General features: G+C 39.3%; 1 protein-coding gene across 1 annotated transcript; it reads left to right on the top strand.

Annotated features, from left to right (window-relative positions):
- Nucleotides 1–11,630: 11,630 nt before the first annotated feature.
- On the top strand, nt 11,631–67,583 carry LOC146000082 (uncharacterized). The gene is made up of 4 exons (XM_083137414.1): nt 11,631–11,779; nt 27,180–27,335; nt 36,941–37,093; nt 67,310–67,583. Exons 1-4 carry the CDS (start codon nt 11,693–11,695, stop codon nt 67,469–67,471), a joined length of 558 nt encoding a protein of 185 aa, XP_082993540.1. The 5' UTR covers nt 11,631–11,692; the 3' UTR covers nt 67,472–67,583.
- The last annotated feature ends 4,506 nt before the right edge of the window (nt 67,584–72,089 follow it).

The raw sequence follows: 72,089 nt of genomic DNA, 5'->3' as shown, positions 1-72,089 counted from the left end.
CTAGTGGGGGTTCAAGGACATACACCATCACCCAAAAGGGGTTGGCTATCAAACGTTATTGATGGGAGGGTGCAGGCTGCATATCAACAAACAGAAACGTTCTCTTCCATTCGACTGTCTCTGGATAGCTGTTTTAGAATTATCTAAATAAAAGTTTCAAATATTCGAATTGCATATGAATTATTAGCATTTGTTCCATTAGGAATTTCAGGGGGAATAAACTTATGTTCGAATTATGGAATAATTCGATTTCTCCAGGTTAACAGGAGCCAAATGTAGTTTTTTAGTGCATCGGGTTATAGCAAAATTACAGGTCGGTCGTAATTTCGAATCCCACCACTGCAAAAATAAGTATGTTCATCTGAAGACGAGGTAAGTGGTGCTATCTTGAATCACAATGCAGGAGTAAATAAAAATATAAGTACTGGTCAATTAAAAAGCTCCAATTAGCATGGCATGCATACCAATTTGAGCATAAATGAATTTAAAACATACATTTCCATCCTTTCCACATACCTTCAACTGCAACCAGTACTAGTCATACACAACTACGAAATTTATTTTATGTGTGCATTATGCTTAGATGATCTAATTATGATAAACTTACAAATGAAAGCGGGATGCGAACCACTGCGCACTTTGCCTACCCAGAACGCGTAGATTACAAGGTCACAACATAATCATAATGCCATTGTTGAAACCAACCTAGCTATATTGTACGCAATTAACATCTGGTCACAAAATCTCGTAGTGCAGAGGTTCCCAAACCTTTTTGTTTCACGGTGCCCCTAGTGTTTCAAGATTTTTCCGCGGCAGCCTAGTCAGAATGTGGGCCTATCTAAAATTTGCAATGCTCAGTTAGTGTGGTTAGGTTGTTGCCTTAGTTAAAAATTATACACATATTTCAAATTCAGAAACATTTTAGAAAATATTTGGAACAACATAATCATTTCAGTGAAAATAATGGAACATTTCGCAGCACCCCTGAAACCCAGCCACGGTGCACCAGGGCACCGCGTCGCACACTTTGGGAATAAGTGTCATAGTGTATTGTGGACAGGTTATTGGGTATTTCTCAATGGCGTAAATTACACCCTCGCAACTCATGCCGTTCGGGTGGGCGCACGAGCTTCGGGGGCGCATTTAGAATGATACATTGAGAAAGACCAATAGTTCATAAAGTTTTCTTTTCGGCGATAAAATATTTTTCAACAAAAGATATATTATATGCGCCTACAACTAAAAACAGAAAATGTCAGTCACTAGAAAAGTAGAAATGGAACGAGCAGATTAGAAAACAACCTTCCTTAGCCGAATATTTCAACCTCCGATTCTTATTATGGCCCACTTCTTGAAACTCGTGTATTTTCATATATAATTATAACATGTATTTTTTTACAGTTTGTCATAACTTTCGAAACCAGTCTTTACAATTGATTCAAATTACATGGATGTATTTTTATATTTGTATGTAGGCTACCTAACATACATTGTGGGGCAAAAGTCCGGTACCACCCTTCTAATTTGAAAACGACTTGACGGAGGGCGATGAAATTTGGGATATGGGTAATTGGAGTGGGGCACACGAGGTGGGGCTAGTGTGTATCATGGCGGCCATCTTGAAAGCCGCCATCTTGGAATTACATCCATATGATTTTCAAGTGATAAGGGGGTCATGTAGGATATAATTTTACATGTGCGGTTTTTCACAAATATGAATATGCAGTTATTTTTCCCATAACTTTATTTGGTGAGGATATTTTCACAGTTAAAGTTCACATTTGGTGTAATGTAATGGGTTGGTATTTATATTTTACAAGTGATCTAACATGGCTCTAACCCTCCAGGAACGGATCGAAATTGTTGTTATAAGTGGGGGCGCAGTGCCAAGGTCATTGCAGAAGATTTCAATGTCCGGCATCCAGAGAGAGACGACATCTCACATACCACAGTGTTGATTGTAATGCAGATGTTCAAGGAGAGGGGATCCGTGTGCGACAGAGAACGTAGCGGACGACCGAGAACAGCTACCGACGAAGAAACAGCAACGGCAATCGTCGCATCCTTGATCAAGAGCCCGAAACGCAGTACCCGGCGTTTGGCTTCAGTGTCAGCAGTCAGTCAAAGATCCAAACTCCGTGTGTTGCATACTAACAAGTGGCATCCCTAAAAAATTCAATTGCAGCAGTTCTTAACTGAGGATGACCCAGAGAGGCGGTTACAGTTTGTAGACTGTGTTTGGTTCGTTGCAACGAGGATCCCCAGTTCCCGAAAAGTGTTCTGTTTAGCGATGAGGTCATGTTCTTCGTGAATTGTGAGGTAAATAAGCAGAATCATCGTTATTGGTCAGATATCAATCTATCGTGTACAGATCCTAGTAAGGAAGTCGGTGCGCAAAGGTAATGGTGTTGTGTGGGATACGGAACGCCCGAAGTGTGGATATGAAACACCCGAATTGTGGGACCTGTCCTCATCCATGGCAACGTGAATGTGGAGAGATATGTGAATATTCTCCAGGAATATGTGTTCCCCTCACTTATGAACCCAGACGGAGAATTACCAGTCTATTTCCAGCAGTATGGCGCGCCTCTGCACTACGAGTTAGGTGCCAGTCAGTGGTTTTGGATGAACAGCTCCTGGGTAACGGGATTGGTTTAAGAGGGCCCACTGAGTGGCCACCCCGTTCTCCGGACCTTAACATTGGGGCCATCTCAAAGCCATAGTTTATCAAGAGAAAACCACTGATATCTTACATCTCCAGCACCAGATCCAACAAACATGTTACTCTTTCGACCCTCCAGTGTTATTGCGTGTCCATGTGGACTGGCTAAAAGAAACGTCCTTCGTTGTATGTAGCACAGAATAGGCAACACATAGAGCACATTTTGTTGGATGCCAAATGTGAACTTCAACTGTGAAAATATTCTCATCAAATAAAGTTGGGGGAAAAATACCTGCATATTCTAATTTCTGAGAAAACGCACATGTAAAATGATATGCTACATGACCCCTTCCCATTTAAAAATCTGGATGTAATTAGAAGATGGCGGCTTTCAAGTTGGCCGCCATGATACAGACTAGCCCCATCTGGTGTGTCCCCACCCCAATTACCCATATCCGAAATTTCAGGGCCCTCCGTCAAGTCGTTTTCTAATTAAAAGTGTGGTGCCGGACTTTTGCCTCACCTTGTACATGTAGGCGTGAATTAATGTTTTAGAAATGAAATCTTCTTTTAAAGAAAAAAAATGAACAGGAGCACGCAACTAAAATTTGCGGGGGAGGGGGGGTGTAGAGTGTGTTAGTTAAGGTACTGGTATTTCTAAAAGTATTATTATTAAATCCCAGGTAGTCTTGAATGGTATTTTCATTGTGTGGGGCACACGACGATTGTAGAATATATTTGTTTTCAAAAGAAAATAAATAAAGATTTATAATCGATTTCCTATTGGACATATACAAGCCAATGCTTAGGAAAATGCCATTAAAATATAATTTTTCTAATTGTCGGAAGTAACCAAGAAGAGCAATAAAAAGACGTGAAAAATGACGTCTTGAATTCGAAAATTGTGTTATGGAATATGATTTTTAAGCGATTCGTGAATGTATGATGGTTAACATAATGTCAAGGTAATAAACTAAATAAATATGATACACGCTACAAATAAATATATTTACAGAAGTCTTAGATTAACTCAACATCATTTAGTTCATGCTATAGTTTTCGATCTTACATGAACTATGCTCTTTTTTCCCCACATAATTAAACTGTTTACTCACATCACAATTGCCGCTTATGTTTTTGAGAATTTCAACACCTCCTTTTGCATAGATTAGGCATCCCTCAGCAGTGAGTTCAAGAGGCGGTACTTTAATCTTCCACTCGTCCACTTCACATTCTTCTATCTTAGCAAGGCGATGTATCTTCTTCTCGCACTTAAAGAGAAAACAAATGAAATATAGATTCTAAAATGCTCTACGTGCCAGTTACCGTATTGGCCAGAAAATAAGCCGCACGTTATTCAAATTTCAACTGTGAAAAGTTAAAGTGAAGCTCATAATCTCGATTTTGATTTTTTACACTATTTCATCATATCGTATGCTGTTTAAAAAGTATGCTTACTGGTATTTGTCATTTTCAAATAATGCAACAATACAGATAGCGTCGGCAAATGAAACTGTCGGGGGCTATCGAAAGATGAGTTTTGGAAAAGAAAGCTTCAAGACTTAAGCCTGATCCACACATAATGTCTTGTCGCCAGTCTTGCATAATAATTGACGTTTAATAGATAAGACTGAAGTAAGACATGCGGTTACACTGTTCATGTCAGTCTTCTCTTCAATCACACCATAAACAGCATGGATGAAGTATTATTGATACGTATAATTTCAGCATGTGCGGTGAGAATAGGCACAATTAATAACGTATGGATGTGTACACATAGTGCAAATTACTAGCGCTAGAGCTCTCGCCACGAAAACAGTCCAGTCAAGGTCACGCCACTAACTTACAGTGTTGCCAATGAGCAACAATTTCAACCGAAGAAATCAATCGCATACACCCTACAACGCATGAAGAGTCGACTGAGCAGCTAAGAAGAAGTGTGGCAATCCTGGAGGGCCAGGGGTGTGGTGGAAGCAAGGGGAAGCTCTGACCTTGACAGGACTGTTTTCGTGGCGAAAGCTGTAGGAAACCCAGAGAATGAAAAACAATACATTACTCATTGCAACATCAACGGGACACAGCGCAAAATTACGACCCTTTTTAAAAAATAAAAACAAAGCTCCTGTCCATCCGTCGAACGGTCGTCAAATGTCATTCAGTTCATCCAAGACTTTGAACTTTCCATCCTAACGTAATGTTTTGTTTGATCCGTCTGGCATGATCATGCAAGACTGACGATAAAACACTACGTGTGGACCAGGGTTTACTTACAATGCTGTATTTGATTTTGGTGTTATGATTGTGTACCGTGCCTAACAAGAAAAAAAAAATGCGATTTCAAGGGAATTAAAGAAATCAGAGATACTGAAATCTGAACTCAAATATAAATTCCTACCCTTCAGAATAAATAAAGTATCAAATCTCATTATTAACTCTTCCTTATTTCGGACTCTAAAAAAATGCATAACTTGTGACATTTTCGTGTATACGTATGTGGAAAAATATTTTGTAAAAGTGATCAAAGTAAGACAATTTCAACTCTATCGTTTCTCTCTCAAAATGAATAGGAATTATCATTTTGTTTTAATTAATGAAATGTTGACTTTTAAATTTATTTATATTTACGTACAGTCTCAAGTAATGTGAATATGTGGGAAGGTTCTGCTGTAAGTGGCATATGATTTAAATCCTGCATTTAAGATACAATGAAAGTAAAGAATAAAATAAATATCAATACTTATATAAACATTTCCTATCCTAAAATACCAATCTCCCATTTTCACAATATGCCTTGTAATATCCCTGGCTTTATCCACTGTCTCTTGGAGATTTGTGTAAAACTGGTCCTTTTCAAATTTTTATGCATCTTGGTTGACTGATTGATTGATTTAGTTTATTTGACTTCGCGTTTTGTGCCTCCTGGCTAATTTGCGAAGATGGGGATGAGTGATGAAATGATGAAATTGATGAATGGACATTCACAAACAACCAAACCCGAGCGGGATTCGAACCTGGGACCCTTGGCGTCGCAACGCGACGTGCTAACTACTCTGCCACAGGGTCCGGCTCTGCATCTTGTATGTAGTACAAGTACTACTTTTTCTTATAGATCTAAATCCACTCTTATTACTCTGGAGCTCACTGGTTCCCAGTCTATCACTTTTGCTCTGTAATTTGCAAATAATTCCTACTCTTTCCTTAGCCCTGTTCTTCTTATTATTCCTAAGTAGAGAAGTACATAATTCTTATCCAGACTCCTCTCTCCATTTCCTTTTCTCTTAGTTTCACTAAATCCTAGTACCTTAATTTTATATTTCCCATTTCTTCAACTATTTCAATTTCTTTGCCTGTTAAAGAAGTAATATTCCATGTTCCAAATGTCGTTGTCCTTTCCTTGATTGTTGACTCCAATGATCCGTCCATATTCTTTCCTTTGATTTCTGTTGTTTCACTCTGAGTGGGTTATTGGCCCTACGCCAGGCTATCCTAATAAAGGGGCTGCCTCCTCTTGGTCTCTAGGCTTGCCAGATTTTCTTCCGATGCTTCTTCCCCTAGCCTTTGAAGATCCCTCTTCCATCTGCAAGGCAACAGATCCTCACTTTTAAACTCTAGTAAGATTGAGTTGCCTCCTCCGTCATCCGTGCTAAGGTAATTTTTTCTCCGCCACTTCCGCCGTTAAGACTTCATCGTAACCCTGGAAAACGTCCCTTACAAAATACTACCATCCGGAGCCAGATGAACCAAGGTTTTTTAAACAGGTATTACTCCTCTATTGGAAACAATACAGAGAAAGGCACTGCAATAGTTTGGAATGTGTTAAGAATGGAGGAGGATCGGAAGCCTAGACAGATGATGGAGGCCAAACCAGAAAGCAAGAGGAGAAGTGGACGACCAATAGTTAAATGGGAAGAGTATGTGGAAAAGATAGGTAAGAAGAAAGGGAAAACAATTACCAGAAGTCTGAAAACTTGCCTTGGACCGTAAAGTGTAAATGGAAGTGGATGATGGAACTCGACGCTTAATGGCAGAAGGGGATAGAAAAAAAAGAAGTATAAATTTTCGTAGAAATATGATTTCAAATTTTAAAGGAACAAATACTTGCAGGCCATCTTATTTTAATTTTTTCATATTTCTCGAATTTTACAATAATTTTCAAGAAATTTACAAAACGATTTACAGGGACTTGTATTTTGTTTGTTTCCATCTGTGATTTGGACTTGTATGTTTTTTGTAAATGTTTGTATAGTACGTAACCATAACGGCAAAGTGAATTTCAAAAAATTATATTATTCCTTTTTTCAAACTCAAACAGAGAGCACTGGAATAGCAAGAAAAGCAATTGTAAACTCAATCTTTCAAAATAATTTAAGACTTTTCTTAAGATAACATTAAATTATCTTCTGATTTTGTTCCAAATTAAACCAAAAATATTACTGATTCACAATTTGTTACTAGATTTAGAAAGTGAATGTTAGCTCCATAAGAGCGGCGCACTTACATTCCAAGCGAAATCATCTGCATTAGCAAATCTTTGGAAAGATAAGCATGCCAAAGCAATAAACACAATCTTCCCTGTAAATATTTTCAGCTGGTCCGATGTAGAGAGATGAGTCTTGTTCACTGCTCGGATGAGAACCAGTGATACCAGTGAATACCGGATGTTTGGAGACTATCGCTCTTTAATTTATGATACTTCGGCCTTGACGTACTGGCATGGCAGGAAGCAGATTTATCTATATATGTTTTATTACGAATGCACAATATGTTTTTCCAAAAGTCGAATAAATACAGAAACACAATTCTCGTTTTCTCAAGTAGGTTTTATAAACACGCTTCCACAAGTTAAGGACGCGATGGTAAAATGGGGACGGGCATTATCGTCCATAAGGAGGGAATTAAGACAAACTGCTGCAGCGTAGAGTCTCACAATGAGGTCTGGGACTCCATCCCGATACCGCGCAGCCATTACACAACCGCTTTTAAAGATGTGCAGCTCGGTGCGATATCCCACTGAAATGCCAGCCCACACAATGACGCTGCCACCTCTGAATACGTGATGTTCGATGATGTTCTTGGCCTGATTGCGTGTGCCTCGTTCTCTCCATAACCCTTGTACGCTTATAATCTGATTCCAGGTCAAATCAGTAAGGCGATTCACGAAAATGACTACAAAATCGAGTCCACAACGATGTAGTAGTTTTAGTAGTAAAAGATGTAGTAAAGTGCGATTCACGAAACCGTCTACTAAGAATCGACTATATCTTTAATTGTCTACAGCGCACGGCTACAAGGAAAGTGGTAAACTTGGCGAAACTAAGCTTCATGTTGCTTCATGGTCTTCGTACACTTAACTTGGACTAATAAATCTAACACATAAAGTAATTTTCAAGGAACTATCTTATACCATGTACAAAATGTATGAATAAAGGCTACTTGGTCTAATTACATACAACAGAAGGAATTAACCAAGTTCGATTGAGGTTAAAAGTGTAGGTCAGTCTGTACTTATGCGATATTCTTTATCATCATGGACCTTAGCATAAGGTTAAGTGGCCGTAAAAAATAGGCTTGTTTTCCCATGTAGCTGTTCTGTGTATGCACAAACATTGTGTAATTGCCCAGTACTATCTTTAAGTCGCGAGGAACTTCCCCTTATATATTTTTCATTTCAGATTGAACAAGCAGAAGCAGAAACTCAAAAAGTTTCTGTGGTAACGTTTTAGTGCGCGCAATAGCCGCAGTGGCGCTGCAAGAATAGATTGTTTGAAAATGGAGATTCCAAACAAGCGTGCACAGGTTGTGTGGTGGTATGCAGAAACAAAATCAGTTATTGAAGTCCAACGAAACTTTCGTCGTGTGTACAATAAGGATCCTCCGACATTCAAGACTATCAATAAGTAGTGTGATCAGTTTTTGGCGACCGGCAATGTTTTGAAAGTACACGGTGGTGGTAAACCCATGGCGCGAAATCGACCGAGGCGCCAATGTACAAGTGCACTGAACTGAATTTTGTGAGTTACACTGAAAACTTGATGAGTTACATTATCATTTTTATGTATAGTAATTATAGTACACCAAACTGATTTTGTTTCTGCATACCACCACACAACCTGTGCACACTCGTTTGGAATCTCCATTTTCAAACAATCGATTGTTGCAACGCCACTACGGCTATTGCGCGTACTAAAATGTACCACATAAACTGAGTTTCTGCTTCTGCTTCTTCCGGAATCACAGCTATACAATCTGAAATCAAAAAGTTATAGACTTTCAAAATGTTGGAGTCTCATTGTGGACACGCTATATAGTCCAGTAAATGGAATCATGAAATAAACGTACACAATTGGCGAAAGACACTTGTAGATGTTAGAGGAAAAGTGTTAAGTCCATGATACAAAGATAGATTGGTGCCATGTGTGATATGTCTATGTTTAATTTAAAATGGTAAAATTGGGCATCATCTAACTGTCAGTATATATCGCAAGAAATGAAGTGAACGTTTGATGCATTGGCAGACATGTAGGTGAAAAAAAATAGTGACAACAACACATTTGATTTAAATTACAAATTCATTGACTTGTGTGCCAGTCCCCGTGGCGGAGTGGTTAGCACATCGCGCTACAACGCCAGGGGTCCCGGGTTCGAATCCCGGCATGGGCATGGATGTTTGTGAGTATCCATTCAACAATTTCACCATGTCCTCACTCATCCCCATATTCGCAAATTAGCCAAAAGTTGCACAAAAAGCAAAGTAAAATAAACAAAATCAATCAATCAATCATTGACTTGTGTGAGTTTGTTTGTTAAAGTTTGTTTTAAAATCCACTTCATGCACCGGAAGGCTAATCGCGACAGGACCTGCAGTCGATGGCTGTGTTAGTGAAGGCGAGTTAGGTTTTATCAAGTAATGGATCAACCCGTCCACCCATCTAGACGTCTGTACGTACACACACATACATACAATATACAGGGTGTCCCAAAAAACGTATACATACTTTGTTTGAATGATTATAACGTCAGTGTTTAGTAAGATATAGCTAATTTTCAAAATTCAAAATTATCTACTCACATGATATTTTATAATATTTTTTTAACACCTGCTTTCACACTAATGACCGTTCTGGTCCAGCCACTGAAGAAAACACGCGATCCAATGGAATCGCTAAAATCACATCAAGAATCGTTTCTTTTGGTATTTGGGCGCTTTCACGTTTAATTTCTGCTTTTAATTCGTTCACTTTTGCCGGTTTTGTGCTACAAATGTTATATTTTATGTATCCCTTTAAAAGAAAAAAACTCTAGTGGCGTAGGTCTGATGAACACGAAGGGTATTCTGCTGAACCTCTTCGTCCAATCCATCTATTGGACAATGCCAAAACCGCACTGTCCGGTTCGGATCATCTAACATGCAACTTTTCTAACGAGAGTGCTTCTAGATGCAATGGGCTCTTCATTTTGAAATTCCAATCTCAAGATCAATTTACCTCACAGATGTCCTTGGGCTCTGGGGATCCGTTTTCATCAGCCTCTCTTGCTGTCAATAACTTCTGTATGTTGGCGGTCTCGCGGAACGTTCCTTGTTGACGTTCTGAACAGTTCCATCTGATTCAATTCGAGTTGTGTTAATTCTTGGACCGTAGTCATTTTGTTATATTTCTGTTTCATTTGTGCCAGATTGATGGAATCATTGTAAATTTTGCCACCAGAGGTCAAGAGAATCTGTTACGCAGTGACGTAATAGGGAAGCTTCGGTGCGACCTCGCAGCCCTTCAGGCAGGGCATTTTGGATTCTGACACAAGGAGAGGAAGTTGTTTTCCTCAAGGTAGACACTTTGTGAAGGTGTCCGAGGAACCACGATATGGAGGAGAAGGATAAGTACTTTTCCGTAATGTTTTAAGTTCCGATCTTGCACGCACTCACTCAATTATATTTTGATCACGATCTTTCTCTTCAATACTACATGACGAAGTGGCTTGACGGTATAAAGACAGATTTAGTTCATTATTAATTAGTTAATCGAATATCCATCAAACTGGCCTAAGTGATAGGACAATGTGTTTCTTTCAGCGAGTTTATCGTCGAACAAACTTTATTTATGTAGTCTAATTGTGCTTGCACATTATGTGAATAAACTCGCATAATCTTGAACAGTGTTGCATCTGTACATTCGAATAGCATAGCTGCCCCATAGCAAATACGTAGACCTTTAAGGCGGAAATCTTCCACTGCACGCTTACTTCAAGATTTGTATGTATTAAATCGTGGATAGAGGTGATCAAGGAAAGGAAAAATAATCAACTGGGACACTGAAGAGGAGGAAAGTGCTTCATAAAATAAAGGGAAGTAATGGAAGATTTACCAGATTTATGCAGATTTATTATGCTTCGGCATCTGGTGTTATTCCCGTAGAATTCCTATGTGGACCTGCGTCGTGTCATGACTATGTGCATCATCCATCACATCTTATCACCATTCATCTCATCCTTCCATTTAGTCAAAAGCTGCAGGAAAGCGGCTATAATTTAATTCATATCAGATAAGATGCAGTTGATGATGGGACAGTGAGAGGCCAGGACTCGACCAATGCAACTTGTGTAGAGATCGTAAGTTTACTACCAAGCCGGAAAAACACACCAACAGCGGTTGATGCACGGAAGAGATATTTAAACTTCACATTTACGTCGGTAGTAAACAAGAGAGATTTACAAGATATTAGTGCTAAAAAAAATCTCCTAATACACTTAGGAACATCCTGTTGCATATCAATTTTATCCCTCGCCGTAATATAAAACCTACTGGCGGAACGAGAATTGTGTTTCTGTATCTATCCGACTTTTGGCAAACAATTTTTGTGCATTCGCAATTAAACATAGATAGATAAATCTGCTTCCTGCCATTCTAATACGTCAAGGCCGAACTTACATTACTTAAAAGTGCGATTCTCTCCAAAGATCAGATATTCGCCGCTTCACACTGGACCTCATCCGAGCAGTGAACTAGACACTTCTATCTCTATCGAACCGGCAGAAATGTTTACAGTGAAGTTTGTGTTTATTGCCTTGGCATGCTTAGCTCACATCCAAAGATTTGCTAATGCAGATGTTTTCGCTTGCGATGTAAGTGTGCTGCTCTTGTACCGCTAATATTCATTTTCTAAATCTAGTAAGAAATTGCAAAGCAGTAATATTTTTGTGTAGTTTGAAAAGAAATCAGTTAATTTAGTGTCAACATAAGAAAAGTCTTAAATTATTTGTAAATATAGAGTTTACAATTGTTTATCCTGCCATTTCAGTGCTCCCTGTTTGGTTCTGATAAAATGAGCAATAAAATTGTTGAAATTTACTTTGGCTAGGTGCTACACTAAAATTCACAAAAAGCACGTAAGTCCAATTAAAGATCAAAAAAATCTTTACAAGTCTCTGAAAAACATTTTGTAAATTGCGGAAAAATAAGTTTTAAAACCAAGAAATATGATGAATTGAAAAATAATAATATTATCGACATTGCTTACAAGAAATTGTTCCTTTTAAAATTTTGGAGAAACGAAAGAGATGAAATTGTCTTACTTTAATCACTATTACAAAATATTTTTCCACATACGTTGTAACGGTATATTTTGTGCTTTTAAGCTGATTCTCAGCAACATACACAATATACACAACCATACATTTTTGAATCCTTGTCCCGAGGTTCAAAACTTGCAGTACCTGAAGTTCTGTGGATGCTAGTTTAGGCAATAGACACGTACCTCTTCGAATTACAACTTAACGCCCATTTCCTTTTAGATATATATAGGTTTATTCATATTATATTTACAGAAGTTAATTCTTGGCCGTTATTCACAAAATTACATTCCGGTGTACCCTGTCCCCCCTTCCCGAAGAGAGTGTGTAGACTCGCGTAGCCACTGGCTCCACGAGTAAAAAATAAAATATAACCCTCAGTACCAAAAAAGGTGGCTGAAGGTATGTGTGTTGTGTACCCGGTTTCCCACATGAAATAAACTATTGGAATAATATGAAAAGAGCAAGTGTGTGTATTAAAAGAAAGAAAGTTAATATCCCCGCCGTCGGTTCACATAAGAAGGAACGAAAGCTCGCCCAGCCGCTCCCCTCAGAGAAAACGATACCTCTCACATTGCTGTACTCCGCCAAACATCTGAGGCCGACTGCTCCCCTGCCCTTCCTATTTATAGGCCCCGCTAATGACCTAAACCGTTACTGGAAACTTACCGCTCCCCAACGACCAAGAACCCAAAAGTACAGGAATACATAGCCATACACAATTTATAACATGAAAAAAGGATCCAGTAATGACCGCATTATTACATAGCCCCCCCCCCCCCCCTTCCTGAAGAGAGAAAAATCCAAGTTCTGTAACCTAGAAAAATAATAATAATATACACAAAGCACTTTTCCGCAGTTTCTGTTCACTACAAACACACTTTCATTAGATCACACGACACTGACAGTCAATGCTCACTCTAATTTTGTCCACAAGTGTACTTCGAGATCCGCGATCTTCCCTCAGCACTGGAGCTGGTTAACCCACGTCGATTCTTACCCACTCAGCATCTCTTCCATCCTTCCTCTTGGACCAATGAGAGACAGTCTCCTGGAAATCCATCCAAGTCATCAAGGCTGCTGGTTCAACTCCTGGCAACGCCACTGCTCTGCGCTCCTGCCGAGATCGGAAGTCACCGCTTCGACCGGTTTCCACATGAATGGATCGAACTGGCTCTACATCTGAATATGTCACTGCTATGCCCGGCGCTAGAACTGCGTTCACTCGCCACCGAACTGCGACTTCTCGACGAAATTACACGGTAAAAGAATACGCACTAGCTTTGCGTTACTTTCGCGATGAAATTGACTGCGGAACGACACTTTTGTATGAGTACTGTATGAGGTATGAGGTAGAGAAAATAAGTGAAAGATAGAATAAAGAAAAGATAGATAAGTCCCTATGTACAATATTTACAAAAAATCCCTCTGAAATTAGACTAGAATCTGTTTCTCAGCTTGTAAAGCATCCGGGATATATCTTCGTCTTGCTCCTCCTGCCGAAGTTATGTGCGCTCTCTTTGCTGAATTGGGTTCGGCTACTTTCCTTGCAAAGTCAGGTGGCGAAGAATAAGGCTATAACTGGTCACTGTTGGCTCTCAATATTCTTCCGTCCTCGCTGTGTTTCATTTTGAAAGTATTTGCCGAAGTTTGCTCCACAATTGCGTGTGATCCAGAAGACTTCCCCGAGAATTTACTGGTTACTCTGCGGGCCTTACCAGAGATAGGATGTTCATTAAGCCAAGCTTTATCCCCCACCTGAAACGTGCATTTGCGGCGTTTCCTATCACAAGTTTCTTCTTGGCGTCTTCCATCCTGAATTTCGTTTCCTCCTTACTTGACATGAAATCTTGCTTATTCCTGTCATCTTTTAATACGCAGCATGGCCGGCACGACTTACAATACTGGATAACGTCTTTAGTTAGGCCTATCCAAGTGTATTGTTCCCTAACCTTCGCTAACGTTTTCAATCTCCCAGGATGACAAGCGAATGCATTATCATGCAACGACACGAGAATTTCCGAACGTAGAGAAGTAGGTGCCCATATTTTCCCTTTTCCCTTCTGTTTGTATTTTTCCGTAGGCAAATTTCTCCTAAGAATTCCCTCGTTGTCGAAATACGAAGATTTGGCCTGGGTCTTCACCTTTTCCTTGTACTTCTTCGTTCCTTCCACCTCCTCATTCCTTGTAACCCTCGCTACGTCAGCAAGAAACTTGTCTTTCATTTGCTCGGAAATGAGGGAGGCTGTGTCCAGAAGCCTACGTGGCTCCTCAGAATTGTATTCTTCATTTCCGTCAGTGGCAGAGAATGGCAACATTGAAGAATCTTCCATATCTTTACTTCCAGAGAGACGAAGCATGGACAGTTTTGTGCTCCGAAGCAAATTTTCCCTCTGTTTCTTCCTCATTTGCTCCGCACTTTCTGCAGTACACAAAGCGCTGAAATCTGCAACTGATTTCTGCACAGTGTCAGTCGAACATTCGACACGGTCAATCATGTCCTCAGTTTCGGGGTGTGGTTTGCAATTTTCCATTGTCGCGGTTGCTTCAGTAACAGTTTCATTTCTTTCCATCGTCGCAGTCATCGTCACGGTTAGCCAAGCTCCAGCTTCCACAGTCGACGTTCTCCCCTGCTGCGAGAACGGAAGCCTCTTTCCCACTTCTCTCTTCTCCGCAGAAAATAAATGAATGACGTTACTGTTCTCAAAACTGTAGCCTCCCTGCTTCAAATGTAGCGATATGCCGGCCTTCCTTATGAACCCACGACCTGCGATAAATCCCTTGAAACAATTGCGCAGAACGACGAATTTATGCTTAAATTTCATCCCATTCAAATGTACAGTAAGATACATTTCCCCACATGATTGTACAGAGCCTACTGCCAAAGAAATATTAATACGTTTATTGTTAATCTTATTTCCTTGTTTTTCCAGTTCTCTTGCGATCTCAACAGACACGGTGCTCACAGACGCACCAGAATCCAAATATAGCGAGAAGTCCTTTCCCTGAACCTTACAGGTGACTAACGGTTTTTTGTCGCCAGAAGTGAAATTTCTGCAGTTGCGTATTTCCCTATTCCTCCCCCTGTTTTGCTTTCCTTCTACGTGTGCAAGAACGGTATCTTGAGAAAAGCCACAGGTGGCGCCTTTCTGCGGACCATCATACCCCCTTCTCCTCGCCGGTTCTTCTGCTCTCGACGGGGTTCCAATATTCCCGGAAAGGCTCAAGCGGTTGAAAAGACCCGGATTTATGGCACTCATTGATACTTCTGTTCCAACGCGGCCGAAAGGGTTTGTTGCCCCCGCAGCTACTAATTGCCTTGCGACACTCCCTGAAGTTGACGCTAGTGGTAAACTGCTATCTCTTAGCTCTGGACAATAGTATAGAGCTTCTGAATACAATCTCTTTTGAATGTCCATAGAATGTGTTTCCAAATCTTTGATTGTTGCGAATGTTCTGTTGTACAAGTGTGTTCTGAATTTAGGATGGGAAAATTTCAAAACATGTTGGATAATCTCGTCTTCTGTCCCCCGTTTCTCCCTCATTGAGAAAAGCTTCCTGGTGTGTCGAATAAATGCAAGAAGAGACTGGTCTGGTGACTGGTAATTGTTCTGAATTATCCTTGCTATTTCCGAATCATAATCGACACTAAAGAATTCCTCAAGAAAAGCCTTCTCGAATTCCCTAAAAGTGCCGAAAGGTATCGAAAATCTGAACCAATCTGCAGCGATTTCCTTCAACGAAAGCGGCAAGATTCTATCTAAGAGAAAAGTATCCCCAATTTCCATGATTTCCTGATAATTGCGTGATTCATACAAATAATCGTGTGGACTTACATCGCCGAAGTTTCCCTTAAAGATCGGAATGTTAATGTTGCTTTTTTCCAAGATTTTGCTCATTTTTTCCTCGCCGGTTGTTATCGAAGTTCCTTGTGTAACATTTAGAGAAAGTCTCTCAAGTTCACCCACAATATCTTCCTCAGGCCTTCCTTCCAAGTTCGCATTGCCTAGCAACTTGCTAATGAGCTCCCTGTCTATTTGAATTGCTATTTTGTCTTCTATGATTTTCTTTCCACTTCACAATAACTAATGCCTTCAGTACTTCTCACAAACAAATATCCCTGACTGAGCCCCCAGTATGTAACGGTATATTTTGTGCTTTTAAACTGATTCTCAGCAACATAAGCAATATACACAACCATACATTTTTGAATCCTTGTCCCGAGGTTCAAAACTTGCAGTACCTGAAGTTCTGTGGATGCTAGTTTAGGCAATAGACACGTACCTCTTCGAATTACAACTTAACGCCCATTTCCTTTTAGATATATATAGGTTTATTCATATTATATTTACAGAAGTTAATTCTTGGCCGTTATTCACAAAATTACATTCCGGTGTACCCTGTCCCCCCTTCCCGAAGAGAGTGTGTAGACTCGCGTAGCCACTGGCTCCACGAGTAAAAAAAATATAACCCTCAGTACCAAAAAAGGTGGCTGAAGGTATGTGTGTTGTGTACCCGGTTTCCCACATGAAATAAACTTTTGGAATAATATGAAAAGAGCAAGTGTGTGTATTAAAAGAAAGAAAGTTAACATCCCCGCCGTCGGTTCACATAAGAAGGAAAGAAAGCTCGCCCAGCCGCTCCCCTCAGAGAAAACGATACCTCTTACATTGCTGTACTCCGCCAAACATCTAAGGCCGACTGCTCCCCTGCCCTTCCTATTATAGGCCCCGCTAATGACCTAAACCGTTACTGGAAACTTACCGCTCCCCAACGACCAAGAACCCAAAAGTACAGGAATACATAGCCATACACAATTTATAACATAAAAAAAGGATCCAGTAATGACCGCATCATTACAACGTATACACGAACATTTCACGCATTATGAATTTATTTAGGGTCCGAAATGAGGAAAACTTAATAATGAGATTTGATACTTTATTTATTCTGACGATATGTATGTAAATTCGACTTCAGATTTCAGTATCTCTACCGCTTACCAACCATGACAAGGACATTTTAAAAGTTTGTGAGTCTACATCTCGCCTTGTTCCGATTTTTCTCAAGTTACAAACAACAGACCAGTTAGTTCTCTAAATTGTGTGTGTATGTGTAGGGTGTGTGTGTGTGTGTGTGTGTATGTGTGTGTGTGTGTTTGTGTGTGTGTGTGTGTGTGTATTTGGGTCTGGCCCCTCCCTCAAAGAAATCCTGCGTATGAGCATGGTCTACGTCAATGACAGAAATGCAACCAATATTTTTATTTATTTTTAACCCAATAAAAGGAATGTGGAAGAATTTAAAAGAAATAAGAAAGAGCGGAACGACTGTTACTCTACTTTAAAAATTGTTGTTCTTCGAGGAAGAAAAATACGAAGTATTTACTCCAGCACCTTAACACAGTGTCCTACGAGTCTCTCTTGACTAATACTGTCAAATGTGAAGTGCTTTCATGAATAAAATTTTCCACCTGTTTATGTCTAACGTTGCGCAGATTTGGTAGTTCGCAAACGGTGTAATTATTTCGTGTTACCTTACGCGACAGCAAATACATTTCATAAGACTGTTCTGAACACGAGACTTGCGTCAGTAAGCAAGCATTTCGTCTGTTGCAGTAATCACAATAATAAGTTAGAAGAAATAACTCGCATTTTCGCAACTACCAATATTCTCGTTTTTCTTCATAACTTCGAAAATTATTTCTCGAAGATATCTGCTATACTACAAGAAAGCAATTCAAAATTAAAGTAAAAGTTCAACTACATGTACCCAACGACATTTACAATATTGGAGGGACAGAATACTTAAAAATTGTTGTTTCAATCGAAGGTAAGAGCGTGGTGTAGTGGTTCGAGTTCTAGAATGGGCTGCTAGCGGTCCCAGGTTCAATCCTCCATACTAGGTGTGGAGAGCATGGTAACATTATATGTAATAGCAGTGTATAGTGGCTACATTGTTCTGCATATGGAATTTATAGAAAAAAATAAAAAAAAAATTAATTGACACACATTCAAAGGGATATTTTCTTGTATAAGATCGTGAATTATGATACTCTAACGATAATTGTGTACTGCTTCAAAGACATTGACAAATATTAATGAAATAACTACTGTATTTATATTTGTGGCAATTCAGGACATACTAATTTTACCCCTTTTCCCACTCGAGTTCAATTAAAGGATACCTCCGCAAATATCGAATGAAAAGTTTTCATGAGTCGTACTACCTTCGTTTTCTTTGTTACAAACAAGTATTCTTTGCGCATTATATGTAGGTTGCATATAGGTAGGAGAGTTGCATCTACATTTCACAGTGGTCAGCTCCTTCTACTTACTTTTAGGAGCGAAAGCTTGTAGGGTAGTGTTTACCGTTCAGGACTGTCAATCTGATGGTCGTAGGTTCAAACCCTTCCGGTGGCAGAAAATTTTCGTAAGTTTTAGACCTATCCCATTGGGTTCATTCTCCACACTGTGTGAAACGGAATGATTCAGTTTGGAATTAACGATGGGGGAGTGGAAATAATTACAAAATCTCCATTTCAACGAACCGAGAAGTGGACAAAAATTGGATAATTCTTATAAATATTCAAATTACATTCATTTTTTTAGTGGTATAATCACAGGTAAAATCAAAGATCTTACATGGAAGATTTTACCTTGCTCTGAACTAAGCCAAAAGGCATTTCGAAACGATCTAATACATTCTCCAATTTTTTAAAAATCTTATTGAATGTTTTATGTCGAAAATTTGACCAATGCATCAATTCTTGACGCTGAGACGATATTTTCTGCAACTACCTCTTCTATTCAGTCCCTTCTGTTCTTCTCTTCTCCTTCTCCTCTCCCCTCCTTCTGCTCGCCCTGCGTGTATCTCATATCGCCTTCCCTCCTTTCCTCGCATCTTATCTCCATCCCAATCATCTCCACTCTTCGTATCTCCTCTCCTGTCTTAGATTCCCGACTCCACTGCACTCTTCTCCTCTTCTTTTCGTTCTTCCCTTTTTCTCTCCTTTACTTTATTCTCCACTCCCATCTTCTCGTCTCCTCTTCTCTCTTCTTTGCTCTATTTTCCTCATCTCCCCTAGAATTTTTTTCCCATTCTCCTCACTACAGCTCCTCTCCTCGTCTATCCTCTCTTTCTTCTCTCGTCTTCTCCTTTTGCTTTCTCTTTCTCCATTCCTTTCTCACCTTTCGTTTTCACTCACCTCTTTTCCTTTCTGTAGACTCATTAGCGATGAAATACTAGAAAACCTACTTTTTTCTTTCGCGTATTTTATAAATATCTATTGTGCATGTGGCAACCCTGAAATTGAGCCTAACTCTACACGCAACACACCAACGCCTTGTGTAAATTGGGTTGCCTAGTATAAAATGTCGTTGTCCTAAAACTTTTGAGAGACAATGTACAAGTATATACCCCAACCCAAGATGCAGAAAAATTTGAAAAGAACTAATTTTACACAAATCTCCAAGAGACAGTGGATAATGCCAGAGATATTACAAGGCATATTCTGATAAAATGGGAGATTAGAATTTTACGATATGAAATGTTTATACAAGTATTGATATGTATTTTATTCTTTATTTTCATTGTTTCTTAAATGCAGGTTTTGAATAATGTGTCACCTACAGCAGAATCTTCACAGAGATTCACATTACTTACGACCACACGTAAATATAGACAAATTTACAAGTCACCATTTCCTTAATTAAGATAAGAAAGGTAAAGTGCTCCCCTGTGCATAGCACCACGCCATGAAGGCGTATAGGGGGTGTGGGGGTAACGCCCCGCACTTTCTTGATCCGGTGGTGAGTGGGGGTGATGTGATCAGCATCACGCCCCTGACCGCCTTTACCCCCCAGGGTTTCCCCCAGGTACCCATGTTATTCGACGCTGGGTGGGCGCCGGGGCCGCTTCCATCGTTAATTAAGACAAAATGATAATTCCCATATATTTTGTTTGATTGATTGATTTAGTTTATTTCACTTCGCGTTTTGTGCCTGTTGGCTAATTTGCGAAAATGGGGATGAAATGATGAAATTTATGAATGGACATTTACAAACATCTAAGCCCGAGCGGAATTCGAACCCGGGACTCTTGGCGTCGCAGCGCGATGTTCTAACCACTTTTTATTTTTTTAATATTCTTTATTTTATGCAGTAATGACTACTTACATGATCCTATGATAACATTAAACATATATCAGATCTAGATTACATAATTAGGTGTACTTACAAGAAAAGGACCTGCAATAAATTTGCATAGAGTGTTTTGCGGTTAGCTTGGTGCATCTGGTAATAATTCTCACTGATGTGATATTGCAGGGAAATTTGATTTGACAATGAATTATATCCTAAAATATAATAAATATATTGAGCTACTAGAAACTGGACCGCTCTTACTTTAGTAAGAGGGGAGAACACAAAATCTGGTAACAAAATCATGATGATCTACAGTAAATGTATCGGGCAATGTTCTACATATAGTACCAGGCATTTACACAAATACCGTCTCATTACGGAGATAAATGAAAATTCCAATACTAACAATAAACTGCAACTCTTTTCATTTCCGAAAAAAATGAAAAGGCCCGCAAAACCACTCATCTACCGTTGCGGGACATGTTACGAAGCGATGTCGTAAAGTGTCTTCAGCATGATGACAATTCGAACATACCGCACTGTCAGTCATTTGGTATTGTCACTTTCGAGCACCAGTCGCAATGGCATCGTGAACTACTAGGTACCACAGAGATCGAACGCGGTTAGAAAGATGAGATGCAGATATATTTCTCCATACGTTCGACCACACTACATTAGTTCGGAGAAGCACAATTCGGGGCTGGTGATGTAAACTGCAAGTCAATTGGTTATAGAAAAAATTCACTGTCATGCCATCGACATCCATGTAAGGTGAACCGTTGTAGTGGGAAGGGATCTTCCCTGGATAAATGGGTGTTCGCAGTTCCACTTCATCTATCAGAGTATGTAGTAATCTTGCTGTTAAACTATCAAGGTAGTGCAGGAGCAACTCAATGTTCCGTTGTAGAAAAAAGTCTGAGGCTTGTCTCTCCACTTGGCGGAAGTTCAGTCATTCTTTTCTTACTGGAAGCCATAACGTTTCATGCGCGACATGAAACAAATGTGCATGCCATATGACGCGCGTTATCATCTTTCGTACTTGCGCCGCGACTTTCTCAGGGACAGGCAAAACTTGCGCAGCATACCACAACTTCGATAATGCAAACATATTCACATACTGTATTCTAGAGCGTAAGGATAGTTGTCTAAAATGGTTCATGTTCTACACTGCCTGGATTTTTGGGAGAATAGTTGTAAAGGGTTTGGAGACAGTCTCTGTGATGGTCGTAGTGAAGATTATTCCCAAAATTGTCACTTTATCTACAATGGGTATAGTTACAGGTTCAGTCCACAGAGTAGGGTTACGCCCTAGGGGTAAGATTTGAGATTTCTTCTGGTTCAAACTAAGTCCCATCTGCTTTCGTAACGTTTCAAGTACTGCATTCATAAAAGTCAAGTCTAGCCGATCTTTCACAATTACGGTCACATCATCTGCGTACGCACATAATTTGTGTTCTCTCCCAAGAAGCCTAAGTCCCTGAAGTTTTTCATGCATCATTCGTAAAAATGGAGCCAGAGCTGCGTAGAATGCAAATGAGGAAAATGGACATCTTTGACGGACAGAACGCTGAATAGAAAAGGCTTGCAACAGAAAACCGTCGATAGATAACTGAACTCGAGCTTCTCTGTATAGATTGTACAAAGAAATCTAAACATCCCACTTTTACAAAGCATTGGAAAAGATATTCATGTCTGAGAGAGTCAAAGGCACTTTTAAAATCTAACGTCACTAAGGCAGCTTGAGAACCTTATATATCTTGCATAGAAATAATGATGTCACGTACACTAGTTAGAATGTGAAATATTTTATCACTTGTACCATATACAGGGGATAGACAAAAATATGGAAACACCTGCGAAGAAAAGCTGGAATGCTGTAGTTAATAAGGTGCAGGACCGCCTTTAGCTTCCAAAACAGCCTGCAGTCTCAGAGGAATGGACAAATACAAGTCCTGGATGGTGGATAATGGGATATTGCACCATTCTTCATGCAAAACATGGTCACAGTCCTCCTCAGTGTCCTTCTGTCTCTGTCACTCAGTGTACATTTTCATCCATGCAGGTGCTTATCTGATAATGTCTTTCCGGATACAGTATTAAGTCGTCATGATCTCTAATATAGTCCCTCTCGATATGCCAAAACAAGGCTACTTTAGTAACAGAGGCGCCTGCAAGGTGGGCACCAACAATTTGCTCTCTTTGAAACACTGTCAGCTCGGAGATGATTCAGTATGAACTGCACTCCGCTATCTAAAGCGCAACTCTCAACTCCTATTAATCTGACAGGATGCTATCTCATGGCACAAAACAAAGCAATGTTTCACCTTGTCCGATTGCAAGTGGAAAAATTGAGTTGATATAACCCGTTGCGATGTCGTGGTGTTTCCATATTTTTGTCCATCCCCTGTACATATTGATACAGCCCTAATAAAGTATCCGCAAAATGTTGCAACCTTCGCGTAATCAAACGTTCAGGAATTTTATAATCAGTAGATAGTAATGTGAAGTGTTCTGTCTGAAGTGTTCAGGCTTTCTGGGCTGATATATTTTGTGAATCAAAACCATAACACTCGTTTTTCCAAGGCGTTTCTTCGTAAATACACATTGAGCCATCGTGTGGACAGTGGAGCCACCGTTGTCCAAAAGGTTTGGAACAATTCTATCGGGACAAAATCGATTCCCGGAGCTTTTCCTCTTTTTCCACTGTGAACAGACTCGTACACTTCTTTCTTTGAGAATGGCTGTTCTAAATAGCGACGGTCATGTTCCGTTAACATGGGGAGGTTCATCACTTGCAGTGGAGGGCGATGGGAGTGTTGATCTTTCTTCTCTTTAAACTGATCTGCATAAAAGTCCCGTAAGTAAATTCGTATTAACTTGGGTTCGGTTATTCTCCCCGTGGCTGTATCGAGACACGTTACCCTCTTTCGCTGTGCACTGCGCCTCTCTGCTAACACCTGCACCAGCGAGGCTTCTTCGTGTGTGTCAAACATAGGAAGAAGACTCCTAACATTGTAACCTTGCATACACTCTCTGTGCATGCTCAGCAGCACTCTTGCACTAGTTTCACTTCTTGAAGCACTGGCTTCCCTTGCATTAGCTGTGTTGTTAGTTCGTGGAGAACTCTGTATTAAAAGTTATATTTCTTATTGAAAACTGAGTATTTTTCACGACTATATGCTAAATAGAAATATTTAATGGAAGGTTTTAGACAAGTGTCCGACCACATAAAAATATCAGTTTGACGAACGCTCATTTCTTCCCACTTCTTCCATTTTTGTTTAAATTCGGTACGAAAGTGCTCATCTTCCAATAACCGTACATTGAACTTTCAAAATCTCCGCCCGCATTCAACTGCAGATACATTCACACTCATGTCGAGTTGGACACTTAAATGATCACTAAAGCAAGCTCGGAAAATTCTAATCGCAGATATTTTCCTACTCATGTCTGCACTCACATAAAAACGATCAAACCGACTCGCTGTGTCGGCACGTATGTATGTGTAGCCGTCTATATTCAGACCTCTCGCCACCCAAACATCGTGCAGTTTAATCCCCTTCAACCAGCGTCTGCAAACTAGGTGATGTATGGAATCCTGGATATTGGTCCTGTCTTCTTAGAGTCCAATTAAAATCACCCGCCAGCACAATGTTTTGAAGGGAGCCACCTAATGCCTTCGCCACTTCTGTAGCGTAAAATATGTTCCGAGTATTTCTAGCGTTGGTACCTGATGGTGCATAAACATTACAAAACCATATGTTGCCTCTTTGGATACATGTGATTCGACCAGACGTGTGATGGTAAACTTCCGATATATCTAGGCCTTCTTTCACAACTATGGCGGTTCCTAGAGAATTGTGAGTTAAATTGTTGTATACGGTATATTCACTGCCCAGAAAGAAATAATCGGTACCGACTTCTTGCAGGGAAATTACATCCAGGTGACTTTGCTTAATATAATCTAAGAATGCATGATGCTTGACACTAGATTTAATCTTGTTAATGTTTATTGTTCCAAAATGATATATGGGTTTCGTCATGTGGGATTCTGTTATATTGTACCCGGTTGGAATGATATGTGCAGTTACTGATGTTAAACTAGTTACCTTTTTCAAATTCACTAAGGCCCGACCCTGTGGCCGAGTGGTTAGCACATCGCGCTGCGACGCCAAGGGTCCCGGGTTCGAATCCCGGTCGGGCTTGGTTGTTTGTGAATGTCCATTCATCAATTTCATCGTTTCATCACTCATCCCCATCTTCGCAAATTAGCCAAGAGGCACAAAACGCGAAGTAAAATAAACTAAAACAATCAATCAATCAAAATCAAATTCACTAAGACATACAACAAAAATAACCATAATAACATTGTGAAGCGGACAATACAATTCATAACTATGATATGTTAGACATATACCACTCATTGACTTCAAGCGACCAATCAGAGCCGCCGCCAGATTTCTCACTTTGTTATTTTGTCGCACTCATCGTTCTGCGCAGTCACCGAGACACTGGAGACACCGAACGATAAAGACTACCATCTTGCCGCCACGTCGACGCCGTATCGCTCTTAGGGAGACTACGATTCTTCTTCTTTTTTGGTTCCTTCGTTGTTTTCGGCAGAGCTCCTGATGCGGGGGACGTCGTCTTGGAGTTTCCACCTTCAACTGCATGATCATCATCTGCCTGCTGCATCGGACTATAGTACACCTCTAGAGTAACGTCCATTGTTTCTTCCCCATTCTTCTCTGCTACGTCTGCTGCTTGGTTCACATTCACTTGGTCCACACTGACGGGGATTGGAACGTCTTTTGTTGTCTTGTTTTCTACACTGGGTGGTAAAGTGAAATCTGGTACGGTATTTTTAGGTACATCTTGTAGTGAAGCTTGTACGTTGCCATCATTATCCTGGTCTCCGGAGCGTTTCAGGTGCACAGGTAGTATAGTGGGTGTCGGGGTTAGCATTTTCTCAGCAGCCGGCACATTCCTCGGGAGAGGACGTGCCGCCCCGTCAATTTGACGACGTCGGGACGGATAGGTAACGTAAAAATGGTCGCTAAGGTCACAGTAACTGCAAGTACGGTCTTGACCGCTATATGTCACCAAGTATCGTCCGCCACTGATTGTGACGTACGATGGAATTGCACGAGTTAGATTCATTTTGGCAATTTTTCGACCAGTTCTTACTGGATAAATATGATCACTGGAATACCGTTCATCGTCCATGGATATTATCTGACCGTACGTACTCAGCACCGGTCGAATAGCGTCATCGGCCAGTTCACTCGGTACAACGTGCACTCTAACTACCACGTAATTTGCATCCGCCCACATAACAAGCACTGGACAATCCCCGTCTTCGTCACTATATTTATACCCTCCGTTTGACTGCAGCAACAACTGTTCACACACTACTTTCGATTGTAGTTTCAGAAAGATACAACGTCTATAATTGTCTACTTCAATACTTACTACTTGTTCCGGTTTCAATTTTATCGTCTTGCTAATCCAATTGTGTATTTGCATTGAAGCCTGTTTCCTTCGCACTTGACTGAAGTGTATTCAATCTCTTGATTACCATGTTGGCAGCGTCGTCGTGTTTTACTTCATCCGGACTCGCGAGTCTATTAGAGAGACGTGAGACGAAACATATGAAATTGTCTTACTTTGATCACTTTTACAAAATATTCTTCCACATACGTATACACGAAAATGTCACAAATTATGCATTTCTTTAGAGTCCGAAATGAGGAAAACTTAATAATGAGATTTGATACTTTATTTATTCTGACGGTATGAATTTATATTTGAGTTCAGATTTCAGTATCTCAGATTTCATTTATTCCCCTTTAAATCGCGTATCTTTTCTTGTTAGACACGGTACACAATCATAACACCCAAATACAGCATTGTTCCAAAGTAAAGCTTGGTCCACACGTAATGTTTTATCGTCAATTTTGCATGATCATGCCAGACTGTTCAAACAAAACATTACGTTAGGATGGAAAGTTTAAATTCTTGTATGAACTGAATGACATTTGACGACTGACGACTTTTTTCTTAAAAAAAGGTCAAACTACTCGTAATTTTACGCCAAGTCTTGTTGATGTTGCAATGAGTGTTGCCAAACTTCTTCTAAGCTGCTCAGTCTACTTTTCACGCGTTGTAGGACGTATGCGGTTGATTTCTTCGGTTGAAATTGTTGCTCATTGGCAACACTGTAAGTGAGTGGCGTGACCTTGACTGGACTGTTTTCGTGGCGAGAGCTCTAACGCTAGTAATTTGCAGTACGTGTACACATCCATACGTAATGAATTGTGCCTAATCTCAGCGCAAATGCTGAAATGCTGCTTATGGAGTGATTGAAGAGAAGACTGACATGAATAGTGTAGCAGTGTGTCTTACTTCAGTCTTATCTGTCAAACTTCTATTATCATGCAAGACTGGCGACAAAACATTACGCATGTATCAGGCATAAGTCTTGGAGCTTTCTTTTCCACAACTCATCTGTTCGATAGCCCAAGAGAATATTTCCATCATTGCATTGTTCTGTCATGAGAATGCCTGATAGTTTCATTCACAGACATTAGCTGTATTGTTGCATTATTCAAAAATGATAAATACCAGTAAGTATACTTTTTAAACAGCATACGATATGATGAAATGTTGTAAAAAGCAAAATCGAGATTATGAGCTTCACTTTAACTTTTTACAGTTGAAATTTTAATAACGTGCGGCTTTTTTTCTTGCCAATACGGTAACTGGCACTGAGAACATTTTAGATTCAATATTTCAATTGTTTTCTTTTTTAGTGCGAGAAGAAGATATTTCGCCTTACTAACATAGAAGAATGTGATGTAGGCGAGTGGAAGATTAAACTACCGCCTCTTGAACTCACTGCTGAGGGATGCCTAATCTATGCAAAAGGAGGTGTTGAAATTCTCAAAAACATAAGCGCCAATATTGATGTAAGTAAACAGTTTAATTATGTAAAAAAATAGCATAGTTCATGTAAGGTCGAAAACTATAGCATGAACTAAATGATGTTGAGGCAATCTAAGACTTCTGTAAATATATTTTTTTGTAGAATTTATCATCTTAGTTAGTTTATTACCTTGACATTATTTTAATCATCATACACCACGATTTGCTCAAAAAGTATATTCCACAACACAATTTTCGAATTCAATACGTCATTTTTCACGTCTTTTTATCGATCTTCTTGGTCACTTCCAACAATTAGAAGAATAATATTTTAATGGCTAATTTCTAAGCATTTGCTTGTATCTGTCCAATAGGAAATCGATTATAAATCTTTATTTGTTTTGTTTTGAAAATAAATATATTCTACAGTCGTCGTGAGTCCCACACAATGAAACTATGACTCAAGACTATCTGGGATTTAAAAAGAATTTTAGAAATACCAGTACCGTAATTAACACACTCTATACCCCCGCAACTTTTAGTTGTGTGCCCCTGATAGTTTTTTAATATAAGATTTCATTTCTAAAATATTAATTCACGCTTACATGTGCGTACAGGGTGAGCAAAAGTTCGACACCACCGTTCTAATTTGAAAACGACTTGACGGAGGGCGAAGAAATTTCGGATATGGGTAATTGTGGTGGGGGCACACCAGTTGGGTCTAATGTGTATCATGGCGTCCATCTTGAAAGCCGCCTTCTTGGAATTACATCCAGATTTTTAAATGGGAAGGGGTCAAGTAGCATATCATTTTACATGTGAGTTTTTTCAGAAATAAGAATATGAAGGTATTTTCTCCCTAACTTTATTTGATGAGACTATTTTCACAGTTGAAATTCACATTTGGTATCCTACAACATGTGCTCTATGTGTTGCCTGTCCTGTGCTACACACAACGTAGGACGTTTCAGGCAGTCCTCATGGACACGCAATAACACTGCGGGGTCGACAGAGTAACATGTTTGTTGGATCCGATACTGGAGATGTAAGAGATCAGTGACTTTCTCTTGATAAACTATGGCTTTAAGAAGACCCCAATAGTAAGGTCCGGAGAACGAGGTGGCCACAGTGGGCCCTCTTCGACCAATCCCGGGACCCGAGGGATGTTCATACAAAACCACTGTCTGGCACATAACGCGTAGTGCAGAGGCACGCCGTCTGGAAATAGGCTGGTAATTCCCCGTCTGGGTTCATAAGTGAGGGAAACATTCACATATATTCACAAATCTCTCCCAATTCACGTTGCTATGGATGAAAACAGGTTCCACAAATCGGGTATTCCATATCCAACATTTCGGGCTTTCCGTATCCCACACCACACCCTTATCTTTACCGTACCGACTTCCTTACGAGGATCTGTACACTTTGGATTGATATCTGACCAATAACAATGATTCTGCTTATTTACTTCACCGTTCACGAAGAATATGACCTCATCGTTAACAGAACATCGGGAACTGGGGATCATCGTTGCAACGAGCCAAACCAGTCTATAAACTGTAACCGCCTCTCTGAGTCATCCTCATTTAAGAACTACTGCATTTGAATTTTGTAGGGATGTCACTTGTTAGTATGCAACACACGGAGTATGGATCTCTGACTGACTCCGGACATTGAAGCCAAACGCCGTGTACTGCGTTTCGGGCTCTTCACCAAGGATGCCACGCCACGATTGACGTTGCTGTTTCTTCGTCAGTAGCTGTTCTCGGACGGCCACTACGTTCTCTGTCGCACACTGATCCCATCTACTTAAACTTCTGCATTACAATCAACACTGTGGTATGTGAGATGTCGTCTCTCTCGGGATGCCGAACACTGAAATCTTCTGCAATTACCTTGACACTCCGCTTCCCACTTTTAACAACAATTTCGGTCCGTTCTTGGAGGGTTAGAGCCATGTTAGATCACCTGGAACAAGTAAATAGCAACACATTACATTACGCCAAATATGAACTTAAACTGCGAAAATATCCTCACCAGATAAATTTTGGAGAAAAATAACTGCATAGTCATATTTCTAAGAAACCGCACATGTAAATTTATATCCTACATGACCCCCTTCCCATTTGGAAATCATCCGGATGTAATTTCAAGATGGCGGCTTTCAAGATGACCGCCATGATACACACTAGCCCCATCTCGTGTGCCCCACTCCAATTACCCATATCCGAAATTTCATCGCCCTCCGTCAACTCGTTTTCAAATTAGATGGGTGGTAGTACAGGACTTTTGCCCCACCCTGTATGTTAGGTAGCCTACATACAAATATAAAAATACATCCATGTAATTTGAATCAATTGTAAAGACTGGTTTCGAAAGTTATGACAAACTGTAAAAAGATAAATGTTATAATTATATATGAAAATACACGAGTTTCAAGAAGTGGGCCATAATAAGAATCGGAGGTTGAAATATTCGGCTAAGGAAGGTTGTTTTCTAATCTGCTGGTCCCGTTTCTACTTTTCTAGTGACTGACATTTTCTGTTTGTAGTTGTAGGCGCATATAATATATGTTTTGTTGAAAAATATTTTATCGCCGAAAAGAAAACTTTATGAACTATTGGTCTTTCTCAATGTTAAATTTTAAATGCGCCCCCGAAGCTCGTGCGCCCAACCGAACGGCATGAGATGCGGGGGTGTAATTTACGCCATTGAGAAACACCCAATAACCTGTCCACAATACACTATGACAGTTATTCCCAAAGTGTGCGACGCGGTGCCCTGGTGCACCGTGGCTGGGTTTCAGGGGCGCTGCGAAATGTTCCATTATTTTCACTGAAATGATTATGTTGTTCCAAATATTTGCTAAAATGTTTCTGAATTTAAAATATGTGTATAATTTTTAACTAAGGCAACAACCTAACCACACTAACTGAGCATTGCAAATGTTAGGTAGGCCCACATTCTCACTAGCCCGCCGCGGAAAATCTTGAAACACTAGGGGCACCGTGAAACAAAAAGGTTTGGGAACCTCTGCACTACGGGATTTTGTGACCAGATGTGAACTGCGTACAATATAGCTAGGTTGGTTTCAACAATAGCATTATGATTATGTTGTGACCTTGTAATCTACGCGTTCTGGGTAGGCAAAGTGTGCAGTGGTTCGCATCCCACTTTCATTTGAAAGTTTTCCATAATTAGATCATCTAAGCATAATGCACACATAAAATAAATTTCGTAGTTGCGTATGACTTGTACTGGTTGTCAGTTGTAGGTATGTGGAAAGAGATGGAAATGTATGTTTTAAATTCAATTATGCTCAAATTGGTATGCATGCCATGCTAATTGGACCTTTTCACTTGACCAGTACTTATATTTTTATTTACTCCTGCATTGTGATTCAAGATAGCACCACTTACCTCGTCTTCAGATGAACATACTTATTTTTGCAGTGGTGGATTCGAACATACAACCGATCTGAGATTTGATTCAAACCCGATGCACTAAAAAACTACATTTGACTCCTTTTAACCTGGATAATTCGAACATAAGTGTATTCCCTCTGACATTCCTATTGGAACAAATGCTAATAATAATTCATATGTAATTCGAATATTCGAAACTTTTATTTAGATAATTCGAAAACAGCTATCTAGAGACAGTCGAATGGAAGAGAACGTTTCTGTTTGTTGATATGCAGCCTCCACACTCCCATCAATGACGTTTGATTGCCAACCCCTTTTGGGTGATGGGGTTTGTCCTTGAACCCCCACTAGGCAGTGATTTGTGAACATCTTCTTATGTGCCCTCAGCTGTCAGTTGTAATTAGTCAGGGTACCTTGTTCCCAATGTCGAAGCGTCGCACATTGAATCTCAACCAAACGTTAGTTATGACATGCTTCACGCAATAAATGAAATCGAAGAATTTGTTAACCGTGAAAAAATTAACCAAATAAACAACAATCACAAACTTCATCTAGTGAAAAAAAGTAGCTAATATTGATACGCGTGTTTGTGATTTTGTGGGTTAATACAGTGTACAGTTATGGAAACAAGTTCTTCTCCATAAGGCTTTAATAGGAGCAAGTAATGCAGGAGGGTAGGCAACACACATTGCACCCTTCGATGATCTGGTGATTTTGCCTGTCGTAACACCGAGAAACGTCTTTCACGGGAAGGTCAGCATGACAGGAAGGCAAAGAGTGTCATGTGACTATTGGTTACGAGGAGTGTTGTGCTTCTCTACGTCCCCAGTTCTTGATCAACATTGCAGAAAAGTAGAGCTGCGTGCAATATATGAAAATAGGTTGTTTTCAACTACACGCTTAATTATGATCTTCCTAATTGTAAATATATCAGACGTGTCTGCCGATTTAGTCTTTTACTTTGAATTCCTGTTCGACATAGGCGTAACTTGACGGGGGTAGAAAGGGCATTTGTAACGCAACCCCCCCAAATCAGGTTTCTTAAAGCTGCTAAAACAGGAATTACATACCTCGATTCGACGCGTCCAAAATGTATTATCTTTAAAAGATGGTTCCCAAATAGATACCAATTTAATACTTTGAAAGTGTGTCATATTTGTTTATTACGTCACATCTTAGTGTGCCAAAGGTCAACTACAAAAGTGGGATTTCGTAACAGAAAAAAGGAACCCACTTCTTTTATTTCGTAGCCGATTTCATCTTGAAACTGAAATTAAGAATATTAGTTAACAATGTCATTGGTAACCAATAAAAAAATGAATTATTGTGTTAGGCCCACTTCTTTAATACCTTAGCACAATCTTTTTCGCAAGTTTAAATTTTGTTGTAAGTCCACTTTATGCACAGGTAGACTAATCTGAACTGCATACAGTTTAAAGTGGGATCCGAACCACTATGTGCTACCACCTGGTATCGTACCCGAGACCCCTTGATTACAAGGCCTTACCACTACGCCATCAGGGAGGCGCACATAATCTTTTTATTTCGACCTTTTTAAAGCTATATATGTATCATAATAGGTTGTTTAACGTTCCGACGCCTCTATGGATTATTTAGCCAGTATTCGAGCTTGTCTTCCATGTTTATGGTTTCCTGTCTGCAGCAGAAAAACTGGCAGGTTCCCATACCTTCTCTTTCAATAGTCTTACAATGGTTGCATATCATATCACCCAAAATTGATTCATTCGTTTCGAACAAAATCCCCAAGGGCGCAGTGGGATCGTCGTCGCCTTTTAATTATGGGATCCCGTGATCGATACCCGGTGGAGGAACATAGTGGTTCGGATCCCACTTTAAACTGTAGGTCCAGTCACGATTAGCCTAACAGGACATAAAGTGGACTTAAGACACCAAATCAAGCAACCAACCCAATCCCGTTATTGTTCAAATTATCGCATCCAGAACCTTCGTCGCGAATAACATAAGCAGGAAGACAATGTGAAATAACCGAATAGAAGCAGAACCTAAAACCTAAAACGGATAGATTGGATTAATTCGACGATACAGCACGCGTTCTGAAATGAACAAGAATACGAAAGTTGAAGGACCTCTATACGCACCCACTTTTCCTCCCCTCAATGGTGAAGATATGTTTCTTGCCGAGAAGCCTTTACGTAGGAGTGCCCTGAGGGAACTTCAAGGCCATGACGATAAAGTGTTCTACATGCAATGGCGGGACCAAAACATACGTCTGACAGCTGTGTTCCACTTTATTTCGTACGACATTGATAACAGGAACACGTTACCTCGTCTTTCGTAGAGCAGACGCCTGCTTGCTTGCCACCACCTTTTAGTTCAGTGACCTTCGCCCGTAGTTAGCAAGAGTGAATGACTCACCAGATACTTGTTGTCTGTGAGGCTACACAAGAATAGATATTTCGTTAGTGGCTGTAAGTATTGTTTCATCTGCAGTTATATCAGTTAACATTCGAATAGCTTCATAATGGTTACGTTAGTGATAAACATGTGAATTAGTTCTCGAGAGTGAGCTTTTCATCTATTTGAACGGGGGAATTTTTATACAGCTTGCATGTATTATTTTTTCCTGAAACAAGAAGAAATTCGAAGACTCAAAAAGAGTCGTATAAGAGAAGTTAACAAAAGGAAAGAAGAAGAAAACGAAAATGTAAATGTTGAAATAAGTTATTGTAGAGATCGAGTGATTAACATAAAGTCACGGGGCCTACTCGATGGCCTAGTGATAACGTCGTCGCCTTGTAATCAGGGGGTCCCTGGTTTGATACACTTACGTTAGTTGTTCGTATCCCACTTTAAACAGAAGGTCAAGTCCAGATTAGCATATCTGTGCACCAAACAAGTACGAAAGAAATTGTCACAGTGTAAGAAAATTTCATGTTCAACCACATACGAAACAGAAGGGAATAACTTATTCCAGGTTGGAGTTCACATCTGTAGCACCTAACCAACACAATTATGAATCGCAACATATTTTATCAGATCCATTTTAATTATACATGTATGATAATATAAGAGAAGTAGATGAAAGAGAAAACCAAGCGAAACACGGGCGCCTTCTTCAGAATTTCAAGTTTAGAGTTTAGTTGGTGTTTCAAGTCCACTTTATGCACATTAAGGCTAATCGGTACTGAACCTACAGTTTAAAGTGGGATCCGAACCACTTGTGCCTCCACCGGGTATCGAACCCGGGACCCCTTGATTACAAGGCGACGACGCTACCACTGCGCCATTGGGGAGGCCCTAAATTTCAGAATTTCAAATCTCGTTACATAAGGTTCTTGGTTGGAGTCCCGGACAGGCATGACTTTCTTGTTCTTGCCCATTATATCTGCTTCATTGCATCATAAATCATCGTTATGGTTTACCTAAAGGGAAAGAATAATGACAATAATTGCCAATACAAAGCCAATAAAACAGAACAACTCGATTACGGAGGTGTCAATTAGAAACGAGACTTGACAGTGTCTCCGTCTCTCGGTTTGTCGAATTAAAACCTAGTCATTCCATTGATTGATCCCAATTTAGCACACAAAATATGGTATAATGTCCACTCCATGAAGGAGTGGTTAGCACAGTGCGCTACGATGGCGTGGGTCCCTGGTTCGAATCTCGACTTGGGCATGGGTGTCCTTGGTGAGTGTCCCTTCATCAATTTCATCATATCATCACTCATCTTCATCGTCGCTATTTCCAAAAGTGAAAGAATAGCGAAACTCAATAACAAACATCTAATCAAATCGATCATCTCCATCGATTTAATTCTATACGGTAAAAATTTCCCACTTTATTACTGCATCTTACGTCATTTTACAGCATCTCAATTTTTTTCCGATTCGAAAGAATTGGAATGTTGTTTTGGGCAGTTGATTGTGCATTGTTTCGTTGATTGAATTGTTTCATTAACGTCGCATTAATTAGTTTTAGACCAATCGTGACAGAGGGAAGCAAGAGCCCAAAGGAATCGAAAAAGACAACGGAGAGACCACGGCTCTCTTTAAAGGTAGCATCTGTGAATACGACTGACGTGACTGCAGAATAATATAGATAAAAATTGTTTCACTTTTTCCTTTTAATTCTGTTTCAGTTATTTTACTTCGCTTTTCTTCTACCATTCGCCTTAATCGTGCCGACGAGGAAGAATTATATACTCGTGAAATGGACGATGGTACAAAAAAATAAATGCCTCTCCCACGGTTCGAAACTGTAACTACAAAATATTGTCTTATTTTTAAAATTTACGGCCAAATATGGTTTATCACGTAGGAATTTTCGCTCGTCTCTTTCTCAAGGCGTTCCATTGCCTCTCCGATGGCGTAGTGGTAACGTCTTCCACGTGTAATCAAAGGCTTCCGAATTCAGTACCAGATAGAGGGATTTTTGGTTCGGATCCCACTGTAATCTGTAGGTCCAGTGCATAAACTGGACTTAAACAATTAGCTTGTGACATGTGGTCTGTGATGAGAATCATGATTTCTTGACAATGACTCTAATAATACTGGAAATAATATTTCCTTACGAGTAGCTCTTGTTAAGAAACCAGTTCCTGAAATTTTCTTCTGGAGGCCTCGTAGCACCCAGCTGTTTGTTGTGGCTGGGGCATGAGTCATGTGACTCATGCTATCAATGCTCAATCCTTCCAGACAACTCAGAATCACCAGGCAAACGTAAGCGAATATTTTGTTATTTGGGTTGCATAAACAACAGGCTTTAAGACGTTACGATATTCTATTTCCCGTGGCCCAGGTAATTCCTTCTCTGACTGTACTTGGACGAGTTTTTCATTTACGGGTAGCTTATTACAATTGTGAGAGGAATTGATTTTAGCTTGCACTATAAGACCACCAAAAAATACTGCAATTTTTACAGTAAGATTCACTGTATATTCAATATGTTTTACACTGTAGTACAGTAGTTTTGTTTCATTAAATTACTTTAGTAATGCATGTTTCGGTTAATTCCAATTTTCGATAATTCGATTTTTCGAATTGAAAGTGTTTATTGTGTTAATTCCGTGTTGGCATCTTTTACTGTCATTTCACATAATGTAAATGAGACTTCATACAAAATAATTTGCAGAGAATATAATTTTACATAGGGAGGTATACTATGGCTTTCATTGAGGAAACTATCGACAGTAATTATTACCATATGAGATGAGTGTAAATGATCATAGAAATACATATTATGGGATGGGACCAGCATGATTGGTAGACAAACAAAACAAACGGAACCGAACATGGGAGAGGAGAGATCTAAATGCAATGGTTCCTTGTTCAAGAATACATTGCTCAAATAGGAGCTTCTGATTATTTTTTTCCCAATTCAGGGATCCAAACTCAGAAACTATGGAAATTGCATTGAAAACAGTGCCATTTCAGGAACTGGTGTATAGCAGTTGAATATTTCAGTGAAATGTCTTTGAAACACATGACGTCCTTGTGTCGGGGGAGGATGAATTGGCGTTTGAAATAGTTGACATTAGGCACATCTAACCTAACCTCCAAGTAAAATAGCTGCATTATACTGAAAATATAAGGGTAGTAGAAGGAGGAAGAGACTCTCACAGTACTTCTTCTGATAATGGATGTACTTAGTACTTCAGGCCAACGTGCAGTAACAATAAGAACCCCTCTCGCAGTAGTTGCATTTTCGCCTTGTAATCAAGGAGTCCCATGTTCGACTCTCGGTGGAGGCATAAGGTGGTTCGGATCTCACTTTATACTGTAGGTCCAGTCCGAATTAGCCTTACTGTACATAAAGTGAACTTAAACAGCAAGCCAATCAATCAATCGATTAGAACCGCTCATAGAAACGGTTTTCCCTTTCCCACTTATTTGCCAAAGCTGCTATTCCTGAATTGGAAACATTCCACGAAAATGTCGGTTCTTGAATTGTGAACTTTCGTCTTAGTTCCTGAGTTAGGACGAGTCATCTGCACACCAATCAAAACTGGATGTGCGGGCACTAAAGAATAATTGATAATAAGAACTGTAGCTTGAAAAACAATAAACGAAGTCTGGAAAATCAGGTTAGTTGCTTAATTGCAATAATTTAATTGGAATAAATTGAACATAATTGTTTTAATTTAGCGCGGGACCGTCTTGAGCTCGGGGCCTCGGGGGCTCGCTCTAACAATTTATATTATCCTAATAAAACAAACTTGTTATTGTTCTTCTAAATTACAGCTGGAAGTTACAATTGTTAACACCGAGTTCAAGAAGGAGGAGAACTTGATAAACTATTTGTGTTACGACGGAGAAGATCGAGGAGGAACTCTCATTGCAGCATTTTTCTTCATGGGAGGTTTTGAAAAGGAAGATAACTGTGAAAGATATGAGGTAGGTGAGGCAACGGTGACTATCTAGGAAAACTAATTTTATATATACAGGCATTAACATTTCATGCATAACAAAGCTGCAAGCATCATCCATTGGATATCAAGAATGTCCAAATTTGATTCAGTCATGGATATCATTCATGGATGTCCGTAACCATTTCTATATATTGAAGTGTAACTCGTAAAATAGTTTGGGGATCGTTAGAGTCACAAGGGATGTAGCAAATTACGTAAAGGGAGATTTTCATTTCATAACTTAATTGGCCTACTCTGTCAAGAAGAAAAAAAGAACGTTGATAACAGAGCGAAGCTCTCTCCACACTTACCGTGACTCGAAGTGATTATGCTAGCTGTGGTGTCCTGGGTTCGAGGTGCAACTTACTGAGGCGTCTCGAGCCTTAAGTTATAGGCCACGTCGAACTATTTCGCCAAAGCGCACACTATACTCGACGAATTCTGATTCAATACTGAGAGCGTGTTTTATTGTACGAGTCGTTTTTATACCTTTCTTACGATCCAGTGTTTCTGACCCCTCAACGAGAGGTTAAGCCTCTATCGTCCATGGAAAGTCCCCAGTGGATGTGAGGCCAGGATTACATACGCAGCGGTATGCAGCAAGACGAATACTCCTATTCTCTTTGGTATGCAGCATTGTCGTTGAAGGATCGGGTCGTTGGTCAGCTGGAGAGGTGGAAAAGTGCAGCTCTTCCAGATTTCGCTCTGTATCACCCCCCATTCCCCTCACTAAAAGCATTCATCCACCGATGGTTTCATGGTGACAAGCGTAAAACTGTTGTAGCATTATTACATAAAGAATTGATAGAAAAAAATAAGAACTAACATTATTTCCTAAAACCCAAAACCCGTATCACAAATAAATATATGCCAACAATTAGTTGAGTAAAGAAAATTATGCCAAGCACTATAGTAAAAATTGTTAGTGTTCAAAATGCGAATTAATCAAGACATTATTAGCCACGCATTGGTTCTGAAAAAATTATATAAAGAATATGTAGGTCAGTCACAAGTCCGGATTGACCGATAAGGATATCACAACAATAAGGATGTAAAAGAAATGTCTCTCGCAGATGAAAGTCAATGGGATGTCACCACAGTCTTAATTTAGCCTGTGTCAAACAAAATAATAAAAATACATAAGCGGTAACACATATATACATAGTTGTCGCACTGATATTGGTGAAACACGCAGGTTTGTGTGGTACAGACTTCGCCAGACATGGTTCGTAGTACAGGACGAAGAATAGCAGCAATGTAAGTGGTCGACCATACACAGGAAGGACACAAAGACGCATGGAAGCGTGTTATGGCGTATGACGTCATAAAATGACGCACTGTGACGTAAAAGCACTTCACTGCACTGTAAGCATGTTGAGGCCATGACATATGAGAAACACTGGCGATGCACTGGAAATATCGGGACGAATTGTCATAGCACTCTGAGAGGATAGGACGTCGGAGGGATGGTCCAGTAAAAAGGGGCCGTGGACGCTGAACACTAATGGTGGCAGAAGCAGAAGGGAGCAACGGTAGGGCAGAATATACTAGAATTGTAAGTTCCCTGATGCAAATATGACCACGTTAAGCTTTAATTAATTATCCTGACATCGTCTTATGCAATTTGCAAACAATAGTTGTGCGAGGCAATTTGTTGGTTCTTTGGTTATAATACACCAAAAAGACAAGTTTCGTTCGTGAATATGAATATAGAAAATAATCACGAGAACGTAAGTCTGACTTTGGGACATATTAAACACATATGAGGCTAATATGGCCACCATTTGTGTTACTGTTTTGAAAAGCATAAGTCAATAAAAACACAACGTAAAATTACTTATACAACTTTTAAATGTTATTTTATACAATTACATGGTTTTAAATTTGATACAGTTAAACATGTAAAGATTGATAAGCAAGTTAAAAGATGTTTGGAACATTTTAGCACCTTTTTTAGATATTTACGTTTTATTTTATAATTTTTGTAACTTTTATGCATTCAAATTTTAGATAGAAACATTTAACCTTACTAAAGGGCGATCCATAAAGAACGCCGGATTTGAAAAGGACGACATATTTTTTTTTGTTTGGTTGGCAGGATTGTTTGTGCGATTGTTGTTATCAGTTACCATTCAGGATTTCTGTTGATAAGCATTTCAGTTGTTCTACTTTTTGTGTGTGTTGTTAACGCCATGGAAAGGTACAGCAAGCAACAGCGAGTTTTGATTGTCAAAACGCACTACAAGAATGGTGAAAATTTGTTGTTCGGAAACTCCGTACAATACTTGGTCATCTTCATGCACCAAACCAATCTGTTCGTAGATTGATCAAGAAATTTGAAGAAACTGGATGAACACAAGACATCAAAAACCCACTGAAACCAGCGGATCATGGAAAACGACTGCAATTTGTTGACTGGATCCTTGAAAGGGAAGAAGCTGATTTTCATTTAACGGGTTCGTAAACAAGCAGAATTGCCGAATATGGGGATCTGAGAATCCAAGAGTGATTCAGGAAAAGGAAAGGCATGCTTAGAGAGATACGGTTTGGTGTGGAATTTGGAGTCGGGGTTTGGTCGGTCCTTACATTTTTGAAGGCGAAGAAGGAAATGCTCTGACAGTGAATGGAATTCGTTACAGTGGAATGCTAACTGATTTTCTTTGGCCTAGTTTGGATCAAATGAACATCGAAAATGTATGGTTCCAACAAGACGGTGGAACTTGCCACACTTCAGGAGAAACAATGAATCTGCTGCGTGAGAAGTTCCCGGACAGAATAATCTCGTTGCGAGGAGACCAAAAATTGCCACCTCGATCTTGTGACTTGACACCATGTGACTTTTTCTTGTGGGGTGTCCTCAACACACTTCATGGGGAAATGTGTGATCGGCTCATGGTGAATTTCATGGACCGAGTGATTGCGTGTAGGGGGGTCATATGCCCGATATTGTTTTCCATGCTTAAACCTTAATATCTCGTGAAGAGAATGGTATGTTTTGTGCTTTTTTTTTCAAAAATACATTTCATTTATAGCAACTTCAAATCCGGTGTTCTTTATGGATCACCCTTTACAAATGGAAGAAGAACATAAGAATTATAATGAAACAATAATAATATCTCATTTCTTTTTTTTTTACTTTATTGGGTGTTTTTTGGACAAGTGAAAAGGTCCTTGTCATTCTTTACAAGCCCTACGCACTCCTCGTGCACATAATTCGCACACACCACACGAGTATCATATCTTTCACCTCATCTTCACAACAAATAACACAGTATCAGTTCTCATTATTTCTTGCGAAGTCTTCTTCTGCACAGTCTTCCGTTTTCCCTTCTTCGGTTTTTGTTTGTTCTTTGCCACTGATTTAGTGATCTTTTCGATGTATTTTTTTGTTTGAAAAAAATTTTATGCAGGTCTCATCACTCGGGTCATCTTCCTTGGCTCTTCGGTGTTGGAGACATTTCTTGAAAAGAAGTTTGAGGGGTCGATGTTGTGATTATTTTTGGATCATCCATATCTTCCAATTCCTTGGAGTCATCTGAAGAATATGCAGTCACATCATCCAACACAGTCAACCTTGCGATATTTTCAGAATTTTTACAGCATTAACCCATAATCGCTGCACTTGGCCATATTAGCTTCTATTGATTTTCTTAAAAAATTCTAAGTTATTTTAATTAATATTGTTAATATTTACAGTTAATAATATTAATATCTACAGTTTTACTGAAAAAGTTAATATTTACTTAAATCATGTTATTCAGCTAATTTATTTTTTCAAATATTTACAAATTGCAAGTCGTAGATAAAATAACTTTGCAACCGTTTGTTATATTAGGAAAATATTCATGTAAATTACTTACAACGTATAATAAATTAATTTTTTATATACCTGAAAATATTTAAAGTGTAAATACTACCGTATTGAACTTACATCGTTGATTGTACTGGCGAGCCCTTCCTGAGTCCAGAATCCACGTTCCTTCTTCCCTGGATAATAGGGTTTTATTTCTGAAACAAAATAAAGAACACATAAATAGAAATACAATGTATCAAAATTCATGATATCATGAATTTTCTGAAGTAAGTGTCGTTCAGATATTTCTAACGTGTTTTCTGAACGTTTCTGACTTTTATGATATTTTTCACGCAGCATTACTTCCTTCGCGCCTCGTGCAATACTTGAACATCCACGATCATTGTGCGTTGAGCTTTATTTTTCAAAATTTTGAATTCCACATCAAATATATTAGCTCCTCCCACAATGGAATATCTGATGACTCCATTTTCTAACTATGATATATTTTTTTAGTAATTAGATCTGTTATGTGCTACCTCCGGCTAGACTTACTATCTCAGTGTTAGTAAATTAGTAAATTAGCACGATTCTTGGAAATAATCAGCGAATTCAGTCGATAATTGAGAATTCATTTATATATATAATAAGACTGATCAGGGAAGTAGATGTATTTCGCGTGGAACCATTTTGTGTAGGTTTTAAACCATCTCATGCACATCTCGAGTGCTGCAAAAAGAGGATTTCTGTCGAGCGCCAAATCGTTCGCACGGACGACGCTAGATACCGTACTGAATAGAGCTTCTTCGTTCGAGCGAATAACGCTCGAACAGGCAAAGCGAGCGGTATAAGCTCGAAGCCCTGCAGTGCACGTACAATCGTAATTTGTCTGTCGTAGCGGGCCCTCAAACATGGATGGTGAAGTGAAAGACTCAGTGAAATTCAAAACTAAGTGAACATAGTCATCACCACCATGTTGAAATGTAGTTTAGTCTCTCTTACCAACGCACAGTGGTAAATAGATGACTGTAGGCTTAAACTGCGAGGACGGATTATTTACATATCGGGTGGGCTGTAAAGTTCGTAGGCTGACTCATAGATGGCGTTACTAGAATTAAATTCATGTGATTTTTACTTAGTACTAACCTTCAAAAGATACGTGTATAAATTTCACAGCTGCCGGATAATTAGTTCGTAAGATATAGCATTTTGAGTGAAGCAGCTTTTGTTATTGTGAAAAAAATTATTAAAAAATAATTTCGTGTGTTAATAAAGCATTGCTTTTTGGCGAAAAAAAATACTGTTGAAGCCAAGGCTTGGCTTGATAAACATTATTCGGACTCTGCACCAGGAAAATCAACCGTTGAGAAGTGGTTTGCTAAATTTAAACGAGGCGAAATGAGCATGCACGCAGTGGACGCCCCAAAGAGGCTGTTATCGACGAAAACATCAAAAAAGTCCACAAAATAATTTTAAATGATCGTAAAGTGAAGTTGATCGAGATAGCTGAGACTTTAAGAATATCAAAGGAACGTGTTGGACATATTGTGCATGAATATTTGAACATGCGAAAGCTGTGTGCAAAATGGGTGCCGCGCGTGCTCACAATCGATCAAACGCAACAACGTTTTGATGATTCGGAGCAATGTTTAGCGATATTCAACCGTAATAAACACGAATTTTTCCGTCGATATATTACAATGGATGAAACATGGCTCCATAACTACACTCCAGAGTCCAATCGACAGTCAGCCGAGTGGACTGCACGTGATGAACCGAATCCAAAGCGTGGAAAGACGCAACAGTCGGCTGGCAAGGTTATGGCATCAGTATTCTGTAATGCGGATGGTATTATATTCATCGATTACCTCAAAAAGGGCCAGACCATCAACAGCGATTATTACATAGCGTTGTTGGAGCGTTTAAAGGATGAAATCACGAAAAAACGGCCCCATTTGAAGAAGAAAAAAGTGCTGTTTCATCAAGACAATGCACCGTGTCACAAATCAATGAAAACGATGGCAAAATTATATGAATTAGACTACGAATTGCTTCCCCATCCACCATATTTTCCAGATCTGGCCCCAGTGACTTTTTCCTGTTTGCAGACCTTAAAAGAATGCTCGCTGGAAAGAAATTTAGCACTGATGAAGAGGTAATCGCCGAAACTGAAGCCTATTTTGAGGCTAAAGAGAAATCGTACTATAAAAATGGCATCGAAAAATTGTATGGCCGCTGTAATCGTTGTATCGCCCTCGAAGGCAACTATATTGAATAATAAAATCGAATTTTGTCAAAAAAATATTTTTTACTATGTTAGCCTACGAACTTTTCAGCCCAACTGGTATCGGTATATGTGTCTACGTTCATTGTCACATGAAAATTATATTCCATTGCATACGCTGGAGATTGGGAGACTCGAAAGATTACGGACGAGCAAAAGTGGTTCCCTGCAGTACTCTAGTATGTGTGTGTATGTATATATATATTGATGAAGTATAATGAGTGAAGTTAGAGAAGAGGCTCGTTTAATGCTCTCTTCCACTGTTCATTAACCTGCCTCCTTCATCTATTGCTTCCAAGTTATCCCAGGAATGCGCTGCATTTCATATTGCTTCAATCCTGAAGTCATACGGGAGGTTACGAAAGTAGCCTCGCTTATAGAGGACTGGAGGAGTAACAACCTTTAGTCCAGCAGGAGTATAAATGCGGAAGAACATCGCTCTCATTCGCTCACAGTTTTACTCTGAATCTACTTCGATACACTCAGCGCGGGATAACGGAGGACAAGTTGGTCAAAGTCGAAGTACTGACTCTGACACGATATGGACACAACATACATCTTCGTCTAAGACAAGACTACAAGAACTTCGGGCAGGTATGATAGTGGGGAAAGAGCATTGTTACTCATATACGTATAACTCATATTTTTCCTTTATTCACCGAGGGGGTCTCTTTTGAATTAGTTATGAACCATAAACCTCTCGCTTAATAATTTGCTACATACCGGTGACTCTCGATTCACAAGGTTCAATTGAGTCACACATCATGGTGGAGTTGCAGAACACTGCATAATAATGATGCAGGTAACTGTTTTTCTTTTGTTTTTAAACCCTCCCAACAAACCTCTGTTGAAAAATCAAGTATTTTACAATACATTCTATTCCCAAAACTAACACTACGTAATGGAGACGCTTTATTTTTTTCAAACCATTTTGTACACACGCGTGCAAAACAGTCCTAAATTTTAAAGAGTTTTTCCCAGTCCCCAATTTTTTTGTGTTCATGAACCTCACCAGTTGAACATCGTCATTGCGTTCCAATCGTAAAGTTCAATTAAATAATGCTACGAATAACTATTTGAATTTGTTTAGTGACAGTGTTTTTTTTTATCCTAACATAAATATATACTTGCTGCGTACTACCCCCCCCTACTTGTTTTTTTTCTCTTGCATAAGATTAGAGTATGAATAGCTCACAATTAAACTTGCATGAAGACCTTGACGATTCTTTAAATCAAATCCTTGAATTAGCTACTTCGTTCACAGAACCCCACCCCCAGTTCAGCCCTTAAATACCTCACCTTCACCTCCACTTACTAGATCTTAATCTGCTAACACAGCCTACCCACAATTCTTTCAAGGTCTAGAAACACCCAAAAGAATACGTAAAGTACCCGTAACCAGTACTCCCAGTAACAGATTTACCCCCAGCAATGGCCAGTATACCTCAAGCGTTGTATCCTCACCCCTTTAGTGAGCAAAATCCTCAAGACATCGAGCAATTTTTCTTTAAATTTGAGGTGATTTCAATCCCGAGTAACTGGAATGACCTTAAAAAGAAAGAAATGTTACCCCTCTCTCTGACAGACATAGCTTTGACCCACTTCCAGGATATTAAGACAAGACCAACCTTTAATGACTTGACATATGCTCAGATCAAGGACGAAATAAGTACTTTATTCAGGGGAGCTTATTTGCCCAGTCAACCATTTCAAATAGCATTAGCAAGAAAACAGCTACTAACTGAAAATATTCATGTCTATGTCATAGCAAAGAAATCTCTAGTATTACAATACTTCCCTGGAGCCTCCGAAGAACAGATTATATCATATATCATAACTGGTTTGCGTTCAAAATTTATTGGATGCTTAACTAACAACACATTTTTGAAAACAGAAGATCTGATTTCCCATTTACAGAACTTTGAACGGCAAGAAACATTAATTCAGTCTCGTTTAGTTGAAGATCAGAGAGAACTAGAGAATGCGCTAGCGCAAGCAAGATACACTCAGTCAGTGAACCCACTTTCCTCCGTTCCTAGCTACTCATTTCCGATGCACAGCAATACCAATTCTCCCACCACTGAAATGCAAGTCCAGCATATTCCTCAAGTCACTCAAAGTCCACACGCTTCAGTCCCACAATATAATCAGTGTTCACACGCACCACCTCAAGCGAATAACATACATTGTCACCCAGTTAGTTCCTTGAATCCCCGCAGCGCGGAGCCACAATCAGTGACAAACAATGAAGTCAGTCACAATACTAATCTTAGTGGCGAAAAAGAGAAACTTAATCCAGTAGAAGAGATTACGAACCCAGTGGAGAGTTTATCTCTCTCTACAAAAGAGACACAAATACCCAATTCCGTATTTGACTTTTGCGCAAATATTCTCGAATTTTAACGTACCTCTAATAACTCAGTAAATAACAGGGACCAAAGAAAGTGAGGGGAATGATAATTCCGCTCACCGAAATACCTATAGGGCTAATAAAAGAGGACAATATCGTTCCAACAATAGAGATCAATCTCGGGGAAACGAAAGATCTAATTCACGAGGACAGTTGTGACGTTTTTCCTACGCTTTTATATCTTCGCGTGAAAAAGCGTCACAATTCCTCATTTCTTCGTACGCCTTGCGTCTTGTATGTTGTTTGGTTGTTTATAATAGTCTCCGCTAGAGGTCTCCACCGACCTCTCGCTCCGTGCTCGCTTCTCGAGCAGAAGGCTACACCAGTTCCGATTCTACAAGCTTCGCGATAACAACGACGTGACTTGGGTCACGGGTGAGAGAGAGAGCCTTACAGTGTGTGCCATGGTTGAGTGTGCAAGTTGCCTCGCGGGCGAGTCTTAACCTCCTTTTCTGACTTCATTTCTAGCACGCACTTTACGATACATTCTCTCTCCGAATTTGGACTATTCACGCGAAGCAGAACTCATTTTCCCTGATTAACTTTATACTCGTAAATGGAAAGTTGCATTTGACGAAAGCGTGAACTTTATCGCCGTCCAGTTTGATTTGGGTATTTTTTCCATAACCCGAATCAGGATACAGATTAGTGACTGTGAATGAATCCATGGACGTTTCTAGACGTGACGCCAATGTTCTGATGATGGAACGTGAAGGAAGGCAGGACTTCTTTTGACCAATCGTCCTTAGCAGTGTTGAATTGGTGTCTGATACTTCAAGTGCAACTAAATGGAGGTATGTACAGTGTCGTCTACTCCCCCCTTTATTTCTGCAAAAAAAAAAAAAAACCAAAGATCGTGAACTGTGATAGATTGGCATATCTTTAACTTAATTGAGTCAAACGCTTAAATGAGCATAAAAGGACTAAAAAAGTGGGAACCGACTAAAACGCTAGTTGTTCTAAATCGTTATTAACGTACTTTATCTAATTAAATAGCAACGAGTAGCCATACTGATTGCGTGATAATAATAACGCGAATGCATTTTTTGCGGGGTTGCCTGAATTAGTAATGTCTCCCAAGGCGTATGCGAGACACTTGAATTGCACCGTTGCGACTTTTTAAATGTTGAAATACTAATGTTAACGTGGCTGGCACAAGTTAAAAATTAAAATACTGGGAGCATCAAATAGGAGTAGGGAGTATAGTATTTCTTATTGTCAAAAGGAACGAACTGGGCCATTTATTGACAAATTGTAAATGTCTGAATTCTTGGTATGTTAAGTTTTAAAATGGCCAATTAAGAGGGTTCCATTAGAACTCGTGCGTGTTCTAATACTTGTTAGAATTTTGTAACGTGCAAAAATTATGTATATATTATCGCCATGTCAAATGATAAATGAATGAATGACAGTAAGAGTTGTTAAATGTTGCAATTGAGATGAATTCTTAAATGATACGTAAAACTAGATTTTGTACGCGATAAGAATATTCTTCATGTTGTTGTTATTTGAGAAGTTAATTGTTCTTGTTTCAAGATTGAATATAATAAATTTGTGACTCAAAACAATCTTCGAAATTTGCGTACTATTCTGTGCCACCCTTTTGCTCATAAACTTCACATAAAGGAAAAAGGAGAAGGAACAAAATTATTATTGGTAAGAAAAAAACTAGTGACGAAGTATATGTAGTGATGTAGATTTATACATGTGTTTATATTGGATTATAGTACGTATTTTTTCTAAATTGCAGGATCTCTTAAGAATTGATCAAGCCTGAGTGAGATTTTCCACGATATTTTGTGACCACATATTATATATATAAATCCCTTTTTTTTATTGCGCGAATAGCTGGCAATAATCATTTTATTCTCCTTAAGTTCGCGCAAGTATAGTTATTGGTTCTCCTTTTCGAGACTGAGGTGACAGCGCTAAACGCAGGCCATTACCCTCAACAATTCGAATTTGTAACTGTTGGTTGTAGCTTAAACTTAAGCGCGTACATTAAATTGATCCCGGACCTTCCCACGCTTTCCACGAGGCTATTTTGCCCCTTTTTTTTCCACGTACTCAACCAGCAGGTTACAAATTTCCTGGTATCAGAGCAGGTTATATTAATTTATACACCCCTAATATCACATTTTTTTTTCCCTTACTGATATTCATATTTTTGGTTCTATTGGAGTTACGTTCATTCCGCTTCATAACCTTTTTCCTGTTTAATAACTTTACCCTTTTGCCCCCCTCTTTTTTTTAACAATTTTTTTTTTGATAGACTTACACCCCCCTTTTTTTATGAGATTTCTTCGTACCCCCCTTTTTTTTGATCATTGGCTTTTTTGTTTTTCATTATTTTACGGTATATCTTGATGTTGCATTCTTGCAATTATTCCGTATTTTGGTTATTATTGGCTTTTTTTGTGTTTTGGCTATTACCTATTGAACATTCTAGATATCTTCGTCGACGGATAAATATCATGTCGACTCCCTTTCAAGGCCATTTGCATGGGGTTGGGTCAGCTTCTTTTCCCTTCCCGCCCGTAAATATACAACCTTCACCATTTTTACAGACCCCAACCTTACACACCCCCAGAGAACTTTTGTTGCCTTCCGATTATTCATATATTTCAAATTATATTAGATACACAACCGTTGTTGATCTTTTACGGGTATTACAACCGACGGATGGTTCAGATCCTGACAAGTTGTTCCATTTTTTGTTGAACCTCCATAAAATTTTGAAACTAAATCTTATAGATTTAGAATCTTTACTGTTGATGGCATTTACATCCACGCAAGGACCCCTTCGGGACACTTGGTATGATTCTCTTCACGAGAAATTCCCCTGGCCTATGTTTATACGTGTCATATGGTATCGCTTTGTTCCTTATTCCACGATGCAAAGGTTGTTAGATAAATATCTTCTTCGTCCTCAGCGAAGTGGTGAATTCCTCTCCACTTATTTGAATGACATCTACGAGGCTTATCATGTGTTACCCACCAATTGGTCTGAATCTAGTCTATTGGAATTTATGTTACTGAGTTTACAAGAGAGCACTCGTTTGCATTTAATGGGCTTTAATCGACCGACTTCTATCGCTAATTTTATTTGTTTATCTAGGGAGATATGGCCCTTAGAGTTACGTCGCTATGAACAACAACAGGAAAAATGTGCGTTACATCCTATAGATTCTCATCTTCCACGACCCTTACCAACCTTACCTGTCTTTTCTTCTTCTCCCTCTTCTTTGACTAATATAAAGGTCTCTGAAGATTTACCTTTTAAGGTCGTCTCACAGCAAAATACTAACTTATCGCACATTGAACCTTCTCCTGTTGACATAGAACGACATTTGCCATCGGAGGTTACAACTATACCTCATATAGAACATCCTTTGACAATTATTGACAAGGTTATGCCTATCATACAGGCCACCTTAAATTCTACACCGAGTCATCTTTTGGTCGACTCTGGCAGCTCTGTGTCCTTAATTGCGAGGGGATTTTTAGCTACCTTACGTCCCATACCACCTACTCTTCAAGATAATGTTCGTACGTTGCAAACTGTTAACAATCAGTCTATCCACCTTAATTCACGTGTGATTTTGACGTTGAAACTACAGGGCTTGTCCTGGAAATGGACTTTTTGGATTTCCGAAACTTTACCGTTTCCCGTCATTCTTGGCTCTGATTTCTTTTCCCATTCAAAGGGTACTATTTCCTTTGACCATCTGGTGGTTTCATTTCCTTATTCTCCGGATTCCATTCCGTTTGCCTCTTCTGCGCCTCCGGTAAAGAAACAAGATCAGGTACGCCTAGTTGACAAAGTTGGTTGCTCTCCAGCAAATAACTTGTCGAACAACATTACCAGTTTATTACGGGAATATGATGATGTTGTGACAGAACGTGTGGGTACTTGTACACTGGAACCTGTTTCAATTCCCTTAATCACTAATGTTCCTTTTCGCTCCAAACCATTTCAGTTAAACCCTACCCAAACAAACATTTTACGCCAACAAATCCAGGAGTTGTTGGACCAGGACATCATAGAGGAATGCGCCTCTCCTTACGCATCCCCGTGTTTCCTCGTTGATAAGAAGGACGGCGGTCATCGCCTTGTCTGTAGTTATAAGCATCTTAACCGTCTTATTGCTTACGACAATTTCCCGCAAAGCCGTATAGATTTGATTTTCCAACATTTACAAGCTGCTAAAGTATTTTCTTGCTTAGATCTTTGCCAAAGTTTCCACCAACTAAGGCTAGATGAACCTAGCAAGGACTTAACGGCCTTTGTCACCTCATTCGGTCAATACCGGTATACCAGGGTTCCTTTTGGTATCAATCTTGGCACACAATTACTGACTCGTGCTTTGGACAAAATTTTGGGACCCTTTAAATACAAATTCCTTGTGACATATGCTGATGATGTTTTGATCTTTAGCCCAGATGAAAAGACTCATTTGATTCATCTCAAATTGGTTTTGCAGGCCCTTCGCGAGGCTGGACTAACTGTCAACCCCGTAAAATCCAAATGGATGCAAACCGAAGTTAAATACTTAGGATATATTTTACGCGAGGGGCAACTTGTTCTAGACCCCGACCGTATTTCCGCCATTCAAGGTATGCCCTCTCCTAGAAATGTCAAAGCCGTTCAACATGTTTTGGGCTTATTGGGATATTATTCGCGCTTTATTCCATCCTATTCGGATCTTACTTCCTTCCTAACTGATAAAAAGAAAAAGGGCCTTCCCTTCACGTGGTCTGACGAAGATCAACAACAATTTGATAATCTCAAACAAGTTTTCCTCAAACATACCGTCTTAGCTTTGCCCGATTTTTCACGGGAATTTGTTCTGCAATGCGATGCTTCAGGATTGGCTCTGGGCGCTACCCTGAACCAACGTATGCCAGATGGGTCATTACGTCCTATTGCTTTCGCCTCTCGAAAACGGACAGACATAGAACGTCGCCAATCTATATACGAGGCTGAATGCTGTGCCATTGTTTACGGGTTCAAAAAGTTTGAAACATATTTAACCGAGAAGCACTTTACTCTTCAGACGGACAACCAAGCACTTTCCTGGCTTTTACGCCATCCCGAGCAATACGGCAAGTTTGGTCGTTGGTTGCTCTACTTGTCACTCTTTTCTTACTCTGTTGAGCACATTGCTTCTCGTTTGAATCCTGTTGCGGATTGCTTATCACGAATGTATTCACCTGATGAATTCCAGGTTTCTCCTCAACCCATCACTTCCCTTGCTTGTGCTGCTCCCAAATTCCAGATTATCCCTTTTAGTAATTCTGATATCCTTGACCTTCAGCACAAAGACTCTATCTTACTTCCAATCATTCAGAAATTACAAACGGGTCAATCATATAAACATTATGCTCTTTATAACGACTTACTTGTCTGGCAACCTCCACGTTCAAAATCCTCATTAGTTGTCGTTCCTCATACCTTACAACATCTTATTTGCCGTTACTATCATGATACCCCCGTGGGAGGTTCCCACTTGGGTGTTCAAAAATGTACTAAGAAAATAATGAATATATTTTGGTGGCCATCGTGTATTCAAGATATCAAGACATATGTTAAATCTTGTGATACGTGTCAAAAAGCCAAATTAGCTATACGTAAACCTCCTGGTTTTTTGTCATCAGAAATCATCAAGCACCCTTGGCGACGACTGTACATTGACCTTGTTGGTCCTTTGGTACGTTCATCAAAAGGGCATACATATATATTGGTGGTTGTTGATGCATTTTCTAAGTGGGTTTCCCTCTATCCTCTTCGGGGTCCCACATCCAATCAAATAATATAAAAACTTCGGTCCCTGTTTCTGGTGTTTGGAGCGCCTTGTGAATTGGTGTCTGACAATGCATCATATTTTCGATCTCGCTAGTTCAATTCCTTTTTATTTGAGTCTCGAGTCAAACACATCTATACCAGCGCCTACTATCCTAATCCTTCACTGGCAGAACGTTTTATTCGTAATCTCAAGGCCTCCCTGATTGCCTATCATTCTGACGATCACACTAAATGGGATGTTCATTTGCATGCTATTTCCTTCGCATTCAATACTGCGGTACAGGATAGTATACAAACCACCCCAGCGCAGATCTTGTTTGGAAGAGACATCGATGGACCTATGAACTTCTTTTGGGAATTTAAATCCGATTCAGAATTGGCTGGTCCTCCTTCCACGGATCGTGCTAAATGTTGGGCGCAAGCCTACCGTCATTTACAGAAGGCATGGTTGACAAGACGTAATAGATATGACCCTAACAGGCAACCTTCCTCATTTAAGGTCGGAGATTTAGTTCTCTATAAAACCTTTCCTCAGAGTAACGCCTTTCAGAAGGTTACTGCGAAACTCCAGCAACGTTGGGCAGGTCCTGCTAAGGTTTTTAAGGTTTTGGGCCCCGTAACGGTTCTCTTGGTAGATCCAGAAACTGAAGTTTTCCTCCGGAAGGTCCACATTTCCCATATCAAACCATATTACCTTCGAGAGGAGGCTTCATCAGAAGTGGAGTTATTGGACTCCCACGTGGCTTCACTTTTGTACCCTACCACCAGAGTTCAGAATTCACAGCGCTCTTCACGTTCCTTCCAATCTTTTTTTTGCAATTTTTGTCGTCGAGCAGGACATTCCGATTCCCATTGTCGACGGTGCCCTCCCTCTGCCCATTATACACCTCATGAACCTGCTCCCCGCAGATAATGTAGAGTATTGTGTATGTTTGACTCAGGTTTGGTCCCTTTTTTTCATTGTGTGTTTTGCTCTCGTACTTCTAGAATCTATTGAAGAGTAATCATTCTGTAATATTTAATGGGGTATGCACATTTTTTTCAATGATTCATGTATTGTGGTCTTAATATGTTTTGATGTCATATATTTTTGAATTTTGCATAGTTGCATTTTGCATAGTTGCAACGTTTTCTGTATTACTTATCAGAATTCTTTCGCCGCATAATATTATATTGGACCTTCCTTTTTATATCATTGTTATCTATATCAGGTATTTCTATGCTCAGTGTATGGTGAAATTGTGTGTTCTTATTCATGTAAATGTCCCCTCTCTTTCTCTTTTGCTTAGATATTGAATTTCTAACCATTATAGAGGGTACATCAATTGTCATTTAACATTTTTTTCATAAAGTCTTTTTTGATTGCAATCGATTCATTATCTTCACGCTTCATTTTTCATGATTAATGCTATGCTATATACATTATTGCATTATTTAAAGTGTGTAACTTATTTATAAAAAGTGTCTAGTTAGGTTAAAGATTCTATTCAAATCCTTAAATTATGGTTTTTGTATGCCATTATATATTTCTATATTTATTTGCTACTGGTTTGTCTAATGTCATATTTGAAACATGTGGTTATTATTATCTTTGTGTTTTCACAATGGGTCTTTTCTGTAGACCATTCAATGCTTAGAGGTATAAAAGATGCTCTCAGAAGGTGTTATTTGAATGTGGGTCTAGGTTATGTGCCTTTATTTAAATTTTGGATATTTTAATTATACCGATTTGGTGCCTTTTCTTTTGCCACAAGGGGGAGTTTGTGACGTTTTTCCTACGCTTTTGTATCTTCGCGTGAAAAAGCGTCACAATTTCTCATTTCTTCGTACGCCTTGCGTCTTGTATGTTGTTTGGTTGTTTATAATAGTATCGCGACTCTGTGGATAGACCACCCTGTGAGTATTGCCATAGGACTAATCACGAGAGTATTAGATTTTTTTTATAAACCAGATGAGGCTAATCCGTTACACTATAGTCATATTCGGTCTGCAAGAACAACTCTGAAGATAAATTCAGACCAGATACAGTTCCAATAAATGAGAAATATGGGTTATATTATATTATATTAACGCTACTATTCAGGAGAAACAAATTGATTTACTTGTAGACGTGAGTTCTCAAATTTCAATTTTTCCCAGGCACTTACTCCCTTCTAAAGTGAAAACATATAATGTACACTCCAACATTCAATGTACACTCCAACATTCAAGGTATTACAGGGACAAAACTAACTGTAACTGAGATTGTAGCATTCCCTATTATAATTTTTAAATACAAATATTCACATCCCTTTAGAGTTGTAGAATCAAAAACCCTTCCTCCAATCTTAGTAAATGATTTTCTAAAAACACAAAGGTGTGATATTTCACTAAATAATAATACTATTACCATCAATAATTTACGATACATACCGAAGTGTAATATCTCCAAAATGAAACAAACCACTCACACAGTATCACATGATATTTTTAGTCAAATTGAGAATGTAAATGTATTTAAAGGTACAGCTACAGTCACAGAAACAGTTCAGTTGAATCCGCACACCCGAACATACATTAATATGTCAATTTCCTTCCTTCCCAACCTACCAAGTAAATCAACTTTACATTTCACCCCATCTAAATCAACAATGGCTAAATATGCAATTACAATTTCAAATGCTTATGTAAATGTAAATTCAGCAGTCATTCATGTAATGAATCCTAATGACACTCCTGTTAACTTACAAATGAACACTCCCATAGGTGATATCTCATTGTGTCAAATTTTGGATGACGTCACATCTGTTTGGAATCCTGAGAGTAATGAGGTTAACCACTCATATACATGTATTTAACACAGTACAGTAGACCAACAGTTAAAGGAAAGCCAGCAAAAATACGATCCTTGCCCGCTTAACGTCAATCCAGAAATACCACCAGAAGACAAAGAAAAAATTCTTAAGCTAGTATACACGTATGCAGATATTGTTCACTGACCTGGTGATAGGTTATCTAAAAGTAATGTCTTGAAATATGATATCAAACTAAAAAATAACACTTCTGTATATGCCAGACCTTACCCTTTGCCATTTCATTATCGTGAACCTATGAAAAAGGAAATTAACAAGCTATTAGAGCAAGATGTAATAACCCACTGTATGGGCAGTCCTTATAGACATCCAGTACTATTAGTAAAGAAATCTGACGACTCTTTTATACTAGTTTCTGACCTAAGATAATTATTAAACATGCAAATTGAACCTCTTTCTTTACAGACACCCGATATTACTACGATTCTGACTGAAATGTCTTAAAAAAAATAATTGCGTTTTAGATTTCTCCAGCGCTTTCTTTCAGGTAGAGTTATCAGAACGTTCTAAAGGCATTACAGCATTCTCGGTCAACAACCTAGGCTCATTTCGTTTTGAACGATTACCCCAAGGAATATCCACAAGCAGTCAAATAATGAATAAAGTTAGTGAGTTGGCATTACAGGGAATAGATAGTTCTGAACTTTCAGTGTATACCGACGATGTGATTTGCTATTCCCAAAGCCTTAGTTCAATGATCAATTTACTTGAAAGAGTGTTTCAGAAGCTTCGCAAAACCAACCTTAAACTTTCTCCACGCAAATGCCAGTTTGCTTTCACTCAAATTAAGGTTCTTGGGCATTTAGTATCGATGCGCGGGTTAAAAGTATAATTTGGAGGCAATCATTGACTTTCCCCCCTCAGACTAAGAAGCAATTGCGTTCTTTTCTTGTCCTTGTCAATTTCATACGTAGGCACATTCAAAATTTTGCAGGATCTACAGAATGTTTATTTAGGTTACTCATGAAAAATGTAAAGTATTAATGGACAGATGCACATCAAAAGAGTTTTGACACGTTGAAAAAATGATCACCTCCGCCCCTATTCTCCGATCATATGACCCCAAGCGCCCGTCATTTGTGTACGTGGACGCTAGTGCAGATGGCCTTGGTGGAACATATATGCAGCATGATGATGAAGGGAACCTTCATCCTTGTGCATATTGCTCAAGATCACTCACCGACACAGAAAAGAAAGCAGACATATTTTCGTTAGAAGTACTTACTTACTTATTCCGATGCTCTTCTACCGATTGGTGTCGAGGTTTTACAGAGTGCTCGCCATCTGTCACGATCTTCTGCCAACTTCCTTCATTCACTCCACGAGATGTTCCTCCTGCTCAGGATATCCTTCATTCTCTCATTCCATGTCCTACGTGGTATTCCTTTCGGTCTCTTTGCATCCAATCCTCCCATTCTTGTTTCCCATACCTGTTTAGGTACTCGACGTTTAGGCATTCTGCTGAGGTGTACAAACCATCTAAGTTGTGCTTGCTCAGCATCATGATATATTGGTTTTGTGTTTAATGTTATTCTGATTGTTTGATTTCTGATTTTGCCCGTTCTAGTCTTACCCACTGTTCTCCTCAAATATTTTATTTCTACTGTGTGTAAGTTTTGTTTTAGTTTCCATTAATTACCCAGGATTCACTTTCATATATCAATGTTGGTACATAAGTTTATTTGTACACAGTCATTTTTTTGGCTTATTTCCTTTTTTCCTAAAAATCCTTTGTTCATGGAAAAATATAATCTGTTTGTATTCTTTATGCGAGTGTTTAATTCTTCATCTATTTTTCCATTACTATTGATTGTAACACCTAGATACTAAAAACTTTGTACTTATTTAACTCTGAATCATCAAGACTTATTATGCAGGGTTTTTCTATTCTCCCTATCCTTAACACAGTTGTTTTATCTTTGTTTATTTTCATATATTTCTTTGACATATTACCATTTATTATTTCTAAATTTCTTTGTAGGTTTGCTTGTGAATTTGCAAACAATACAATATCATCTGCATATAAAAGTTCAGACACAGTTACAGTTTTCAGTTTCCAATTTCCTACTCTGAATTTTCTCATCTTTGGTTTTATTTCTTTCAGAACATCATCCATCAGAATGATAAACAAGTATGGAGATAAAATATCACCTTGTCTTACTTCTGTTGTTTTTATGAATTCCTCTCATCTGTTATTGCCAGTTCTGACATGGCATCTATTTATTTTGTAGGAACTTTTTATTGCTTCTACTAATTTTTTGTTTACATTGTTTTTCTTTACGGTTTTTCATAGCTCTTGCCATGACACCTTATCGAAAGCCTTTTCCAAGTCTATAAAGCATAGGTATAATTCTCTATTGTATTCTATAACTTTCTCTATTATTTGCCTTATTGTAAGTATGTGATCTTCGACACTTCTACAAGGTCTGAATCCACTTTGTGTCTCCTCTAATTTATCTTCTATTTCTTGTCTTAGTCTAGTTTCCAAAATTCTTGAATAGACTTTGCCAGGCACTCTGAGTAGTGAAATACCACTGTGATTTCCGCATTCCCTGTTATCTCCTTTCTTATATATTGTATTAGTATTGATATTTCCCAATCCTTCACTATATTCTTTTCCTTCCATGCCACATTTATTATTCTGAGCAACAGATCTTCTCCTTCCCTTCCCATATACTTGATCATTTCTGGAGCAATGCCATCATGACCAGCTGCCTTTCCTAGTTTCATTCTACTAATAGCTTTCTTTAACTCTTCCCGTGTAATTACTTCTTGTTCTACATCTAATATATCTAGTTCGTTAGAAGTAGCAGGTGCTTATTATGTACTGAAAACCTTTGAATTCTTCCTTATCAACCATCATTTCACAGTCCTGACTGACAATCGTGCGTTATCCTATTTACGTACCATTTAGAACTTATAAGGTGTTTTGGAACGAAGAGCATTATTCCTTCAAAGCTTTGATTTTGACATCAAACACATTAGCTCCTCCCAGAATTGCCTGGCTTATGCGTTAAGCCACGCAAGCCTACCAGTTACAAATACAGAGAAGAATCGCAACGATAAGGATGAAAATGATAATGAAAATGAACTTTTTCACCCAGTATTTTTCTAGTCAGAAAATTTTGATATTAAATCAGCACAACGTAGTGACCCTCATTTGCAAGAAATCATTCACATCTTGGAAGATAATCCCCAAAGTACTCCTAAGTTTGAAAAACTTTCTTATTCCTTTGTTTTGAAAAATGACGTTTTGTACAGAAAAACGAAAATAAAAGCAGGATTTAAAGACAAGTTATGTATCCCACAAGCATTGAGAAAGGATGTATTTCAATTAGTTGATTTCAATTCCATGATGGCAACACATCAAGGTGGTCACAAGACCTATAACCTTATGTTGTCACTGTACTATTTTCCAAACATGAAAAGGTATGTTTATGATCACGTTCATAATTGTATCCCATGTTAAATTGCAAAGAGACCACAGGGATCAACCCCTCACACTCTCCACATCTCCCTTCCTTTTCGTCAAATACACATAGATATTTGGGGACCATTAGTGTCCTCTAAGAAAAACAAGAATAAATACTTTTTGTCAATGATAGATAGCTGTACTAGGTACGCTATAATTACCACTTTGCCTAATCATGATGCAGAATCTATTGCTTCGGCATTAGCTGACAAGGTTTTTCTTGTATATGGAATACTAGATATTATTTATCTCGATCGATCTTCATCGAACTCGAGTTTATTGATAAAGGAGCTCGCAAATATCACCAGTGTCCAGTTGCAATATATTGACACCGCTGGCCATTTCAGAAATGGAGTAGCTGAAGCATCACTCAATTACTTGAAGAACATAATGAGGATATATGTACTAGAGAAAAGGATGAATGGAGTAACTATTTTGCCAGCGCTACGTTCAGTCACAATATTAGTCTTCATTCAGGATTAGGCCACACCCCATACTATACATTATTAGGTCACAATCCCAGACTTTTGGCAGACGCTGTACTTCCTACCAACCCTGACAATATATCCCTTTCAAACGAACAGAGACTCGAACAGCGGACATCTATACGAAAGACAGCACATGACAACCTTCACAAACGATTTGAACAGCAAAAACGTTATTCAGGCAGACGCACGCGCCAGTTTAAATACTCATAAGGGACAGCTTGTTTGGCAACTGAGTTCGACCCCAACACCTGGCGCCTCAAAGGCGTTTGCTTCTTCGTAAAAGTACTACAAGGGCACTATCAAACGCAAAATAGATGGGAACTCTTATGAGGTCACTTTCATTGCTGGTCGTGGCAAACCTAAAACTGACACTATTACTGTATCCCGTCTAAAACCTAGGTATGATGTTGATAATTCAACACTCCTGACGAAATACTTACTGCACTGCCCCCCCCTCCACTTTTTACACCTCCACTGAAATATTCGCATATTCCCGTTCCGCATCACTTTATCACGCAAAACTCCCACTCGTTACCACTGCACGCTTGAAACAGACCTTTGCTCCCTGCAGAATTTCTCCTCTTCCTCCCCTCTTTTCCTCGCCTAACGAACCCATGCATCAGAAAGTTAAAACACAATAATAATGCAAAATTAATGACATTTCCCCCTTACCCCCTATGGATATTAGTAGATAGTTTGCTTGTTTTTAATCAATCATTTTACTGTTTATCATATTGCTCAAGTTAATCAAAATGGATGAATAATCCACATAAGTCAGAATTAATCAATAAGTTTTGATTTGACTCACTGCGTATCCAGCCAGCATGGTACTCACGCCTTTGTTTTTTTTCCCATTCGCCGGTCCATGTTACGCTTCAAATGAAAAAAAAAGATAGAGCAACTACGAAATGAAGTCAGGAAGTAAATAAGCTGAATTGGTGATTTTTGTCGTGCTAAGTCCATAAGTCACTTTTGCAAGGCGAACTCTTTACATTTGTAAATGCCAGCACTGAAAATGGATTACTCCTGTCATAATAAACAGATTCAAGCAACTTGTTCTTACCAACATTATATGTAACGTAATGAAAAATTCACTCTTTAGAACTATTCCCGTGTTTTTTTTTCTCGTTCCATCACATCTCATTGCGTCACATCTGGACGACCTGGGGTTGATCTGGACGGTCGAAGATCGACGGAGTTCGCTTCTCGACGACTGATTCCTGATGATGGAGTAGACGTTGAAGACAGAGTGGAGAGAGGGAGGATACTTCATTACAATAAGTTATTGTGACTTATGAAAGAAACAGAAAGTGTCCCTCTGAGCGATTGGAAAGGGACGTTATGGGTAGACAGTAATCATCATCGAGACAATTTGAAAAAGAAAAACAGGTGGTGGTTGATCAGGCATTGGCGGCGCTTCTCGATGAGGCTGACAAGGGACGGGGAGCAAAGGCCTATGTAAAGATGTCTCGGGGCTACAAGATAGACTGTAATTCAAGGGGAGAACTGATTGTCGGTTTGACTGAAATTTCGGTAGCCCCAGGCTTGGCTGTCGTTGAATTACAGCAGCATGAGCTGATTATTAAAAAGAGAATAAATGAAACAACTAGAAATGCAGAAATTGCAATCAGGGTTAGATTTGTATAATATGCGAGAGACATCTCAGAGCCTTGTCTGCAAAAAAGGATAAAGGCAGAAATCAGTATCTCCCGGACTCCAGTCCCGGCTCCGATGAGCCACTTCTTCCGGTGACCAGACGTTTCGCTAATTACCCCCCCTCCCCCACCTTTGTCATAGTACATCACCATACGTCCCAGTGCATCGAATACGACCTAGTGAGTCTAACTACGTCCCAATACGTCACATTGCGTCATGTTACGTCATTATGCATCATAGTTCATCAAAATGCGTCTTGTTTGTGTTTTAACGAATCATCATTTACAAACATCATGTGCTGTCTCTTCTGACACTTCGCCCTAGTGCGTCGGGATGAGTCACATTGACTCACGTCAGTCGTAAATGTTGCGAAATACTATGTATTTCTTCAGTGACACCTAAACACAGTGATCTGGAATACAGTGTTTTTGCGCTTATCCCTCTGTGTCTCCTCAAATATTGTGCACTACAGTGCGCACGTACACATTAATATTGCACATATGTCACGCTGTATTTCTATTTTCTTCCGTGACTCACCGTATGTAGTGCGTCCCTGTGAGATTTAATGTGTCAGTGTGCTTTAAGTGTATTCTTCGATTATACATGAGCCCGACCCTGTGGCCGAGTGGTGAGTCTAGCTGCACACGCGGCCGCGTGCAGATCGTGTTTTCGCGTTAGCTGTTTTTCCGTGTGGCAGGTAAGGCAAATACTCTTGAGTTAAATTGAGCAAGCACTGTTTTTGTAGTACGTACATGCTAAGTGAGAAAGACTAGAAGGAAGACAAACATGCCGGTACAGAGACAAAATACGTTGAAATTTATTTTTCGTAGTGTAAAATCTAGACCTACTTCGCTGGATTTACATAAGTGGTTTCATAACACGTACGGTGTAACATCGAACCAAGTTCAAAGCTTTGAAATTGATTACTATCGAAACTGTGTATTTGTGAAATTTGTAACGAAAGTTGTGGGTGAGCGATTATTAAATGATTATGGAGCTGAAGTGCCCTATTATGATGCAGACGGACGGCATAAAATAGATGTGGAATGGGCAGACCAGCAGAGTGTTTTCGTAAGTGTGCATGTAGTGCCAGACGAATTAAGCCACGATGCGATTCGTAATGTAATTAGTGAATACGGTGAAGTGCTGAACGTAAAGGAAGAGAGGTATTCAGAAGAACATATTTATAGAACACGAACGGGGCGCATTGTGTTTAAAATGGCCCTGCGGAAAGCAATCCCTTCGTACATTACCATACAAGGAGACAGGTACTGGGTAACTTATTCTGGTCAAGTACGTACGTGCAGTGGGTGTGATTTGGAGGGACATAACTTCTCAGAATGCCCCTCGAGAAGACCCCGCGTTAATAGAACTGGACGAGTCCCTGTTAATTTGACCACTGAAACGACCCCTATGGTATCCCAACCTACAGTACTTCCAGTACTGACAAGACCCCAAAACTCGAATACAACATCAAGAGAAGAGGTCAATTGCCATAGATCCAACCCCCATTTCACGAATGAAACAATAGAGACAACCGCTACGGATCCAGAGCGTCAAATACAGTTAACACCAACCGACCCAAGCCAAACGAAGAGCACCGAAAAAGACAAAATACATAACGAACAACAAGGTGAAAGTGTAGGTGAAAGTGAAGAGAGTAGCCAACCTTCCAGCTCCAACTCCAACCCCTTAACAACACTAGATGGACCTGACAAGGTACAACACACCTCAGGAATTCCCTCACAACTCGGAAATGAAGCAGACAAGAAGATAGAATTCCAAAAAGTAGACACCGGCACAGAAGGTGGATCCGGGGATGAATCGAAAACAGAGGATGAATTTCCGGCAATTACCACGGATAAAGGACAACGACGCTCTTCAAGACACAAGCGATCCAGACCACGATTCGTCCCGCCAATAAGCAAGAAGAAAAAACCCGGGGGAGCTCTGCCTCAACATACACAGGTATCTGGGGAGTCCTGAGTCCACATCCATGGGTATCTGCACTAACAGAAGAAAGGAAGGAGTGACCACTCCTAGTGTAGTATCCAAAGTTATTTGTCGTGTGCGTCATAGAAAAAAAAGAAGAAAAATACTGCAGGTGTACATTCTATAATATTTCTTCGAGAGAGTGGAGTGAAAACTGACAACACTAAACATGATTATAAACAGGTTAGTTAGAAAAAAAAAATAGGCAATGTACCTAAAGGTAACAGTGTTAATAGTACTAAATTTTCCACAAACCGATTTCGTGGACTGAGTAGTAATGTTGAGGAGGTTTAAGTAATTGTTGTAAGAGTGAAATGATTGTGGTTATAAGAAGGGGTTTTGCTAGGGGACTGAGAGGTATGATAGAGTGATCGAGTATATATATTTTTTTTTGTATATATAAGTTTCTTCTTTTTGTAAAGAAGACCTACGATTTGTACCACTCTGTTCCATTTACTTGATGTGGTACTTTTGTCATCTATTGGTCTTATTGTATTGCGGTGTAAATGTCGGGTATAATGGTTACAAGGAGAGCCTTGGCAATAAGGGGGATACAGCGTCCCTGATAACATGTAGGACGACTACAATAGATATGTTTACAACACTCAGAATAGGCACGATTAACATTAACAAACTACAAAACAGGAATAAACAAGAGGCGCTGGGTGACTTTTTTATCCAGTCGTCTCTCGATATAGCCTTCCTCCAGGAAGTTCAAGTGATAAATTTTCAACTGCCCCCATCTATAGTAGTATATAATAATGCAAATTGTCAGGCAACGGGGACTGCGCTTCTCGTGAAAAATACGGTGCCCATCACTAACGTTGTGTGTCACCCTAATGGGAGAATTATATGTGCGAAAGTGGCAAATGTTTGGATATGCAATATATATGCCCCATCAGGTACAAATCAGAGATCACAGAGGAACAATTTTTTTGCGACAGATGTGGCGGCTGAATTGCAAGGTGTAAAGGAACATATCATTTGTGGCGGCGACTTCAATTGCGTCTTGCTTCCACAAGATCAACGTCCTGGTTTTGCAACATCTAATTCCCTCCAAAAATTGGTGTCTGGTTTTAAATTGGTGGACGTTTGGACAGATAAATATTTTGATAAGCAGGGGTATACTTATATTAGAGACAATTGTGCGTCCCGGCTAGACCGGTTCTATGTTACCCCGGCACTGCGTCAGAAAGTTACTTCGATTTCTCTCACCCCTACATGTTTTTCGGACCACCTGGCGGTGATAATGGCAATTAACATTGATCTTCCCTTAGTGCCTAGGGGATATGGGTATTGGAAAATGAATACGTCCATTTTGTCTGATGAGGAATTTAAACGAGCATTTCATGAGCAATGGAGATTTTGGGAGACGCATCGCCTTCGACGTACTGACATCCTTCGTTGGTGGGATGAAATTCTAAAACCTGCAGTTAAACGTTTCTGTATATCATTCTGTAAAGAGAGGTCTCGTGACTGGAATAATAAATATCACTTTTATTATCGTGTGTTGCGTGAATTAATAGAAGAAGCATCGGCAGGACGACCGGTTCATACGGAAATTAAACGTATACAAGCAATACTCTTAAATATGACCGCCCACAAACGTATGGGTGCAAAAATTCGAAGTAGACTGCCTCAGTTTGACCCTGAAGAAGCGGTGTCGATTAGTCACGTGATACAAGAACGACAAAATGCACAACGGAAACTCATTACTGAACTCGCAGATGGAGCGGGTAATAAAATCATAGCACCTAAGGACATACAACGTACAATATATGAGCATTATGTTCGGATGTTTTCGCAGCACCAACCTGCCAATTCAAATTATGATTCTGTTGTGGATGCAGTTACGGAAGTACTTTCCGATGATGATAGAACTAAGCTTGATGAGGATTTCACATTCGAAGAAGTATATAAAGCGGTGAAAGCGTCAAAGCCTTTCTCCGCCCCTGGTGTGGATGGGCTTCCTACATGCTTCTTTCAAACATTTTGGACGCTAGTGGGGCAGACTTTAACTGAGTGGGTCAACGCGGCCTTTCAGCAACATAAAATGTGCAAGACTTCCAAGACAGGTATTATAGTGTTAGTACCGAAATGTGCAAAGCCGACAGAGATCACTCATTATCGCCCCATTACACTCCTGTGCACCGACTATAAAATTTTCACACGATGTATGCTTGCACGTTTAATGCCGTACTCAAGCAACTTGGTGGGGGACATGCAATATGTATATGGTGAAAATAAAAACATTTATGCAGTGTTGCAAACGCTGCGTGAAGTGGTTACCAGTAATCATAATAAGAAAAATTTAAAGGATCAAGCGATTTTAGCTTTGGACTTCGAACGTGCGTTTGATTCGCTGAACCATAATTATATGTTTCATGTTTTGCACAAAAGGGGCATACGGGGGAATTTTCTCTCAGCACTGCAAGGGCTATATAAAAATGCTGAATCGAAAATACAGATTAATGGGTTTCTGACAAAATCGCTTAGCATTGTCACAGGTGTCCGACAGGGAGATCCCTTATCCATGTTGGCTTTTTGTATTTCCCTAAGTCCCCTGCTTGCCTCTCTGGAAGCACGGTTACAAGGAATAATTATTCTGTCAAAGTCGCTAAAAGTTTTAGCTTATGCGGATGATGTCAGCATTTTAGTGCAGTCACCTGTTGATGTGGACACGGTTCATAAACTAACGACGGAATTTGGGGTGTATTCAGGCCTTCACATAAATGTAAAGAAATCCTGTTTGATGTTTTTAAATAATTCTCCACCTCACACACCAGTTCAACACTTCCCTGTTGTCAACATTGTAAAAATACTTGGTGTAGTATTTACGCCTTCTTTGCAAGGAATGATACAAGTAAATTATGATCGAGTGATTGGGAGTGTAAAAGCAGTGCTACAAATTAATAAGTTTCGAAACATTAGCTTGCAATCACGAGTCACGTTTGTTAATGTGTATGCTCTTTCGAAAGTGTGGTTTATAGCCAAAATACTTCCGATGCGAATGCTGGATGTTACAAAGCTGAAAAGTGCAGTGAACTGGTTTGTTTGGAATGGGCAGTTGTTACGTGTAAATCACGAGACCTTGTGTTTAGATAATGCTGGGGGAGGCTTGAATCTTGCACACGTGCACCACAAGAGCCAGGCGCTCCGCATTCAAGCGGACATAGAGACGATGATTCAGAGCCCTGATAGCCTTACAAGTCATGTTCTTCGAGACTGCTTGGCCCATATACAGTTGGATCCCCCCATAAACGTGACTAACCTCCCCCACAACCTTAGGTACCTCCGTGATACCTTAGTAGAGATCTGCTATGGCTTGTTACAAACTCCTACCCTGCCTGTTCCAGTGGTGTCGCACATGTACAGAAGAATGCGTGTAGCGTCTCAACAGGCTGTAAAGATAGTTGCAAGACACCCGGAAGGTCGTTGGCCTGTGGTGTGGAAAAATATACACGCGAGGCATCTCGCAACAAGAATACGATCGGCGTGGTTTGTTATAGTGCATCAAATACTACTGACTCGAGTGAAACTCTATGATCTGCACATGGCAGATTCATCATTATGTTTAATATGTAACGTGCCTGATAGTTTAGTGCATAAGCTCAGTGAATGCTTAATAACCGCTACGTCATGGAAATATGTTGCAAAACTCGTAAGTGTCATCTGTCGTACCAATGAGAAGAATATTACAATTGATCATCTTCTGTTTCCCAATTTTAGTTATTTCCCTAAAAAGAAACAGAACAGTGTATTGTGGTTACTGGGGCAATATGCTTGGTTTGCCTCTACTTATCAGCAAGTTGACTTTCATGAACAATTTGTGCATTATTTAAGGCACACATTTCAAAATATGTCGGCAAACAAAAGGAACAATGTCTATGCGAATTTTCTAAATGTAATATATCCTAGTTTGTAAAACCTGTATAGTAATCATGAAAAGTTTGTTATAATCAGATGTAAATAGTAAAGGAAATTAAAAAAAAAAAAAAAAAAAGTGGTTAGCACATCGCGCTGCGACGCCAAGGGTCCCGGGTTCGAATCCCGGTCGGGCTTGTTGTTTGTGAATGTCCATTCCTCAATTTCATCATTTCATCACTCATCCCCATCTTCGCAAATTAGCCAAGAGGCACAAAACGCGAAGTAAAATAAACTAAATCAAATAAAATCAAAATCGATTATACATGTGCTTCCTGTGCGACACATTGTGTCATCAGACCCGTCGATGAGCAGTGTCGTACTCCAACATCGTTTAATAATGAGACACATTTCCAGGTCTTTCTTCCTTCAAGTATTTTAACTTCTAATTGGACTTTCGTGTGCAAAAGCCATTTTTACATTTTTGGTGTGTTTTTCTTTTACTAACACTTTTCGCACGTGGATTACGTCTGCCATAGACTATTTATTATTTTTATTTTTTACCTTCGCTACTCATGCAAATAAGCAATTATTTTACAATAACACATGAACATTTGCTTTCTTTTCTCCGCTGCATGGTGATTTTTTTTTTGGTGAAGATTTTTACTTTTATGTCACAATGACAAGTGACGTGACAGATGTATTAGTTTTTATTTTTTGTGGTTTATTTCTTTTTGTTGTTGTTTTGTTAATAAACATAGTAGTAGTTACCTTTCTTTGGTCAACTCGCAACCATCGAGAGAATGGATGCGTTTAGTGAGGGGAATGATGATTTATAATGAGTGAAGTTAGAGAAGAGGCTCGTTTAATGCTCTCTTCACACTGTTCATTAACCTCCCTCCTTCATCGATTGCCTCCAAGTTAACCCAGGAATGCGCTGCATTTCATATTGCTTCAATACTCAAGTCATACGGGAGGATACGAAAGTAGCCTCACCGATAGAGGACTGGAGGAGTAACAACCTATAGTCCGGCAGGAGTATAAATGCGAAGTCCGGAAGGACATCGCTCTCATTCGCCTACAGTTTTACTCTGAATCTGCTTCGATACACTCAGCGCGGGATAACGGAGGACAAGTTGGTCAGAGTCGAAGTACTGACTCTGATACGATATGGACACAACATACATCTTCTTTTAGGACAACTTTGGCCAGGTATGATAGTGTGGACAGAGCATTGTCACTCATCCATATATCATCATTTCCTTCATTGACCGAGGGGGTCCCTTTGGAATTAGTTATGAACCATAAACCTCTCGCTTTGTAATTTGCTACATCCCGGTGACTCTCGATTCCCAAGGTTCAATTAAGTCACACATCAATATATACACACAGAGCTGCGTGCGTATCTACGTTAGGATCCGAGAATAGTGCAAACTTCACAAAAGTTGGGTGTGTATTGGAGAATTATTATGTATATGTATATTTATATGTACGTGTAATGTATATGTATATGTATATGTATGTATGTATGGATAGATGTATATATATGTATGTGTATATATATATATATTGTTTTTACTTTCAGGGAATTATGGACCCTGGATATGTGCGTGAGTTCGATTTCACAGCATATGCAAAGCAGTTCAAACGCTTTGATGGTGAATATATTGTTAAGATACGTTTCACTGAAACAGACGGAACGGTAATCTTATGTTACGACTTTCATTATTTTTTCGAGCAGCCATGAATGGGTATTGCGTGTTGAAGTAGAGATTTTACAATAATGAACACAGATAAGATATTTTCCGTTTGTTCGAAATATAATTAGTAATGCTGAATAAATAAAATACTTTATCATTCATCTGTTTGTTTCTTCTATTTCTTTTTTGATAAATTCCATTCCCTACTTGTTTCTACAGGAAATGAGCCACAGTGTGCGCAAATTCAGGTCGGTTCAAAATTACAAGTTTTATAATTGAGATGAATGAAAAAAAAATCCAGTATTTTGTATTCACTGTTATTCTTTGAAGTTTAAATCTTTATATTCATCCTTTTACAGATGGTATTGGTTTTCCCAACTCCGTGGCGGTGGGACAACAGGGGTCCCGGGTTCGAATCCCGGACTGCGCATGGGTATTCTTTATGAGTGTTTTCTTCATGAGTTTCATCATCTCATCACTCACCGTCATCGCGATCCAAAAGGGGGAGAAAAGGGAAGTGAAATAAACGAAATCCATCAACCAATCAAAACAGATGCTGGAAGGATTGCATCCCATTTCGCCTAATCCCGTTTCCTAACACAGTGGAGGATTATAGTCGTTCGATTCCACTTTAAACTGTAGGTCCACAGATTTACCTTTCCGTGCATAAAGTGAGCAAGTGGGTCGACGTCGCTCATTTATTCACACCCTATTTGTTTCTTATGTTCAACCGAATAAAAAAAAGAAACCGCTAACATTTATTTATTTAATTAATTTATTTATTTATTTTATTTTCACCTATAACAGAGCTTTGGCTTCAATTAGAAAAGGCTTACATACGTTGTAAACATTTTTAAAACTTACTATTTCAACACCACAAAAGAAGAGAGAAAGGGAGCAAAACTGCACTAATCATTGTGTAAATAATACTAACACAAAAATTTTTATACAAAAAAAGAATCTAAAACTGATATTTACAGGAGTATAACAATATACATATCTTTATGCAGACATTCATAACTAAACACATGTATACAGGGTGTCTCATAAGTAATAGCGCAAACTGACAGGTGAAAATACACGATAATGGAAGCAAAAAAGTCTCAGGAAACATTGGTCTGCAAACGAACCGTTATCGAGATAATCGCGAATGTATGATTACAAGCTGCCACTGACTTCATTGTTAGTAAACGTCGTCGTCCAAAAATGTATATATGTATATTTATTTAATTGATTGGTTGATTGATTTGGTGTTTTATGTCCACTTTAAGGCTAACGCGGACTGGATCTACAGTTAAAAATGGGATTCGAACCAGTATGTGCCTCCACTGTGTATCGAACCCGGGACCCCTTGATTACAAGGCGAAGTGTATATTTATTTATTTATTGAGAAAAATCCAGATACATTAACGGTGGCCATTTTACACTGAAATTATCAACAATGAAAATGCAATAATAATAATAATAATAATAATAATAATAATAATAATAAAATACGAGTATACATGCATGCATTTATATATTGATATATTTCATTCCACAATATATATACACACACACACACTCACACACACACACACAGATCATTCCCTGACATTCGCTACGAGACTCGGCAGCAAGCGGCCCGGCATCAGAATTTGCCTTTCACGTTGAACGGGTCCCCGACAGTCGTTAGAGTCGACTATTAAAATTACAGTTTTCATATTGTGTACTAACCTTGACTACAGAAGGTGTTGAAAATGATGTCCCTCTGCTGCAACACAAGGAAATTGACATTTACACGTGCAAGCTCGTCTACTGTAATTCTCCCGATTTCTCGTGCAATACTCTCTTTTAACTCACTGATGGTGTGCGGATTGTCTTTGTATACTTTATTTTTTACATTTCCCCATTTTTCTTTCCACTTTATTCAGAACTGACCCTGTTACTCTAAACTTTTTTACGAGGTTTAGTATAGTGGTCCTATGTGGAACGGGAACACCAGGAAATTTCGTTGCAAAATGTCGTCGCACTTCTCCACAATTCTTCTTTCGGAAGTAACACTCGACAAGATAAGTCCTTTGCTGTAATGTAGACTTTCGTGGTGCCATATTAAGCCACAATCTTCAACACACGGACACGACACAACACAACTTCCGAGGGAAGATTATACTGGCGTCAGTCTGCAACGTCAACAGAAAGGGGAAAAAGAGCGAAGGCAGGGAGAGCGAAAAAAGCAGACTGTAGCGTGCGACTGTCGCGGACCAGTTCACCGTGAAAGGCAAGCGCTGAAGCCGGGCCGCTTGCCGCCGAGTCTCGTAGCGAATGTCAGGGAATACTCTCTCTGTGTGTGTATATATATATATTTAGATATTTGCGTGTGTTTATGTGTGTTTGTGTGTGTGAGAGAGAGAGAGAGAAAAAGGGGGCGGTGAAACGAGGGAAGTGGCAAATGAATGACGGAAAACATTAATATTCAGTTACCGATGTAACCCAAAGTTTTGAACGTACATTCTCTGATTTCTCTTTCACAGAGGAATAACGTTTGATCTTCCTGTGGGATTTGTTATCAAAAGAAAACATCAGAAGTGGTTGTTATATGCACGGATTGCCACACGCATTGTCCTTTTAATAATTATTTTCTCCTTGCCACACGAACAACAACAAAATATAAAGCTGTGAGTCTGTGAAATACTTCTCATGGCACCCGTTTGGCAGAAAAAGAAAATAAACTTTGACCACACAGGGTTTGAAACCTAGGATTTCAACTTACGAAGCTGGCGTTTTACCGACATGGACAAACGTCGCATTACGATGAATTCTAATGAAGATTGCACTTTTACCTGTCGGGTTCCAAACTTTCAATGACCCTTCTCTCTAATTTCATTAATTTGAAAGCAATACGCTTCATGGTATAGTGCTTCTAAGCTGTGCTATATGGAGTGAGGTTCCTCCAGGTTCGAATCCTGGTTTCATGTATGTATTTATATCATTATCTTTGTTTGCTCTCAGACTATAAATTAATGTTTTGTGTGTGTACGTATTAATAGTCACGATCGAAGACGTGCTTTTGTGAAAAGTTAGTGTTTCCAACCGCTAATGATCTTAGTGCTCTAGCTTCTGTCAACTAAGGAGATTCTTATATGTGACTACATATTTTATATGTCAATGGTACATATATATTTATATTTTTAAACCAACTATAGATTGTCCAGCGAAAAGAATAGACTGTTGCTTCAAATGGGCTTTTACTTTCCTTACATCCTCCCTCTTTTTAAATATTGTTTTCACTACTGAGCGCAAAGGTGAACACACTTGCTTTTGTTTCGAATGTAAAACACTATTCTGTAACTGGTTAAGCTTTCAGACCAGCAAAATTTCCTTCCAGCAGCGCGTGTTTTTAATTTTATTTGTGCAGGGGCACGTGCACGGAGGGGAACGGCGAGCCCAGCGTTGTCGACTGCTTTCCACCCCACCCCCTCAGCCAGTACTGCGGTAGACAAAATTCCATGGAAGGGGAGGGTGACTGACCGTTGGTTTCGACGAGGAATGACTGTGGCGGATCTGTGCGTTGGGTTGTGTTGTGTTGTGGTGTAAAAAACAGTTGGTTTTAATACAGAAATGTGAGCGAAAGTAGTGTAAAGAAGAGAAGGCGTGGTGAGGTTCTCAAAAGTAAAGAAAGGCAAATAGTAATGAATATTTTTGTTTATTTAAAACAGAAAAATCTGGATCGCAGTGTAAGTTGGTTAACCAGCGAGACGGCGAAAGCAACTGGAGTTTCTCGGGCTACTGTGTATAAAATTCGGGGCGAGGTTTCAAAAGGTCCTCTTGAAACACCAGGTAAGAAACGACCCAGGAAAAGATCGCCAATTACAAGTAGAAATGTAAAATATAATGATTTTGTCAGAAGTGATGTGCGACGTAAAGTTCACGAATTCTTTTTTAAAAACAAACCCCCAACACTTAATTCTGTTCTTGCTACTGTTAAATCTGACTCCACATTACAGAATTTTAAAAGATCAACGTTTCATATATTTTTTACTCAAAGAACTTGGCTTTTCGTATGAGAAAGGGGGCAACAAATCCATGTTAATGGAAGGAGAAGATTTAATTTCTCTTCGCCATAAATATTTAAGAGAAATTAGGACGTTTAGGCGTGAAAATAGAAATATTGTTTACACTGATGAATCCTGAGTGAACACCGGAACCTCAGTCAATTATGAATGGAAAGACAAGACAATTACAACTGCAAAACAAGCGTTTCTGGCAGGTCTTTCCACTGGCTTAAAAAATTCAACATCTCGCGGAGCGCGATACGCTTTAGTGCATGCGGGTAACGAACGCGGTTTTCTGCAAAACGCCCAACTTGTGTTCCAGTGCAAAAGAATACAGGAGATGCCCATGATGAAATGGATGGAGAAACGTACGATACGAGATGTATTTTCGGGAACAGTTGCTCGGCAATCACCCTCCGGGATCTGTTATTGTTGTTGACAATGCCTCTTATCATAGCCGCAAGCAAGAGCCAATGCCGACAACCTCGTGGAAGAAGAATGATTTAAGAGAATAGTTGAAATCTCATGGCATTCGTTATGATGACGACATGTTACGGAGAGATCTTCTGGAACTTACAAATATTCATAAAATGAAGTACGATAAGTATAAGATCGATGAGATGGCAAAACA

Source organism: Lepisma saccharinum, chromosome 16 (genome assembly GCF_977018435.1).
Source record: "Lepisma saccharinum chromosome 16, izLepSacc3.1, whole genome shotgun sequence".
NCBI classification, from domain to species: Eukaryota; Metazoa; Arthropoda; class Insecta; order Zygentoma; family Lepismatidae; genus Lepisma; species Lepisma saccharinum.
This window is presented reverse-complemented; position numbering and strand designations above follow the sequence as displayed.

Coding starts and splice junctions, on each gene's coding strand:
- LOC146000082 (XM_083137414.1), top strand. CDS start 11,693: ATGTTTACAGTGAAGTTTGTGTTTATTGCCTTGGCATGCTTAGCTCAC. Junction 11,780..27,179: donor CAGATGTTTTCGCTTGCGAT/GTAAGTGTGCTG, acceptor TTTCTTTTTTAG/TGCGAGAAGAAGATATTTCG. Junction 37,094..67,309: donor ATAACTGTGAAAGATATGAG/GTAGGTGAGGCA, acceptor TTTTACTTTCAG/GGAATTATGGACCCTGGATA.